Source organism: Nyctereutes procyonoides, unplaced genomic scaffold (assembly GCF_905146905.1).
Source record: "Nyctereutes procyonoides isolate TBG_1078 unplaced genomic scaffold, NYPRO_anot_genome, whole genome shotgun sequence".
NCBI lineage: Eukaryota > Metazoa > Chordata > Mammalia > Carnivora > Canidae > Nyctereutes > Nyctereutes procyonoides.
This window is the reverse complement of record NW_026575135.1, coordinates 72,376,688-72,448,776: the sequence shown is the minus strand read 5'-3', so window position 1 is coordinate 72,448,776 and position 72,089 is coordinate 72,376,688. Positions and strand designations below refer to the sequence as shown.

Sequence of the window (72,089 nt, the reverse complement as noted above, 5' to 3'; positions counted from 1 at the left end):
TTGAATGAGTTGCATATATTGAACCACATTTGCATCTGAAAATAAATCTCACATAATGGTAGTGAATGATATTTTAATGTATTGTTACATTTGGCCTGCTAATATTTTGTGAGGAGTTTTACATCTATGTTCATCAGAGATATTGGCCTGCAGTTCTCTCTGTCTCTCTCTGTCTCTTTTAATGTCTTTATCTAATTTTGGTATCAGGGTAATGCTGGCTTTATAAAATGAATTTGGAAGTTTTCCTCCTCTTCTATTTCTTGAACTGGTTTGAAAAGAATAGGAATTTACTCTTCTTTAAATGTATCCTAGAAGAGTAGGAGTCCTCAACTCAATCTGGTCCCACCAAATAACCTTCAAAAGACCCTGAAGACCTCTGAATTTGACCTGAGATTTAAAGAGAGAACAGCCAGAACACCACAGAGAGAAAAGTTTTCAGTTCTACCAAGATAGGAAGGCAGAAAAAAATAAATAAAAAAGTATAAAGTGGGCGAGGGGCCCCATCAGGAGTGAAGCCTCCAGATTTCCCAGAGTCTCTAATAGAGGAAGTGCGCCCCAGAGGAAAGTGCACCACACACCACAGACCGATCTTGGTAAAAGTCTAGAGGACCACAGCCCTCGGGACATTTGGGAGAAGCCAGTCAGTTAGGCAGGTCCACTTGGGACGCACGTGGCTGTGCCCCATTGCCTTCAGGACCTCAGACCTCAGGAGAGCAGTTCCAGCAGCACAGGGCCCCAGATTCCAGGGTGCCAAGCAGACAAAGCCCACGATCCTGCATTTCTCCTGGAACAAGCAGAAGTGGGGAGGGCACAGGAAAGTGAGAACTCTCTTGCCCCTGGGCACCCTGCAAGCTGGGCAGATCAGTGCATCTGCTTGGCCAAGAGCATCTAGGCCAGTGCAGACAGGGAGACTGTATTAGTTACTAGTTACTCCGACTCCAGAGACGGAGATCTATGCTGCCATTGTTTTTCCTCCTTGTTTCACCCTGTGCCTGGGAACGGAGGGGCCACCAGGAAACAAAGACTTCACAGGATAAACAGTTTACACTGAGCCCAGCACCTGGCAGAGGGTGGGGCACACACACCTGAGAATCAGCACAACAGATCCCTCCCCCAGAAGACCACCTGGAAGAATAGAGGAAGAGCAAGTTCTTGACCAAGCAGCACTGGAAAGCTCCAGGGGAAGTTGGGGGATTTATAGTATATAGGACTAAAGGGTCCCCCCACTTTTTAAAATATTTTTTCCCTGTTTCCATTACAACTCTTTTTATATCAGACTAAAAATTTCCAATATTTTTCTATTTTCCCACCTTAACTACAATATTTTACCAGCTCCTCATTTTTAAGTTTCTTCCTTTTTGATTTTCATATTTCTACAATTGCATGTCTTAGATATATTTTCCATTTCTGGATTCCCTTCAACAGATTCAATTTAATTTTGGGAGATATACGAGATATGGGTTTTTGTTTTCTGTTTTTTGTTTACTCTGCCTCATTTATTCTACAATGACAGAAGTTAATACCTCCTAAAATATGACCAGAATGCACCCAGAATCAAGTGGAATGCCATGCTGGTTCATTCTGTGAGATTATATTCTCTCTTCATTCCCATTCTGTCCCCCTCTTTTATCTTGTTTATGTTTTGGTGGTCAATGTTGGGGCTTTCTACAAGTATTGCTGGTTTATATAAATCTGGGACTGAGCATCTTCTAATATACAGAACTTAATATACTTAGAACCAAGAGGATTACCCTCTAGGACCCCTCAGGTAGATTACATTCACCCTCGACTACAGCTTGGTTATCACTACCATCTACCCGTTCCCCACCTTCTTTTCTTCTCTCTTTTTTTTGTCTCTTTACTTTTGCCTTTTTTCCTTCTTTTTTTTCACTTTTATCTTTTTTTCTTCTTCTTTGGGATTCTTTGGCCTTTTATTTCTTCCTACTTTGTTTTAAACTTTGTTTTTCACTTTAGTGGTCCTTTTGTTTTACTTCAGTCTGATCTTTGTTTTCTTTTTTTTTTTTTATTGGAGTTCAATTTGCCAACATATAGCATAACACCCAGTGCTCAACCCATCAAGTGCCCCCCTCAGTGCCCATCACCCCCACCCCCCACCCACCTCCCTTTCTACCACCCCTTGTTCGTTTCCCAGAGTTAGGAGTCTCTCATATTCTGTCTACCTTTCTGATATTTCCCACTCATTTTTTCTCCTTTCCCCTTTATTCCCTTTCACTATTTTTTATATTCCCCAAATGAATGAGACCATATAATGTTTGTCCTTTTCTGATTGACTTATTTCACTCAGCATAATACCCTCCAGTTCCATCCACGTTGAAGCAAATGGTGGGTATTTGTCGTTTCTAATGGCTAATATTCCATTCTATACATATAGACCACATCTTCTTTATCCATTCATCTTTTGATGGACACCGAGGCTCCTTCCACAGTTTGGCTATTGTGGACATTGCTGCTATAAACATCGGGGTGCAGGTGTCCCGATGTTTGACTGCATCTGAATCTTTGGGGTAAATCCCCAGCAGTGCAATTGCTGGGTCGTAGGGCAGGTCTATTTTTAACTCTTTGAGGAACCTCCACACAGTCTTCCAGAGTTGCTGCACCAGTTCACATTCCCACCAACAATGCAAGAGTGTTCCCCTTTCTCCACATCCTCTCCAACATTTGTTGTTTCCTACCTTGTTAATTTTCCCCATTCTCACTGGTGTGAGGTGGTATCTCATTGTGGTTTTGATTTGTATTTCCCTGATGGCAAGTGATGTGATCTCTGTTTTCAATTTCTGATCTCTGACCCCGTCAGAATCATCTAGGGTGAAATTTACTTAGGTCATAGTTGATACTCTTGACTCAGCTCACTCATACAGACACTCTGCACTGAGCAAAATAGCTAGAAAGAAGAACTCACCACAAAAGAAAGAATCAGAAACAGTACTCTCTGCCACAGAGTTACAGAATTTTTTTTTTAGAGTTACAGAATTTGGATTACAATTCGGTGTCAGAAAGCCAATTCAAAAGCACAATTATAAAGCTACTGGTGGCTCTGGAAAAAAGCATAAAGGACTCTAGATATTTCATTACTGCTGATTTGAGATCTAATCAGGCCAAAATTAAAAATAAATTAAGTTAGATGCAATCCAAACTGGATGTCCTAATGACCAGGATTAATGAGGTGGAAGAAAGAGAGACTGACACAGAAGACAAGCTGATGGTAGGGAAGGAAGCTTAGGGAAAAAGAGAAAAACAATTAAGAGACCATGAGGAAAGACTTAGGGAAATAAATGATAGCCTCAGAAGGAAGAATCTACATATAATTGGGATTCCATAAGATGCCAAGAGGGACAGAGGGACAGAAAGTATATTTGAATGAATCATAGCTGAGAAATTCCCTAATTTGGGGAGGGAAACAGACATTCAGATCCAACACAAAGAGAGGTTCCCCCCAAAAAATCAATTAAAACCACACAAAACCTTGACATTTAATAGTGAAACTTGCAAATTCCAAAGATAAAATCCTTAAAGCAGCTCGAGACAAGAGATTCTTAACTTATATGGGGAGAAATACCAGATTAACAGTACACCTTTCCAAAGAGACTTGGCAAGACAGAAAGGGCTGGCAGGATATATTCAAGGTACTAAATGAGAAGAACCTGCAGCCAAGAATACTTTATCCAGCAAGGCTCTCATTCAGAATAGAAGGAGAGATAAAGAGCTTCCCAGATAGGCAAAAACTGAAAGAATATGTGACCACCAAACCAGTTCTGCAAGAGATTTTAAGGGGGACCCTATAAAAGAAAGAGGAAGCCCAAAAAATAATCCACAAAAACAGCAACTGAATAAGTTTTACAATGACACTAAATTCATATCTTTCAATAGTTACTCTTAACATGAATGGGCTAAATGATCCCATCAAAAGATGCAGGGTTTTGGACTGGATAAAAAATCAAGACCCATCTATTTGCTGTCTACTCACAGAGACTCACTTTAGACCTAAGCACACCTCCAGCCTGAAAATGAAAGGCTGGAGAACGATTTGCCATTCAAATGGTCTTCAAAAGAAAGTTGGGGTAGCAATCCTCATATCAGGTAAATTAAGGTTTATACCAAAGACTGTAGTAAGAGATGAATAGGGACACTATATCAAAATTAAAGGGTCTATCCAACAAGAAGACTTAACAATCATGAGTATTTATGCCCCTAATGTGGGAGCTACCAAGTATATCAATCAATTAATAACCAAAGACATGCTTAGATAATAATACACTAATAGTAGGAGACTTCAACATGGCACTTTCTGCAAATGACAGATGTTCTAAGGACAACATCACCAAAGAGCCAAGGGCTTTATTTATTTATTTATTTATTTATTTATTTATTTACGATAGTCATACAGAGAGAGAGAGAGAGAGGCAGAGACACAGGCAGAGGGAGAAGCAGGCTCCATGCACCAGGAGCCTGACGCGGGATTCGATCCCAGGATTCCAGGATCACGCCCTGGGCCAAAGGCAGGCGCCAAACCGCTGCGCCACCCAGGGATCCCGAGCCAAGGGCTTTAAATGTTACATTGGACCAGATGGATTTCACAGATATATACAGAACTTTATCTGAACACAACTGAATACACATTCTTCTCCAGTGCACATGGAACTTTATCCAGAATACACCACATACTGGGTCATAAATCAGGTCTCATCCAATAGGAAAAGATTGGGATTGGAGGCTGCCAGCAAGATGCCAGAGGAGTAGTGTCATCAACTCACCTGGCCCCACCAACTTACCTAGATAACTTTCAAACCATCCTGAAAACCATGAATTCGACCTGAGATTTAAGGAGAGAACAGCCAGAACGCTACAGAGAGAAGGGTTTTCACTTCTAACAAGGTAGGAAATCAGAAAAAAATAAAATAAAAATGAATCAAGTGGGGGAGGGGCACTGCTAGAAGCCGGGCTAAGGCCAGCAGAGAAAGCCTCCGGAACAGGAAAGCCCGGCCCTGGAGAAGCGGGAACTTAAAAAAAATCTGCATCAGATTCTTCGTAGCCGAAAAGACGCTTAGCAAGGAAATCGGGCAGAATTGCAGGAGGAGCAGTGAAGCCTCCAGTCTCCTGGAGTCGCTAATAGAGGAACTGCGCCTGGGGGAAAGCACACCATAAACTGTGGGCCAATCTCTGTAAAAGGCTAGAGCATGCACCCATCAGGGCATCAGGGAGAAGCCAGGTCTCTCAGGTGGGCAGCTCCAGACAGAGGGGTCTGTGCCCTGCTGACTTCGGGAGCACTGGCCCCAGAAGCACGATTCCAGCAGCACAGGGCCTAGATCCCGGGGCGCCAATCGGACACAGCCCACGATCCTGCACTCTCCCCAGTATAGATGGAAACAGGAAGGGCACAGGACAACAAAGACTCTCCTGCTACTGGGCACCCCCAAGCTGTGCAGATCAGTGCACCGCACCACCCAGGAGCATCTAGGCCAGTGTGGATTGGGATACTCCATTAGTTACTAGTGGGGAGATGACTCCAGGGCTGGAGACCTGGCCACCGCCAGTACTGTTGTTCCTCCTTGTGTCACCCTGCACCTGGGAGAGGTGGACCACTGGGGAACAGAGGTCTCATGGGGTCAACTGCTCCTGACCCCAGCGCCCAGCAGAGGGTGGGGCAGCTCCGCCAGGTACACATACCTTAGAATCAGCACAGCATACACCCCCAGAAGACCAGCTGGAAGAACAGGGGAAGAGCAAGTTCTTGACCCAGCAGTGCTGGAAAGCTTCAGGGGAAGACAAGGGATTTACAGTATGTAGAACCAGAGGGTACCCATCCGACTGTTTTTCTTCCTTTTTCCAGTACAACTCGTTTCAATATCAGACTGTAAATTTCCAATTTTTTTTCCTCTTTTCCCACCTTAACTACAATATTTTACCACCTCTTCATTCGTAAGTTTTTTCCTTTCTCACTTTCATATTTCTACAGTTACAGGTCCTAGATATATTTTCCACTTCTAGAATCCCTTCAACATACTCAACTTAATGTTGGGAGATTTACAAGACTTATGGGTTTTTTTGTTTTGTGGTTTTTTGTTTTGTTTTGTTTTCTCTGCCTCATTTTGTTCTACAATGATGGAAGTTAATACCTTCTAAAACATAACCAGTGTGCACCCAGAACCAAGTGGTATACCATGCTGGTTCATTCTGTGAGATTCCTCATTCCCTATCTGCCCCCCCCCCCACACTTTTATCTCATTTATGTTTTGGTGGTCAATGTTGGGGCTTTCTACAAGATTTTCTGGTTTATATAAATTTGGGACTGAGCATCTTCTAACATACAGAACTTAATATACTCAGAACCAAGAGGATCACCATCTAGGAACCCTCAGGTACACTACATCCACCCTCCACTACAACATTGTCACCACCACCATCTCCCAGGCCCCCCACCCCTTTTCCCTTGTCTTTTTTTCTTTTTTCCCTTTTTTCCCCTCTTTACTTTTGCTTTTTTGTCTTTTTTTTCTTCTTCTTCTTTGGGATTCCTTGGCCTTTTATTTCTTTCTACTTTGTTTTAAACTTTGTTTTTCACTTTAGTGATCCTTTTGTTTTATTTTGGTCTGATCTTTGTTTTCAATTTCTGGTTTCTGACCTCGTCAGAATCATCTAGGGTGAAATTTACTTAGGTTATGGTTGATATTCTTGACTCAGCTCGCTCATACAGCCACTCTGCACTGAGAAAAATGACTAGAAAGAACTCACCACAAAAGAAAGAACCAGAAACAGTACTCTCTGCCACAGAGTTACAGAATTTGGATTACAATTCAATGTCAGAAAGCAAATTCAGAAGCACAATTATAAAGCTACTGGTGGCTCTGGAAAAAAAGTATAAAGGATTTAAGAGACTTCATGACTGTAGAATTTAGATCTCATCAAGCCAAAATTAAAACTCAACTGAATGAGATGCAATCCAACTGGAGGTCCCAATGAGGAGGATTAATGAGGTAGAAGAAAGGGTGAGTGACATAGAAGACAAGTTGATGGCAAGGAAAGAATCTGAGGAAAAACAACTAAAATACCAAGAGGAAAGGTTAAGGGAAATAAATGATAGCCTCAGAAGGAAAAATCTATGTATAATTGGGTTTCCAGAGAGCGCCACCAGGGCCAGAGGGCCAGAAAGCATATTTGAACAAATCATAGCTGAGAACTTTCCTAATTTGGGAGGGAAGTAGTCATTCAGATCCAGGAGATAGAGGGGTCCCCCCCCAAAAAAATCAATAAAAACCTTTCAACACCTCAACATTTAATAGTGAAATTTGCAAATTCCAAAGATAAAGAGAAAATTCTTAAGCAGCAAGAGACAAGAGATCCCTATATTATATGGGGAGAAATATAAGATTAACAGAAGACCTCTCCACAGAGACCTGACAGGCCAAAAGGGACTGGCAGGATATATTCAGGGTACTAAATGAGAAGAACATACAGCCAAGAATACTTTATCCAGCAAGGCTCTCATTTAGAATAGAAGGAGAGATAAAGAGCTTCCAAGATAGGCAGAAACTGAAAGAATATGTGACCACAAAACCGGCTCTGCAAGAAATATTAAAGGGGACTCTGTAAAAGAAAGAGGAAGCCCAAAGAAATAATCCACAAAAACAGGGACCGAATAGGTATTACGATGACACTAAATTCATATCTTTCAATAGTTACTCTGAACATGAATAGGCTAAATGATCCCAGCAGAAGATGCAGGGTTTCAGACTGGATAAAAAATCAAGACCCATCTATTTGCTGTCTACAAGAGACTCATTTGGGACCTAAGGACACCTCCAGTCTGAAAATGAATGGTTTTACCATTCAAATGGTCCTCAAAAGAAAGCTGGGGTAGCAATCCTCATATCATATAAATTAAAGTTTATCCAAAGACCGTGGTAGGAAATGAAGAGGGACACTATATCATACTGAAGGGTACTATCCAACAGGAAGACCTAACAGTCATGAATATTTATGCCCCTAATGTGGGAAGGGCTGAGTATATCAATTAATAACCAAAGTAAAGACAGTATTATTATTATTAGATAATAATATACTAATAGTAGGAGACTTCAACATGGCACTTTCTGCAAAGGACAGATCTTCTAAGCACAACATTACCAAAGAAATAAGAGCTTTAAATGATACACTGGACCAGATGGATATCACAGATATATACAGAACTTTGCATCTGAATGCAACTGAATACACATTCTTCTCCAGTGCACATGGAACTTTCTCCAGAATAGACCACATACTGGGTCACAAATCAGGTCTCAACCAATACCAAAAGACTGGGATTGTCCCCTGCATATTTTGAGACCATAATGCTTTGAAACTAGAGCTCAATCACAAGAAGAAATTTGGAAGAAATTCAAACACATGGACGTTAAAGAGCATCCTGCTAAGGTGAAAGGGCCAAACAGGAAATTAGAGAAGAATTTCAGATTCATGGAAATTAATGAAAATGAATATACAACCATTCAAAATCTTTGAGATACAGCAAAAGCAGTTCTGAAAGGGAAATACATTGCGACACAAGCCTCCCTTAAAAAATTCAGAAAAAAACTCAAATATAGAAGCTAACCTCACACCTAAAGGAACTGGAGATAGAACAGCAAATAAAACCTACACCAGGCAGAAGAAGAGATATAATAAAGATTTGAGCAGAACTCAATGTAATAGAGACCAGGAGACCTGTAGAATGATCAACAAAACCAGGAGTTTGTTCTTTGAAAGAATTAATAAGATAGATAAACCATTAGCCAGTCTTATGAAAACTAAAAGAGAAAAGACTCAAAATAATAAAATCACGAATGAAAAAGGAGAGATCACAACTAATACCAAGACATACAAATGATTTTAAACAAACATATTATGAGCAGCTATACGCCAATGACTAGGCAACCTAGAAGAAATGGACGCATTTCTGGAAAGCCACAAATTACCAAAACTGAAGCAGGAAGAAATAGAAAACCTGAACAGGCCAATAACCAGGGAGGAAATTGAAGCAGTCATCAAAAACCTCCCAAGACACAAAAGTCCAGGGCCAGATGGCTTCCCAGGGGAATTCTATCAAACGTTTAAAGAAGAAACCATACCTATTCTACTAAAGCTGTTTGGAAAGATAGAAAGAGATGGAATACTTCCAAACTCGTTCTATGAGGCCAGCATCACCTTAATTCCAAAACCAAAGACCCCACCAAAAAGGAGAATTATAGACAAATATCCCTGATGAACATAGATGCAAAAATTCTCAACAAGAAACTAGCCAATAGGATGCAACAATACATTAAGAAGATTATTCACCATGACCAAGTGGGATTTATCCCCTGGATGCAAGACTGGTTCAACACTCATAAAACAATCAATGTGACTGATCTTATCAGCAAGAGAAAAAACAAGAACCATATGATCTTCTCAATAGATGCAGAGAAAGCATTTGATAAAATACAGCATCCATTCCTGATCAAAACTCTTCAGAGTATAGGGATTGAGGGAACATTCCTCGGCATCTTAAAAGCCATCTACGAAAAGCCCACAGCAAATATCATTCACAATGGGGAAGCACTGAGAAAGCCCCTAAGATCAGGAACACGACAGGGATGTCCACTCTCAACACTGCTATTCAACATAGTACTGGAAGTCCTAGCCTCAGCAATAAGACAACAAAAAGAAATAAAAGGCATTCAAATTGGCAAAGAAGAAGTCAAACTCTCCCTCTTCACAGATGACATGATACTATACATAGAAAACCCAAAAGACTCCACCCCAAGGTTGCTAGAATTCATCCAGCATTTCAGCAGTGTGGCAGGATACAAAATCAATGCCCAGAAGTCAGTGGCATTTCTATACACTAACAATGAGACTGAAGAAAGAGAAATTAAGGAGTCAATCCCATTTACAATTGCACCCAAAAGCATAAGATACCTAGGAATAAACCTAACCAAAGAGGTAAAGGATCTATACCCTAAAAACTACAGAACACTTCTTAAAGAAACTGAGGAAGATACAAAGAGATGGAAAAATATTCCATGCTCATGGGTTGGAAGAATTAATATTGTGAAAATGTCAATTTACCCAGGGCAATTTACACGTTTAATGCAATCCCTATCATAATACCATGGACTTTCTTCAGAGAGTTGGAACAAATCATCTTAAGATTTGTGTGGAATCAGAAAAGACCCCGAATAGCCAGGGGAATTTTTAAAAAGAAAACCATAGCTGGGGGCATCACAATGCCAGATTTCAGGTTGTACTACAAAGCTGTGGTCATCAAGACAGTGTGGTACTGGCACAAAAACAGACACATAGATCAATGGAACAGAATAGAAAATCCAGAAGTGGACCCTCAACTTTATGGTCAACTAATACTCGACAAAGGAGGGAAGACTATCCACTGGAAAAAAAGACAATCTCTTCAATAAATGGTGCTGGGAATTGAATTTAAATTTAAAAAAAATTTTAAAGAACGAAAATGAAGCATAGAGGTCTCTCACTTTTCCCTACAGGGAGTCTGCAGTTACTTACCAGGGTGACCCTGCATTAGACAAAGGAAAATATACAGATTTAAAAGGCCAGTTTGGAAACTTATAGAAGTCATCTAATAAATAGATTTTAGGCCAAATCCATGTCATAGTGGGTAGTGTATCCACAAATTAATTCTCTGTTTATTTCTACTGGTCTTGAATATGTAGCTGGGGGAAATATTCTTTTACATACCTGCACATTGGTTCTTATGGAATGGGAGCTACTATGGTTCTAAGGACTAAGTTAAGTCCCTGAAAGTATTTCTTGATAGCAAAATCATAAACAAAAAACCAATACTGCAACTCTGGGGAAAAAATGCAGGGATTGGAGCCATTTCCATTTAACTTATCTAATGTCAAGGTCACTCCAGGTCTTGTGGAACAAGTATAGATTACCACAAAGTTAATCAGGAAGTTATAAAAAATTGTAGCATCTGTGGAAGATTGGATATATTTGCTTTAGCAAATCAACATAGTCCCTTCCCTGGAAAATAAGATTTTCTTCATGTAAATCAGCAAGAATTATCAAAAATAGTACAATTTAACTTGACATGTAAAGCAGTATATCTGTGTTGTCTTTCCTCAGAGCTATCTCAACTCTTCTGCTGTCAATCATCATATAATCCATAGGAACTTTGATCATATAGAAATCTCACAGTACATCATGCTGGCCCACTAAATTAATGACATCAGGCCAGACAAAATTGTGAATATCTTATGCCCTCATAAAATATTTGCATGACAACAGGTAGGAGATAAGACCCATGAAATTTCAGGGACCTATCATATCAAGGAAGAAGTGCAACATCCATTCATTCTCTTCTAAAGTGAAAAAAGTTACTATATCTTAAATGGTTACCTGTGAGAAAGAGGCACTGCAATTGCTGAGCCACTTTGGATTTGGAATGCAAAATACATTTGGTTCTGTTGCTCCAACCTTTTCCCCCATTAGTCCATATGATGTCTCAACACTGTATAGCAAATCCATGCTGCAGTAAAAGCCACTCTACCATTTGGGTTTTAAGAACAAATTCCAATGTTCCATGAGTCAGAGCAAAATAGGGATTCTGGACAGACCTTCTGAAAAGCCCAATGAGTAAGTAACACAAAAAGTCTTAGTGCAAAGTCCCATACTCCAATATTTTCAAGAAATAAACCCCAGATTGTTAATGGGCCCTGGGGAAAGCATATATGGAGGAACCTCCCAGAATGGTCACAGGAGTTGGGAATATATGTGAGCATGTGGGTGTCAGCCAGCTTCTTTCCTTAGCTACTCCAAGAGTTACTCAGTGGGCCTGTGTATAAATTGCCAGTGGGGCTGGCAATGGAGGTTATGCATAGGCTTAGTCATATAGATTTTTCCTTACCATACCGATCTGCCTACGACTAAAAATGAGTGTCTTAACTGTCAAAACTAAAGGTTCACATGGAGCCCCAACTATCTGTCATCCCCTGAATCCTCAATCTATCTTCCTGGTTTATGCCATTGGTCCCCTTCCAACATAAAAACTGTCATCACTATAACAGGACATATTCTGGATGGATTTGCCATCCCTCTTTGCTATGCTTCTGTATAATTGTCTGAGGATTTCAGGAATGCCTCATTCACCATCATGGTATTCCACATAGTATCATCTCAAATTCATTTCAACATAACAAAATGTGACAATGACTCTATGTCCATAAAAGGTATTGTTCTTTCCATGTACCATAATATCTAGAAGTAGGTAACCTGATAGAGTATTTGGATAACCTACTGAGAAACGTTATCTCATCAGCTTGTATATAACATTCTATGGGTATTATATATCATGTATTATATGCTTTCTATATCTGGTTACTTTTTTCCCAAAGATAGAATCCATGGGCTCAGGAACCAAGGAGAAGAGATGAGTGTAAACCACTTCAGTTTTTCTTTACATTCCCTACAACCTTAAACTCTGCTGCTTCTGAGGTCTTAATTCCTTTTTGAAAGATAAGTGTGTTCACCAGAAGACACAACAATGGTTATGACTTCACCTGGTCTGATGGGACTTCATTCCATGGTGCCATTGAATTGAGAATTAGTTAAGAATATCAATTTCTTATACAAGGCAAATAATCCCAGTTATTAAGGGAAGTAGGCTGGTTACTACACAATGAGGATAAGAAACACAATGTTTGAAACCCATGCAATTCTTTGGGTAACTCTTAGTACTGCCATGTTTGACAGTGTTATTTAAAAACTATGACAGGGGCACCTGGGTGGCCCAATGGTTGAGCATGTGCCTTTGCTCAGGTTGTAATCCTGGGGTCCTGGGATCAAGTCCCATATCAGGCCTCTGCAGGGAGCTTGTTTCTTCTCTCTCTGCCTGTGTCTCTGCCTCTCTCTCTGTGTCTCTCATGAATAAAGAAATAAAATATTTTTAAAAAAACTATGACAGTCCAAAAAGGCTTCATAACCTTTAGAAACAAAAATTTGGTACAACTCACCAGATAGTGGTTGAAAGCAAAAGTAACATAAACTGGGCCATAAAATAATGTGATTGAAATCAGTAACAGCAGTGGCATTATAACCCATTACAGGAATGAAGACTATGGCTGTTACAGATATTTTTATGTATATATTAACCAATTATTTTCTATTTCATTTGTAGACCATCAGACCCTGAGATGTTACTCAGACTAGATGAAAAGGATGGTGTATTACCTGAAGTAATGGACTTGGGATTGGTATATAAGTGGCAGGACATGTGGCTGCCTTGCTGGAGAGAGGTGGGAAGTTGCCTATTATAAACTGAAAGCCTGAATTTTCTATGAGATGGAAACATTCACAGAAGGAGAGAATGGAGGTAGACTCTAGTAAAGATTACTGGTGCCAACCCCAAGCCTATTGGTCCCTGAATACCTTTGTTGCCCTTCCCTGATCTAGTCAGTTTGTGGTGAGGTAGAGAGAGTGATATGAGGTGCTGACGCCCCTGCAGGCTGCATTTTCCTGGTTCCCATATCCACAGAATATTGGAGGAGAGAATGAAGGGATAGGTGGGCTAGTCCCATTCTGCTTTAGGTGGCACCTCAGGCAGTAGCAATGGAAAGCTGCTCCAGTTTCTGCAAGACCCGTCTGTTATGCTGACTGCAGTTTCTTCCAGATGACCCTACTCCTTGAGTTCTACTAACACCAATTTCTTTTATCTCAAGTCTAGGGATGTTAGCATCTTCATACTGTTACTGATCTCAGGGTTTCCTCAATATCTCCTATTTGGATTCGCAGCCCTTTTATCACTTGTGTCACCAATGCTCTGCATTAAATAGCTTTCATTGTAAATGCTTAGTTATTTCTATTTTCCTAGTTAGATCTTCTCTGACACAGAGTGATCACTGACTTCATAAAAGTTCAGATATCAGTTTACCTCACTGTCATGAATATGCTTGCCTTTATAAGTGTTATACTTCTGATCAGAACATCCATATTTATTTCTCTAATTTAGGACTTTCAACCTCAACACTGTTGACATTTTGGTGTAGATGATTCTTTATTGTGGGAGACTATCCTGTGCATTGTACAATATCTAGCAACATCCTTGACCTCTACTTACTAGATGCCAGTAACACCTTCCTAGTGTTGTGATCACCAAAAATGTCTCCAGACATTGCCAAGTGTCCTCTGGGTGGGGGGCAAAATTGCCTCATGTTGAGAACAGCTCTAGTTGAAAAGCTGATGAAAAACACTGCAATTATTTCTTTTTCTTCTTTTAAGCAATGATTTGTATTTGGACTAATCCCTGCCTATTGTGTTTTAGTGTGGTTATTACAGAATTCAGTAGACATGGCTATAGCCGGTCATTTTTATTTTTCAGTCTGTACCTTCAGTCACATGGCAATACAAAGAGTCCATCCTATAGGATGAAAGGTTGCATTATAACCCCACAAAGACGTCCTGAGGTATTCTAAACTATGCTGCCATTTGCCATATTCATTTATTCAACCCATATTTATTGATTATTTACAGGGTGTTAGGCTCCTTTCTAAGTACATGGATATGCAATTTAAGAAGTACAGAAGTAATGCTTCCAGTCTATTATAGCTGGGCATAACATCACATCCAGAGCTAAGTAAGAAAAGACTGTGCTCTTCTGGGAATGAGAGGATGCTTTTCTCAAGTCTTTTTTTTTTTTTTATGATAGTCACACAGGGAGAGAGAGAGAGAGAGAGAGAGAGAGAGAGAGAGAGGCAGAGACACAGGCAGAGGGAGAAGCAGGCTCCATGCACTGGGAGCCTGACGTGGGATTCAATCCCGGGTCTCCAGGAACGCGCCCTGGGCCAAAGGCAGGCGCCAAACCGCTGCACCACCCAGGGATCCCCGCTTTTCTCAAGTCCTGCTTTAATTAATGGAGACTTTCTCTTACAAAGATACGTCATTATAGGTTGAACCAACCATCAGAAAGAGGATGCACTTGGGGCCCATATTTGGCCACAGAATGAATGACTGAGCAACATGTTAATGCCAATGTGGATCAGCAACCACGCAATCATGATTGCATGAAAACCACATGAATGTAGCAGTGCAAATCAAGCCACATGACTCCCTTTGCTTTCACTTCCTTACTCAAAATAGTGCTTTTTAATTTTCCTCTTCTCTTTTTCTATGAAGGTATGCAGAGATTCTATTTAGAATCTCATTAACATCAGTTACCTTATCTCTACTTCACAGTTCTCTTTATTCATTTATCATTTTTATAATTTTGAAATCTATAACACCTCTTCTAAAATTGTTCTAAATTAGGTGGAATTTGACATGTTATACAGCCATGCCTTGAATAGTCATGATATTCCTTTCAGTTTTAAGTAACAGGAATCCTTGGTATACTGTGCAGTTTCTGTCTACTTGTCTTTTATTCTTTTGTCCTTGTTCCCCATATATTTATTCATGATGGTCAGGTTTTGCAATGTACATTACTGACTAAACCCTCTATAGCTGACTACAATCTGTTTGTTTGTTTGTTTGTTTTACAATCTGTTTTGATGATGGTGCAGTGAAAGTGGTGGTGGAGAAAATGAAGAAGCTTCTATGGTCATGTAGCTACTTAATAAATGTAGTAGAATTATCATCAGAGTTATTATAACATCTAGATGTATATTTGGTGGCACCTGAACAAGCTTGTGACTATGCATTGAAAATGGGAAAGCAAAAAAAAAAAAAATTAAAAAAAAAAAAAAAGAAAATGGGAAAGCATCAATAGTCAGACACAGAATTACTTGCCAGTGAGGATTGCCTTAGCCAAAGTTGTTCCTTTAAGGGATGGTTATGTTTCCTTCTGGTGAGCGTCCACCCTGTAAGGATCCCAGGAATAGCTAGAGGATAAAACACAGCAGATTTCCCAATCCCTTCACAAAAGTGAAACAAGTGCAGTTAAAACAAGTACACCCCACATATGTCTCCAGTGGTTGCCTCACATGTTCTTCACACTCTTGATCTCCCTACACCTGCTCCTTCTGTATCATCTTCCTGACTGCTTTCTTCACATCCTTATTCCTCAGTGTGTAGATCAGAGGGTTGAGTGTGGGTGCAAGGATCATGTACAGCACTGCCAGTGCTTTGCTCTGGTCCTGGGAGTAGTTGTCCTTGGGCTGCAGATACAAAAACATAATGGTCCCATAGAAGAGTGAGACTACCATTAGGTGGGAGGCACAGGTCCCAAAGGCCTTTTTCCTTCCCTCTGCTGAGCGCATTTTTGCTACTGCCCTGGTGATGCATACATAAGTGGTCAGGATGATGGAGACAGGCATGCCTAGGATGATTAGCCGGGCAATCAACATTTTAGATTCTGTTGGGCCAGTATCCACACAGGAGAGTTTAATGATGATCAACAATTCACAAAAGAAATGGTCCACACGCCGGTTTCCACATCGAGGCAGCACGATGGCCATTGAGGACTGTAAAAAGGAGTTGGCAAAACCAAAGGACCAGGAAGCTGCTGCCAGGAGGTGGCACAGCCTGGGGTGCATGATACAGGCATAGCGCAGAGGCCAGCAAACTGCAACATAGCGGTCAACCGCCATCACTGCAAGGAGCACACACTCAGTGGAGCCAAGTGCCAAGGCCACCCAGTACTGGACCATGCAGCCAGCATAACTGATCTTCTTGTTGCCTCCCCACATGTTCACCAGCATCTGGGGCACAATACTGGTGGTGAAGCAGAGGTCAAGCACAGAGAGGTTTCTAAGGAAGAAGTACATGGGTGTGTGAAGTCCAGTATCCAGGATAGAGAGCAGGACGATGGCCACGTTGCCCACAAGAGTTACGGTGTAGAACATCAGGACAAAGAGAGAGAGGATCAGCTCTAACTCAGGCCGTTCAGAGAAGCCCACTAAGATGAAATACCCACCTGTGCTGTCATTAGCTGTTTCCATCTCCTCTTCAGCCCTATCACTGCAGGAGGTAGCACACTCTCTGTAGTGGGATTTAAGAATAAGTGGGTAATTAATACATATAATGGATTTAAGGGACAGTGTGGTCCTTAGATGTGACCTAAATTTTACATTTTTGTTTCCTCTTGTCCTTTCTATCTTATTTCCCCTTGCATTTGGATGAAAACTCCTGCAGGTGTATGACCTCCATAGTAATAAATGTATCACAACAAACTTCAGTTATAAACATAACCAGAATCTAAATTCACTAATTTGAAAGCATGATCTATGAATACTAAAAACTCATAATCTCATTTAACATTCAGCCTTGTCCTCTCCCCAGCTAGGACTCCTTCTAGGTGACCCCTTGGGCAGCTTCTCTGTCTCTCTCCCCTGCCCCTTCCTTGCCAGCATGTTAAGAGTGGCCATAGGGTCCTCCACTTTGGGCCATGCATAGGAGAAAGGAAAGAGTTACAAAACAGTTCTTACTCTACCAATCTGAGCCTGAGAGGTGTTTAATAAGCTGACTCTTCTCTCATACGAAAAATATGGGTTCTTAGAAATCTCTTTACTGGGACAATGGGCCTGCAGGTCCCCAGCCTGGCCTGGTGCATCTCCTCCTGTGAAGCTTACATCACTTTTGTAGCCTCTGGAGACCCAGCATTCTCTCCCGGCATCATGCTACTAGATCCCTTTGTCTCTTTGGTGGCCCTACTGGATTAGACTTGGAGCAACCCTGAACTAGCTTTCCCTTCACTGTGGTCCTCTTCCAATACAAAAGAAGGTCCCTTTCATCATTTGTCTCAAAACCATTGCAGCAGCCAAGACTTTCTTGAATCCACTACTGTAGCAGCTATTGGCTCTTTTCTCATCTCCCAGAATTTCTGACCTGGTTCACTCTGTTCCCACCCAACTAAAATATGCATTTACTGAAATCTTCAAGTAGTTCTATTGAAGTCTCTCATCTGCATACCTATTGATGTGATGGGGGCAGGTACTTCAAAACACCTTTTCCTGTTTGAAGGAGATAGTTTTGAACTCAGATCACTGTTCATTCCAAATGAATATTTATAAATTTTCTCTATTCTCTTTTAATTTTATTTACTTATCTGAGAGAGAGAGAGAGAGCACAGGCAGGTGTGAAGGGCAAAGAGAGAGGGAGAAGCAGACTCCCTGCTGAGCAGAGAGCCCAACGCAGGGCTTGATCCCAGGACCCTGAAGTACCATGAAAGAAACCAAAATTAAATAACAAATTCACTCCATTTGAATAGAAGTTGAAGGAGAAATCAGATCGCAAGGCAAAAGGTTATTTCCATACATGTCATTAACAATTTCCACCTTGATTCTCTCCATGACTTCTCCAGTTGTCCCTCTTCTGTTAAACAGAAATACTTCATAGGATTGCCTTTTAGATACATTGCCACTGACTTCAATACATTTTGAGATATCCAGGTCTTTCACAATGTATTTTCCCCTCCACTAATCATATTAAATTAAGAAAGACTTTTTCTTAGTGATACAGTATCTTATCTCTTCATTGGTATACAAGTTATTAACTGCATTCTTCATGCCTTTAGACTGAGCATATTGAGATATTAAGGGCTGGGCACTGGTGTATATACAACATTCTTAGTGTCCTTGTCCACCATTTGCTTCATTAGAACTAATGGTTAAACAAATTTGATGAGCAAGGTTTTACATGTGGTACAGGTGAATAATGTTTTACTAATTCATGCTTAAATTTTAAAATTCACAATGAAAATTAAAACAAGAAGATGGGGAGATAGAGGGAGGAAAATTTATTGGGAGTAATTTGGGATTGTAAAAGCAAGGGGGGATGGAAACAAAGATGTAATGGGAGAACCCATTTATAAGTGAAAAATTGGGTTCTCAGACACCCTGGGGACAGAGCTCAAACATGTGATAGTGGAAAAACAGGAGTTTTTCTTTTGTTCATTATTAAATCTCCATTAATTGTCAAATGTCTGGCAAGTGACAAGTGTATAGTCAGTTACTATCTGTCCAAAGATCTAAAGTGTGTGATCTTTGAACCAAAACTGGAAATTCATATTTTGTTTGACTTACATAAATCTCTTAAAATTGGGGGATTTTATTTTTTTTAATTATAATTTCTAGTATCTCATTTAAAAATCAGTGACAGTAGCACAACCCAATATTCATCTAAGATACTAATTTGCTGGAGGTAAATTTTAAGCAAACATTCCTCTCCAGTTCCCAGTTTTCACTACTGTCCATCTCCCTGCCCCATTGTGCCTCATACCCACCTTACCCTATCTACTGTCTGTGGCCATTTGAGACTGAATTCCATATATACACTGCTTAACCCAAGGTCTTGTCATCATGTGGTTCTATGACTCTATCAACTCCAGGCCCTTCGAAGACTGCAGGTTTCTATGCTTTTGATTATAAATTATTCCATGTTCTTCCTGGAAGCGGGCTTGGCATATATTTTATATCTCAATAATATGAACTTGGCAAACATAAACATAAGACAAACCCTATATACTTTTTTATACCGTAAAATGAACTGCCACATAGTGTGTTTCTTATAGAAAACTGTTCAAGGCGGGGCAAGATGGCGGAAGAGTAGGGTCCCCAAGTCATCTGTCCCTGCCAACTTACCTAGATAACTTTCAAATCATCCTGAAGACCTACGAATTCAGCCTGAGATTTAAAGAGAGAACAGCTGGAACGCTACAGTGAGAAGAGTTCATGCTTCTATGAAGGTAGGAAGACAGAAAAAAATAAAGAAATAAAAAAGCATCCGGGGGGAGAGACCCCCGCAAGGAGCCAGGCTAAGGCCTAGCGGCGAGTGCCCCCAGGACAGGAGAGCCCAGTCCCGGAGCAGAAACTTTACCAATCTTCCCAGATGGAAAGGTGGGCATGATCCCAGGAGGGGCGGGGATGCCCTCAGGCTCCCATGGGCACTAAGAGAGGAACTGCTCCCCGGGAGAGAGCCACCACACACCGCGGCGGAGCTCCCTAAAAGGCTGGATCCCGCACCTGGCGGGCCCCAGGAGCACTTCAAGCAGCAGTTCAGGCGGCGGCTCCATGCGGAGGGGGCTGCGCTGCCCCTGGAGTGCGATTCCAGCGGTGCAGGCCCCGGAGCCAAGGGAGCTGGGGGATACAGCCCAAGATCCGGCCCTCCCCTTGGAAAGGCAGAGGCCAGCAGGGCCCAGGACAGCAAGGATGCTCCTGCCAGCAGGTGGCCTGGAGCTGTGCAGATGAGCCCTCCCCCCATCCCTGGAGCATCCAGGCCCCTGCGGACAGGGAGTTGAGATAGTTACTGTGGGAGCTGACTCTAGAGCGGGAGAGCTGGCCACCTCCACTGTTGTTGTTCCTCCTGGTGTCACCTTGTACCTGGGACTGAGCAGGGGCCACACAGGATAAGCAGTTCCCACTGAGCGGTGTCCCTGGCTGGGGGCTGGGCAGCTCCCCCAGGTGCACACACCTGAGAATCAGCACAGCAGGCCCCTCCCCCAGAAGACCAGCTGGAAGGACAAGGGAAAAGCAATTATTGACCAAGCAGCACTGGAAAGTTCCAGGGGAAGTCGAGGGATTTACACTATATAGAATCAGAGGATACTCCCCTTGTTTTTTGTTTTCTGTTTCTTCACCCTCCTCCCTTTTTCTCTCTCTCTTTTTCTCCTTTTCCAGTACAACATGTTTTTGGCCACTCTGCACTGAGCAAAATGACTAGAAGGAAAAACTCACCACAAAAGAAAGAATCAGAAACAGTCCTCTCTCCCACAGAGTTACAAAATTTAGATTACAATTCAATGTCAGAAAGTAAATTCAGAAGCACAATTATAAAGCTACTGGTGGCTCTAGAAAAAAGCATAAAGGATTAAAGAGACTTCATGACTGCAGAATTTAGATCTAATCAGGCAGAAACTAAAAATCAATTAAATGAGATGCAATCCAAAATGGAGGTCGTAACGATGAGGGTTAATGAGGTAGAAGAACGAGTGAATGACATAGAAGACAAGTGGATGGCAAGGAAGGAAGATTAGGAAAAAAGTGAAAAACAATTAAAAGATCATGAGAACAGGTTAAGGGAAATAAATGACAGCCTCAGAAGGAAAATTCTATATTTAATTGGGGCCCCAGGGGGCACTGAAAGAGACAGAGGACCAGAAAGTGTATTTGAACAAATCATAGCTAAGAACTTCCCTAACTTGGGAAGGGAAACAGGTATCCAGATCCAGGAGATAGAGAGATCCCCCCCTAAAATCAATAAAAACCGTTCAACGACTCAACATTTAATAGTGAAACTTGCAAATTCCAAAGATAAAGAGAAGATCCTTAAAGCAGCAAGAGACAAGAGATCCCTAACTTTTATGGGGAGAAGTATTAGGTTAACGGCAGACGGCTCTACAGAGACCTGGCAGGCCAGAAAGGGCTGGCAGGATATATTCAGGGTCCTAAATGAGAAGAACCTGCAGCCAAGAATGCTTTATCCAGCAAGGCTCTCATTCAGAATAGAAGGAGAGATAAAGAGCTTCCAAGATAGGCAGAAACTGAAAGAATATGTGACCACCAAACCAGCTCTGCAAGACATATTAGGGGGGACACTGTAAAAGAAAGAGGAAGTCCAAGGAAACAATCCACAAAAACAGGGACTGAATAGGAATCATGATGACACTAAATTCATATCTTTCAAAAGTAACACTGAATGTGAACGGGCTTAATGACCCCATCAAAAGCCGCAGGGTTTCAGACTGGATAAAAAAGCAAGACCCATCTATTTCCTATCTACAAAAGACTCATTTTAGACATAAGGACACCTACAGCCTGAAAATAAAAGGTAGGGGAACTATCTACCATTCAAATGGTCCTCAAAAGAAAGCAGGGGTAGCCATCCTTATATCAGATGAGTTAAAGTTTATCCCAAAGACTGTAGTGAGAGATGAAGAAGGACACTATATCATACTTAAAGGATCTATCCAACAAGAGGACCTAAAAATCATGAATATTTATGCCCTGAATGTGGGAGCCGGCAAGTATATCAATTAATAACCAAAGTCAAGACATACTTAGATAATAATACACTTATATAGGGAGACTTAAACATGGCGCTTTCTACAATCGATAGATCTTCTAAGCACACATATCCAAAGAAACAACAGCTTTCAATGATGCACTGGACCAGATTGATTTCACAGATATCTACAGAACTTTACATCCAAACTCAACTGAATACACATTCTTCTCAAGTGCACATGGAACTTTCTCCAGAATAGACCACATACTGGGTCACAAAACACGTCTTACCAATACCAAAAGATTGGGATTGTCCTCTTCATATTTTCAGACAATAATGCTATGAAACTTGGAACTAAACCACAAGAAGGTTTGGAAGAATTTCAAACACATGGAGGTTAAAGACCATCCTGCTAAAAAATGAAAAGGTCAACCAGGAAATTAAGGAAGAATTAAAAAGATTCATGGAAACTAATGAGAATGAAGATACAACCGTTCAAAATCTTTGGGATGCAGCAAAAGCAGTCCTGAGTGGGAAACACATCGCAATACAAGCATCCATCCGAAAACTGGAAAGGACTCAAATACAAAAGCTAATGCTGCACCTAATGGAACTGGAGAAAAAATAGCGAATAGATCCTACACCCAGCAGAAGAAGAGAATTAATAAAGATTTGAGCAGAACTCAATGAAATGGAGACCAGAAGAACTGTGGAACAGATCAACAAAACCAGGAGTTGGTCCTTTGAAAGAATTAATCAGATAGATAAACCATAAGCCAGCTTTATTAAAAAGAAGAGAGAGAAGACTCAAATTAATAAAATCATGAATGAGAAAAGAGAGATCACTACCAACACCAAGGAAATACAAACTATTTTAAAAACATATTATGAACAGCTCTACGCCAATAAATTAGGCAATCTAGAAGAAATGGACGCATTCCTGGAAAGCCACAAATTACCAAAACTGGAACAGGAAGAAATAGAAAACCTGAACAGGCCGATAACCAGGGAGGAAATTGAAGCAGTCATCAAAAACCTCCCAAGACACAGGAGTCCAGGGCCAGATGGCTTCCCAGGGGAATTCTATCAAACGTTTAAAGAAGAAACCATACCTATTCTACTAAAGCTGTTTGGAAAGATAGAAAGAGATGGAGTACTTCCAAACTCGTTCTATGAGGCCAGAATCACCTTAGTTCCAAAACCAGACAAAGACCCCACCAAAAAGGAGAATTACAGACCAATATCCCTGATGAACATGGATGCAAAAATTCTCAACAAGATACTAGCCAATAGGATCCAACAATACATTAAGAAAATTATTCACCATGACCAAGTAGGATTTATCCCTGGGACACAAGGCTGGTTCAACACTTGTAAAACAATCAATGTGATGCATCATATCAGCAAGAGAAAAACCAAGAACCATATGATCCTCTCATTAGATGCAGAGAAAGCATTTGACAAAATACAGCATCCATTCCTGATCAAAACTCTTCAGAGTGTGGGGATAGAGGGAACATTCCTCAACATCTTAAAAGCCATCTACAAAAAGCCCACAGCAAATATCATTCTCAATGGGGAAGCACTGGGAGCCTTTCCCCTAAGATCAGGAACAAGACAGGGATGTCCACTCTCACCACTGCTATTCAACATAGTACTGGAAGTCCTAGCCTCAGCAGTCAGACAACAAAAAGACATTAAAGGCATTCAGATTGGCAAAGAAGTCAAACTCTCCCTCTTTGCTGATGACATGATACTCTACATAGAAAACCCAAAAGCCTCCACCCCAAAATTGCTAGAACTCATACAGCAATTTGGAAGTGTGGCAGGATACAAAATCAATGCCCAGAAGTCAGTGGCATTTCTATACACTAACAATGAGACTGAAGAAAGAGAAATTAAGGAGTCAATCCCATTTACAATCGCACCCAAAAGCATAAGATACCTAGGAATAAACCTAACCAAAAACGTAAAGGATCTATACCCTAAAAATTATAGAACACTTCTGAAAGAAATTGAGGAAGACAGAAAGAGATGGAAAAATATTCCATGCTCATGGATTGGCAGAACTAATATTGTGAAAATGTCAATTTACCCAGGGCAATTTACACGTTTAATGCAATCCCTATCATAATACCATGGACTTTCTTCAGAGAGTTGGAACAAATCATCTTAAGATTTGTGTGGAATCAGAAAAGACCCCGAATAGCTAGGGGAATTTTTAAAAAGAAAACCATAGCTGGGGGCATCACAATGCCAGATTTCAGGTTGTACTACAAAGCTGTGGTCATCAAGACAGTGTGGTACTGGCACAAAAACAGACACATAGATCAATGGAACAGAATAGAGAACCCAGAAGTGGACCCTCAACTTTATGGTCAACTAATATTCAATAACGGAGGAAAGACTATCCACTGGAAGAAAGTCTCTTCAATAAATGGTGCTGGGAAAATATCACATCCACATGCAGAAGAATGAAACTAGACCACTCTCTTGCACCATACACAAAGATCAACTCAAAATGGATGAAAGATCTAAATGTGAGACAAGAGTCCATCAAAATCCTAGAGGAGAACACAGGCAACACCCATTTTGAACTCGGCCACAGTAACTTCTTGCAAGATACATGCACAAAGGCAAAAGAAACAAAAGCAAAAATGAACTACTGGGACTTAATCAAGATAAGGAGCTTTTGCACAGGAAAGGATACAGTCAACAAAACTAAAAAACAACCTACAGAATGGGAGAAGATATCTGGAAATGACGTATCAGATAAAGGGCTACTTTCCAAGATCTATAAAAAACTTATTAAACTCAACAGCAAAGAAACAAACAATCCAATCATGAAATGGGCAAAAGACATGAAGAGAAATCTCACAGAGGAAGACATAGACATGGCCAACATGCACATGAGAAAATTCTCTGCATCACTTGCCATCAGGGAAATACAAATCAAAACCACAATGAGATACCACCTCACACCAGTGAGAATGGGGAAAATTAACAAGACAGGGAAGAGCAAATGTTGGAGAGGATGCGGAGAAAAGGGAACCCTCTTACACTGTTGGTGGGAATGTGAACTGGTGCAGCCACTCTGGAAAACTGTGTGGAGGTTACTCAAAGAGTTAAAAATAGACCTGCCCTATGACCCAGCAATTGCACTGTTGGGGATTTACCCCAAAGATACAGATGCAATGAAACGCCAGGACACCTGCACCCCAATGTTTCTAGCAGCAATGTCCACAATAGCCAAACTGTAGCCTCGGTGTCCATCGAAAGATGAATGGATAAAGAAGATGTGGTTTATGTATACAATGGAATATTACTCAGCCATTAGAAACGACAAATACCCACCATTTGCTTCAACGTGGATGGAACTGGAGGGTATTATGCTGAGTGAAATGAGTCAATTGGAGAAGGACAAACATTATATGTTCTCATTCATTTGGGGAATATAAATAATAGTTAAAATGAATAGAAGGGAAGGGAGAAGAAATGGGTAGGAAATATCAGAAAGGGAGACAGAACATGAAGACTCCTAACTCTGGGAAACGAACTAGGGGTGGTGGAAGGGGAGGAGGACGGGAGGTGGGGGTGAATGGGTGACGGGTACTGAGGGGAGCACTTGATGGGATGAGAACTGGGTATTATTCTGTATGTTGGCAAATTGAACACCAATAAAAAATAAATTTATTATTAAAAAAAGATATGGTATATGTATACAATGGAATATTATTCAGCCATTAGAAACAACAGATACCCACCATTTGCTTCGACGTGGAGGGACCTGGAGGGTATTATGCTGAGTGAAATAAGTCAATCGGAAAAGGACAAACATTATATGTTCTCATTCATTTGGGGAATATAAAAAATAGTGAAAGGGAATAAAGGGAAAGGAGAAAAAATGAGTGGGAAATATCAGAAAGGGAGAAGAACATGAGAGACTCCTAACCCTGGGAAACAAACAAGGGTGGTGGAAAGGGAGATGGGCAGGGGTGGGGGTGACTGGGTGACGGGCACTGTGGGGGGGAACTTGGCGGGATGAGCACAGGGTGTTATGCTATACGCTGGCAAATTGAACATAAATAAATAAATAAATAAATAAATAAATAAATAAATAAATAAAAAAGAAAAGAAAAGAAAAAAGAAAAGAAAAGAAAGAAAATTGTTCAGATTCTCCAAGGGGAGAATAAGGAGTCAAGTGAAAAGTGGTAATGGTGAAGAGAAAGAAATTAGTTGGAATAAGAGGAGTGCCTTCATCAGGGAGTTGGACAGGTTCATTAAAATTTGAGAAAGGAAAGAACCAATGATATTAAACTCATTGTAATCAATGATACATGAGTTCACTAAATGATTCTTGTTTGAATCTACTCAGATAACTTGAAAAGGCTATAATGTAGAGTCTAGAGTATTAAACATGAAATCAAGAGGATTCTGTCTGAATCTTGGCTCAACCACTTGCTATATGTGTAAACTTGGGAAGTTCTTTAACCTTTGTGGATCTTAATTTACTCATCTGCAGTATGAAAATAACAATATCATAGAATTTTTTGCATAGAGTTATCTTGAAAATTATAAAAGATTACATACATGAAAGTTAAACTGCTATCCATTGGATAATCATAATAATATGGAATAATAGAAATAATGGCAACCTTTCTCAGGCTTGCAATGTACAAAGGGCTTTATGTGTATTGCCTCATCTTATATTCATATGTAACCTCTTAGGTTGTTATTATTACTGCCCATTTTACAGAATAGAAAACTAAAGCCTATGAAAACTTAGTCCTAAAGCCAGCTCCACACCCCCAATATATGGTAAAAACTAAGACTCAAAGTCAGAACTCATTGGCTCCAAAGCTCATGATCACTAAACTATCATACAACACTGCCAGTTTTATTGTAGGTGGCTATGCATATTATCCCTTTGTAGTTATCATTCCCAGTGCCTGGCACATATTGGGCACCTGGTAAATGTTTACTGAGTGAAGGGTGAAGAGAAGAGAGGGAACTGCCAGTTATTCAGCAAAACCATTGTCAATCCTGACCAGACCACTCAGGACTGTAGGAAGAGGGAAGGAAAAATCAAGGGTTCAACTTCAGGGGTCATCTTTATATGTTGAGGTCCTTTTAATTAAAAAAAAAAAGCTTCCTGGAACCTTAAAAGCATTAATGACCCATTTTATGCCAATGTAGAAAGTCTGATTAGGCACTCATGAGAAGAGCTATGTCTTGGCTTTTCAGTCCCTCCCAACTACAGCCTGGCCTCCAAAGACTGACAACAAAGAATACTCACCTTCACACACATTTTTCAGTCTGACATGTTAAAAGTCATGTCCTTGTCACGCTCTATATCATACACTTAAAGTCCTAGTGTGGATGCGAAATCTAAATTCTTGGGGAAAGGAGAAGGGAAGCTATTCTAGGGCTCTCTCAGACACACAGGTCTCATCTCCCTGCTATAAACAGAGTCAGCACCAAGATGCAGAACTGAGTTTTCTCCTTGCCAATACTATCAAGTCTTCAGACTGAGTAAAACTTATCTGCCACAACAACATATTAGGACCAAGGACACAAAGTGGGATTTGGCAAAAACTGCTAGCACTTTCCTTTGCTTCTCTTTCTATTAGTTTTTTGTGCTTTAGCCCACAAACTATTTGGTTTTGTCCCACTCTTAGAAATGCTTATATGCACCCAAAGCATATTCTTATCTTCTTCTCATTTCCCTTGCAGGAGTAGGGATAATACTCTTGAGTGTTTAAAAAAAGGGGGGGAGGTGTCTGTAATGGATCAGGAATAATATATATCTAGTATACCTAGGGTTTCTATAAGCTAAATCAGTTTCTAGTATCTCTCAGCTGAAAGCCTGTCAATTGTGCCCAAAGACTCAGAAGACATTGATTTAACCTGGTGGCTGGAGTTCTTTCTTCCTGTCCAAAAGACTTAGTTTGTAGTTGTAGTCAGCTTTTATAGTAAGTGCCCAGGGAGCTTTGAGAAATGTGATGATCCCATGTCTCAAATCCACTACAACCTCCATTTGTTTACTCTGCAAAAGCATCTCTGAAGGAAGAGCCCCTAAGTGATCAATTATTTTAAGATAGTGAGGAGCCCTGGGGAGAAGGCACAAGTAACAAGGAGAATGAACTTACTAAGGCACTAAAACCCATTTCTCCACATCTCTGCTGAAGTTTAAAAATGTCTCGACTAATAAATATGTTATTAAATGCTTAGAGGTATTTATACAGTCCCCAGCATTTTATTAGTTTGAATAGAAAGAAGAATAAACTAGATATTGTTGGGGAACAGAAGAAAAGGAAGAACCAAAAATCAAATGTAATAGCTTATTTTTTTTACTACTACTAAGAAGTATGGTATTGATAGCAGTTTTTCACTGAATTTACACAAATAAGATAATTTGAGGGACAAAAAATAAAATAAAGCTAGGCTGAAATGTTTTCTGGTACATCCTTCAATTTACCCAATAAAAATTAGCATACTCTTCATTACCATACAATAACTTCCTCTGGATTGAGACTAGGGAGGTAATATTCACTCACTATGCAGATAACTAGTTTTTAAAAATTCAGTTGGATTCAGCCAATTAATATTTTCAGTTTCAAATGTAAAAGGCCACTGTCATACCATATAATCCAGCAATCACGCTACTAGGTATTTATCTGACTTATTTCAAACCTTATACCCACACAAAAACCTGCATGTGATTGTTCATACCAGCTTTATTGTCAACCATCCAAAACAAGAAGTGATCAAGATGTCCTTCAATAGGTGAATGATAAATAAAGTGGTGTATCTGTACAGTGGAATACTATTCAGCAATTTTTTAAAGAGCTACCAAGCCATGCAAAGAAATGGATGAAGCTTAAGTTCAGAATGTTAAGTAAAAGAAGCCAGTCTACATTAAATTCTCAAAGTGGGCTCTCACCTTGAAATGGAAGACCTCCTCATGAAATGTTTAGATGCAACAAAAAGTCTGGATGTGGCATCCATGACTACTTTATAAGCTGAGAGGTCTTAATCCTAGTAAAAGAAGTTCAGAATTTGGGAATTCTGCTGTTACTGTGGATTAGAATCAAAGGGCAGAGGATTGGGTAACTACAGAGAAGAAGACACTCATGTCCTCCAAGTAAGATTCTCATGTAAATACCAAGAGTTCAATGAAGAAAGAATTGTCTAAAGACATAAAAATAGAACATGCCACAAGGCAGAGGATAGTTTGTGAAGCTTTCTTATTTGAGGAGGATATCTGTGTGTACTTGCTCATGTCTTGAATTTTCTTTCAGAATTTATACAAGAGAATCATCCTACAGACACTGATCTGGACCATGAAGAACACAAAGAGGAACTCACAAATAACTATGCTTCTCATAAATTGAACATTATTCCCTGCTGGCATATAATACTTCATAGATAACTACATCCAACAAGAGATGTTTATATCCATGCTATTTTGTGCGTGTGGGTATCAGTTAGATCGTTGGTAGTCCAAAACAGGAAAAACATGGGGAAATTAAAAATTAAAATGGATGCTTTGGTTTGATCTTCACTCAGTGGTAGTTTCTGGGATTGGAATATGTTCAGTAAATATATTAGGCAGAGAGAAAAATCCCTTTGCTCTTGAGAAATTTACATTATACTCATCATCCAGAATAGTTTTTAGTCTAAAAGAATACTTTGTCTCTGGATTCTCCTAAAAATTTTAATTAATATATTAGCCAAAGTCCACATAACCTCATCTATTTATTAAGCATGAATTAATAAGACATAATCATAGGTCATAAGCATCAATGAGTTATGCCAAAACCAAAATTATGCAGTTTTAGAGGAAAATCCTGCATATCACATCACTGAAAATCATTTTTGTGGTAATGTTGTCAGAAAATATAAAAAACGGAAATATATGCAGGATTTTAGAGGAAAATCCTGCATATCACATCACTGAAAATCATTTTTGTGGTAATGTTGTCAGAAAGGAAGTAAAAAAACTGAAATTTTATTCTAAAATAGAATAAGTAATTGTCAGAAACAACGAATATAGACTTCTGCTTCTGGCTATGATAAAGTAATTTTAGAAGACTTCTATAATCAAGTAAAGCTAAAAACTAAGCAAAACAAAACAAATATTTGAGGGAACTGTTCATGACCAGGATTTGAAAAGCCAAGATCATAGAGTAGAAAGAACTGTACGATCATGGTCTAATAATAATTTACAAGAAAATTTTCACTATGGGAATTATTCCAACCATTGACATGAGACAAAAACTATGGATGTACTGAAAACCTCTTCTAAGAAGTAGAGAAGCCAGGAGAGTGTTTGGTGACCTCATGGGACCAAAGAGACAAATTGGAGGTCAAGCTCTGAAGAAAGCTAAGATTTGAGTGACAAGGTTCCAAAGAGTAGGATGGCCCTGAAAAGTAATTCATATTTCCCCTAAGGAATCAATCAGTTTTTGCAATGTTTAAGGAAAGAGACCAAGAAGCTAAGTAAAAGGTGTAATTGAGAATATTTGTCATTTCCATGGTACCTCAGAAATCAAATTTTCAGTTCAGTATTTGTTAAAGAGAAGGTCCTTACTTTAAGAGTCTGGTTTTTTATTTGTCTCCTTTTGTTTGTTCATTTCTTTCTTAAATTCCACATATGAGGGAAATAATGTGGTATTTGTCTTTTTCTGATTGACTTATTTCACTTATAGTATCTAGGTTCATCCATGTTGTTACAAAAACTCTTAGTTTCAAACCTAGGAATGGGAAAATCCAGTTGATGTGGTTTTAACTAGCTTACCAAAAGCGTATTGAACTATGATGGTCAAAGGATATTAACACAAATTTTTAGGGAATAAAATAAATCATGTTCTCTGCATTTGCAAAACACCTTACTATGATTGTTGTAATCTTAAAAACAATTTAGTTATCCCAACTGATTCATAAATAAACTTCTACAGTTTTGTCTTACTTGAAGCTTCTCAATAGTATTTGACCATAGAAAGCCCCTTAATTGTACTACTTACTAATACAAAATGGTACAGAATTCGGAAAACCTACACATAAAAAGAATTTAAAAATTTTGTGGTGAGAGTCAACATCCCTGTCTTGTTCTTAACCATAGAGGATAAGTTCTCAGTTTTTCCCTATTGAGTTTGATATTAGCTATGGGCTTTTCATAGATGGCCTTTATTATGTTGAAATATGTTCCCTTTAGCCTTACTTTGTTGAGGATTTTTATCATGAATGGAAGCTATACTTTGTCAAATGCTTTTTCTGCATCTGTTAAAATTTCCACTGCCCAAAGCAATCTACAGAGTTAATACAATCCCTATCAAAATACCAACAATTTTCACAGGCTAGACCAAACAATCCTAAAATTTGTATGGAACTCTAAAAGACCCTGAATAGCCAAAGCAATGTTGGGGGTGGGGGGGAAGCAAAGCTAGAGGCATCACAAATCCAGACTTCAAGTAACATTACAAAGCTATAGTGATCAAAATGGTATGGTACCAGCACAAAAATAGAAACATAGATCAATGGAACTGAATAGAAAACCCAAAAATGAAGCCACAACTATATGGTCAATTAATCCTCAACAAAGCAGGAAAGAATATCCAGTGGGGGGAAAATCCCTCTTCAACAAATGGTATTGGGAAAGCGGAACAACAACATGTGAAAGAATGAAACTGGACCACTTTCTGACATCATACACAAAAATAAATTCTAAATTGATTAAATACCCAAATGTGAGACATGAAGCCATAAAAATCCTAGAGAAGAACACAAGCAATAACTTCTTTGACATTAGCTGGAGTAATTTCTTTCCAGATATGTCTCCTGAGGCAAGGGAAACAAAAGCAAAAATAAATTATTGCAACTTCATCAAAATAAAAAGTTCCTACATGAAGAAAGAAACAATCAACAAAGATTCCACCAAAAACAAACAAACAAACAAACAACAAACAAACCCTGGTTGTGAGCTAATGGCGAGTCAGCACTGGAAGACCAGTCCTGCCCCACTTCTATGTCCTCTACTCCAGGGACCCTCACCAGTAGCCTCAGCTTCCTAGGTGATTCCACCTTTGGCCAAAGCCACACTGCCCCATCACTGAAGTGTGGGTGGAATATTCCATGATGCTCAGGCTGGGGTCAACATGGACTGGGAGCTTAGCACCTGGATTCCAGGTGGGGCTTTTCCCTCTTTGAGACCCAGACTCCCCATCTGAGATAGAACCAGGGGATTGTAGATCCAAGGTTCTTCACACACCATCTGATATTGCAAGAGGGACCTGGGTCTTCATGGGCTGTCTTTTTCAACTCATCTACCTCTCTGAACCTTAGTATTTTTATTTGTAATAAGAATAGTAATAACCCTTATGGTAAAGGGTTGTTAGGAGAATAAGATGGATAAAACACAAAAAGCACCATGCTACATGTCAACTATATTTCAATAAAATTAATGAAAATAGATGGGTTAATAAAAAAGTGAGTAATATTCTGAAAATATAGATAAGTTGAAGGGAATGTTTTAATGTTTATCAATCAAAAATATTCTGGACGGACATAAGTTATAAGGAATAAACACTTGCAATGGTTAATTTTATGTGTCAACTTGAGTGGGCAAAGGGATGACCAGATATCTGGTTAAATATTATTTCTGGGCATGTCCATCAAGGCATCCCTGGAAGGGATTAATATTTGAATTGTTTGGCTGAGTAGACTTGATGGCCATCCCCAATGTGGGTGGATATTATCCAATATATTGAGGGACTGAATAAAACAAAAAGGTGGAAATAGGTTGAATTTGCTTTGCCTAACCACTGGGCTAAGACATCAATCTTCAGAATCAGCAGCACTTAGTGCTCCTGATTCTCATGCCTTCAGACATGGACTGGCATCTACATTATTGACTGTCTTTCAGGTCTTCAAACTATGCCACTGGTTTCCTGGGTCTCCAGCTTGCAGACAATAGATCATAGGATTTCTTCAGCCTCCAAAATCATATGCATACCTTATAATAAATCCTTTTATATATGAATGTACATATATATACATGCACAAATATCCTATTAGTTTTATTTCTCTAGAGAACCTGACTAATGAGACAACTATACATAATGATCTAACGTCTTAGACTGCAAAATCCCCATTATTATCCTTCCTGATCATATCCCCTGTCCACCCCAACTTCAAAGCAACCACTTTCTTGAATTTTGTCTTTATGTTTTTCTTTATTTTTAAATTTTCCTTTTCTTCCAAGGTTTTTTTTTTAAGATTTTATTTATTTATTCATGAGAGACACAGAGAAAGAGAGACAGGCTCCATGCAGGGAGCCCAACATGGGACTCGATCCCAGGTCTCCAGGATCACGCCCTGGGCTGAAGGTGGTGCTAAACTGCCGAGCCACCTGGGCTGCCCCTTCTTCCAAGTTTTTATTTAAATTCCAGTTAGGTAACATACAGTGTAATATTAGTTTCATGTGTAGGATTTAGTGATTCATCACTTACATAAAATACCCAGTGCTTATCACAAGTACAGTCCTTAATACATATCACCCATCTAACCCAACCTCCCACCCACCTCCCCCTCCAGCAACCCTCAGTTTGTTCTCTATAGTTGAGTCTGCTTTATGATTTGCCTCTGTCTCCTTTTCCCTTACATTCATCTGTTACATTCTTAAATTCCACATTAGTGAAATCATATGGTATTTGTCTTTCTTTCATTGATTTGTTTCCCTTAGCATAATCCTCTCTAGCTCCATCGACATCATTGCAAATGGCAAGATTTCATTGTTTTTTTTATAGCTTAATAATATTCCACTGTGCATATATACCTTCTTTATCCATTCAGCAGGTGACAGACACTTGGGCTATTGCTGATAATGCTGTTATAAACATCAGGGTACATGTATCCCTTTGAATCAGAATTTTTGTATCTTTTGGGTAAATACCTAGTGGTATAAATGGTGAATCATAGGGTAGTTCTATTCTATTTTTGTGATAGCTTATGTTTCCATACTAATTTTATAACAGTAGAACTTATACATTATCTCATGTCTTGTCAGCACTTTTTGCCACTAGCAAAAGGTCTGCTGATCCCCCAGACATAGCATTGTATCTGATCAGTCCCTTTGGGCACAGCTTGCATCTTCCTGTTATCTTACAGCATCTTTTTGTATAACTACCATTAACTCCAACATAGTGTCTGCTAATACCCAATAGCTTACCACTCTGTTAGACATTGGTTTCTGAATGCTGTGCCCAGAATCCTAACCGGCTTGGTCTGTGACCAAGGTCCCACCCTGTGGACAATGCCCTTAGCGTTGGCTCAGCAACTCACTTTGTCCCAACTCAGACCTATAGGCTTGGTGCCAACCGAACACCTTTCAGATAAAAATTTTGAATCTGCCATCCCTGAAATGATACTTCTGTAATATCTTGATTACAAGTCTAATTCTGGCCTTTACCCAAGCATGTTGGAGAAAGAGGCAGAAGGTAAGATAATATGCCTACTAGGGCTTTTCTCTTCTGACCACATCAGCAATAAGAACTCTCAGGAGGGACGTTTTGGTGGCTTAGTCAGTTAAGCATCCAACTCTTGGTTTTGAATCAGGTCACGAGATCTAACCCTGCATGGGGGTTCCATGCTCAGTGGGGAGTATGCTTGAGGTTCTCTCCATCTGCCCTCCTCCCCCACTCTCTCTCTCTCTCTCATAAATAAATAAACTTAAAAAAAAAAACTCTCAGTGTTTATCCTCAGCAGACCTCCAATCACCACTCACTGGCCTCTGTGAGTCTCTTCCTGGGAACACAAGAGACCACATCTGAAGCCCTCTGCAGCCAGCTTGGCCATGTGAGTAATTTTGGCCAACTGGCTTTAAGCAGTGTTGGGTGCTTAAAGGGGGCTCCTGGGCCATCACTTGAGTAAATACAAGGATGATGATTGACCTCAGCATCATGGCACTGTGAGTTGTGGATTCCTGTGTCTCTCTTCTTGAATTTACAACTACTAAGACAACCATAACCCAATAAAGGTTCCTCTGCCTAACATGCCAGGATCTTGGAGATATCCATATACCTGTACATTAGAAGGTGGGGTAGGGCTGGTGGTTGAGGGGAATAGAGTAATGGGGTAATGGGCATTAAGGAGGATACTTGAAGTAATGAGTACTGGGTGTTGTTTGCAATTGATGAATCATAAATACTATCTCTGAAACTAATAATACACTGTATGTTAATTAAATTGAATTTTAAAATTTATAAATAAATAAATAAATAAATAAATAAATAAATAAATAAATAAATAAATAAATAAAAAATAGCTAGAAGGTGGGTGTATGGACCTCACAGAGGCAGCAGAACTGGAGGAGTAGCGACAGAAGTCACCAGAACCCCAGTAGGCTCCAGGAATAATGGCATCCATGACCCTTGCCCTTTCCCCAACCAGCAACCATTGCCACTCAGAAGGCACAAACAGTGACCACAAGAGCACCAGTGACATCTCTGGCCAAGGGGGTGGAGGGTGGAAAGCACATGCTCTCAAATATAGAGCTAGAAGGCAGATCAAGTAAGATAAACCAAAAATTTGTGCTATAGTGCCCCCTGCTAGAAAACAAAAGAAAGGCTTCTAATTGCTAAACTTTTGAACTGTTAGAATCAAAGTTAAGGGATGCCTGACTGGGTGGCTCAGCAGTGGAGCAACTGCCTTGGCTCAGGGTGTGATCCCCCCCCGGGGGGGGGGCACCACCGATAGTGGGGAGTGAGGAAGAGGATGGAATCCCACATCAGGCTCCTGCTTCTCCCTCTCCCTCTCCCTCTGCCTATGTCCCTGTCTCTTTCTCTCTCTCTCTCTCTCTCATTCTCTCCCATGAATAAATAAAAAAAGCAAAGTAAACAAGGCTTTACCTAAGTAAAGCTATTCACTAAGTAAAGTTTTTCACTATTTCAAATATACTGGCAGAGGCACCTTTATCTCATCCAACACCATGAAAAATCACAGTAACACTATACCACAAAAAGAATATGAAAATTATCCAGCAACCAAACTCAAAGTCACAGAATATTGGGATCTGATATAGTACTAAAAATCACTCTTAAGAAGAAATTGAATGAGCCATAAGAAATCTCAGAAAGACAGTTCAATTAACTCAAATAAATTAATGAACAGGAGTACATTACCAAAGAGATCAAAATTTTAAAGGACCAAACATTAAAGAGTACACTTATCATGATGAGCACTGAGTAATGTATAGAATTGTTGAATCACAATTTTATATACCTGAAACTAATATAATACTGTATGTTAACTGATGTGGGAAACAAAGGCAGAAAGAAGTGTAGATAAAATTAAATTTCCTTATAAACAGCAGTCCATTGACAAACACTTGAGGCAGGCCAAGTATAACATTTCTCCAGTAAACTCCGCATCTTAATGTTTGTAACTGCTGTGCCAGAGGGAAAAAACAACCTTAGACTGACAATAGCTAGGCCTGGACCAATATCCAGTAAGTCTTCTTAAGCATGTGAAAGTCCTCTTGGAAACTTCCCTTTCAACTTAGGGATAGTGTAAGCCTCCTCGGTATTTTGGAAACAAGGTTTCCAGGATCCTGAGGGCCCTAGCCCTAGCCATTAGTAAGTGTGGAGTCTTGGTTTGGGGGAGAAATGGATTCCCAGTGCTGCAAAGAGGAGAGAACCAAGGTTGCAGAGAAAGAGGAGAGAGCCAGAGAGAGAAAACACAGTGGAATGCACAGACAATTCCCCAGAGCCATTGACTGGGAGAACAACAAGAGCGGATTTTCACGAGTTCCTGCAACCAACCAGGCCTTAAACACAACTTAAACACAAGTTGTAAAGGTCAGCTAGCTTTGCTGGAATAGAGCCCTAAAAAGAGCTATACTGCTGCTGGAATGTAGGCGGGCACACAATGTGGGCAGACAGCCAAGAAACCTCAACGTGAAGAAAGCCTGGGGCACACAGAGGGGAGATTGTTTGCTCCTACTCTTAGACTGCCTCTGTAAGAGGCAGCTTTCGGAGATGCCTCTCAGGGGACGAAGAGCCAGCAGGCACCACGCCCCTCCCCAACCCCTCAGCATAAACACAGAGCCACCTGCTGGAAACAGGCCCCACAACACTGGCTGCCCAACGCTTACACCAAGCCGAGCCCTGGGCTTTCCGACTAGACTGTCTTTCTTAGACAAGCTTGGCTCAGGCTCAACACAGCGAGCCCCGCCCCGGGAAGATCAGCTCAGGCTCTTGGCCACATCAAGTCCCTAAAGCCTGGAATTTAAAAAGTCAGCAGGCTTGGCTGGGATAAAGCCTGGAGGCCACTGTGCTGCTCCTGGAGAGAAAGCAGGCAAACAACCAGAGGCAGGCAGGGTGGAAACAGCCATCTGAAAAACAACTGGCACACACAGAGGAGAGATTATTCACTTTTCTCAAAGTGCATCCCTGAGAGGCAGCAATTGGGAAAATGACTCCCCAGGGACAAAGGAGCCAGCTGGCACCATTTCCTTCCCCATCCCCAACCTCAGCAAAAACACAAAACTCTCAGCTGTTAGCAGTGAAGTGCCTGCGGAGGCCAAGAAAAATTAAGGCCATTCCACCTCAAGTTTAGCATTAGCACAAGTACAGCCATCTTAGGCCCCTGGGAATAAGAGCTGAACTTTACAGGAAAAACTGCAGAGTGTCCTCGGCAGGGAATCCCATATCAGATCTTAAGAAACTCCCCCACCCTTTCCCCCATATTGGAATGGAAAAAATTCCTCCACCCCTTCTGAAAATCCCCTAGACCAGCCCATAAAAAAACCCAGCTGTAACCCACTTCGGGGTCCAAGCCCCTGCTCTGCTGTGTGGAGTATACCTGGACCCAAGCCCGAGCTTGTAAATAAACCCTCATGTACTTGCATCGGTGTCGGCTCCTTGGTGGTTTCTCAGATTCGCAATCTTGGGCACAACAGTGCCCACACTGGCTGCCTAACCTGTTTACACCAAGTCCCACACCCTTGCACTCTGCAGGGACTTCCCCCTCTCAGTCAAGCTCTTGACAGTCCTAGAGACAAAGACCCCTTCCCCTGGAAGACCAGCCAAAACCCTGCCCCATTCCATTCTCCCAACCATAGAGTTCTGTAGGTCTTCAGTTCTAGTGGAAGTAGTATCATACCTCATTGAACAAGCAGATCGAAGCAGTTTAAAAACTCAGCAAATTCTGGCCCAAGGACCAAGCACTGTGCACTTCAGGCAAGGAGATCCTCTGCAGATGAGTGGCCTGAAGGATGGAGCAGCCAAAACACAACAGCAGAGTGCACTCAGCACACACCAGAGACCCTTCCTTAAGTGCCAAGACCTGGGCACTATATATCCTCTTCTTCATGAAGACATCACTCTAGGAGCAGGAAACATAATGAGCTTTTCTAACACAGAAAAGAAGGCTGAGAGACAAAATGCCAAGATGGAGAAATTCATCCCAAATGAAGGAACAAGATAAGGACAAAGCCAGAGATCTAAGTGAAACATGTATAAACAATATGCCTAATAGAGAATTTAAAGCAATAGAGACACCTGTGTGGCTCAGCGGTTGAGTGTCTGCCTTGGGATAAGGTCATGATCCCAGGGTCCTGGGATCTGGTCCCACATTGGGCTCCCTGCATGGATCCTGCTTCTCCCTCTGCCTATGTCTCTGTCTCTCTCTCTGTATCTCTCATGAATAAATAAAATGTTTTTTTTTTAAATAAGATAAAACAATGGAAAATAAGGAAGCTGAACTAAAGAATTATGGAACATGTCCCTCCATCTATTTATTCAATTACTAATATCAATGTGGATTTGGTGATGTTTATTTTTATGTGAGTTATAATACAATACTATAATTTCTTATTTTGTTGCTCAGATTGTTCCATAAGGAATAGGAACCATTAGCCTTTAGTGATTAGGACCTTCTTCAGACTTGGTTCTGTGTCCCTCTGAAAATCACCATCCTTAGGGCATCTGGGTGGCTCAGTCTATTGAACATTGGACTCTTGGTTTTAGCTCAGATCATAATCTCAGGGTCATGAGATTGAGGCCTGTGTTGGGCTCTGCACTCAGCAGGGAATCTACTTGAGATTCTCTATCTCTCTCTCTTTCTCTCTCTCTCTCTCCCTCCTTCTCTGCCTCTCCCCCGGCTCTCTCTTCCTCTCCTACAAATAAATCTTTAAAGAAGATAATAAAGAAAACCGCCATCCTTTTTTAATCACCTATTTTCTGGCACCACAGGATATTTTAGGCTTATCTTGTACAGTTCCCTGCTCCATCCCTGGAATCAATCACTTCTCTAACAAACTCCATTTTCTTTTATTGGAGAATGCTATATAGAAATCAAGATCTGGTCAGTAGATGTGCTGCTCACTGCTATTGGAGTTGGTTTTATACCCTCTCAACAGGCAGAGCTAGGAAATGTATATATATATCTATGAATCCATGTACACATACTCACCTCTATTTATTCAAGCCTAGTATACACCTTAAGTCATTACAGTATTTCCAAACCATACCCCTGTGAGAAGCACCGTATTTATATACAGTTCTTTTTGTCTTTAGCCTTATAGTGTGTAGTCAAAATATTAACCATTTTCTAAATTCACTTAGGTGTGGTTTTTATTCCTGATCCCCTCCAAATGTGGTTACGTTACACATATGTCAGTCTTTCAGGGGTTCCGAGGTCTTCAGTTCATATGTGTGAAATCTCATCTCCTGGTTTTCTGTAGTAGCTCTGGATTGACTTGACTTTTATTAATTTATTTAGTATTGGGATAGTACTGAGATAGTATTGAGATAGATAAAAATAAAATTATTTTTATTTCTTGGATGTTTTATATCTTGGACATTAAGATTTAATCTTAGGGGGCAGCCCGGGTGGCTCAGTGGTTTAGCACAGCCCTCAGCTCAGGGCGTGATCCTGGAGACCCGGGATCGGGATTGAGTCCTACATCAGGCTCCCCACAGGGACTCTGCTTATCACTCTGCCTGTGTCTCTGCCTCTCGCTCTCTCTCTCTCTCATGAATAAATAAATAAAATCTTAAAAAAAAAAAAAGGATTTAATCTTAGGGCCTCCCTCTTCTGCCCCTAAGTTCTTCTCAGGCTGTGTTTGCTCACTAGTGAGGTGAGGTGGCTGCAGGTGGGGTGGAGTGCAAGATTGAATTTTGATAAAGTGCAATTTATTATTTTTTTCAAGGATCTTGCTTTAACTGTATTTAAAAATTCATATCTAAACCCAAAGTTAGACAAATTTTCTTACATTTTTGTCTAACAGTTTTATAACTGAATAATTGTGTACATTATTGTGTATAATTAAGCCTGATTCATTTTGAGTTATTTTTTATGCAAAGTGTGATGTATGCATTGTTTATTTTTTAAATATGAGTGTCCAGGTGTTCTAGCACAATTTGTGAACAACAAAAATCTATCTGTCCTCCATTGAATCGCCTTTGTTAAACATCTGTTGTGCAAGTCTATTTCTAGGCTATTTTGTTCTAACCCATCTACATGTCCACTTTTTAGCCAATACCACACTGATTACTGTAGCTTTATAAATCTTGACATTTGGTGATATAAGCTCTCTGACTGTCAGATTTAATCCGATCAGTAGTGAAATGGAATAGAGAGGTCAGGCAAAAGTTGGTCGAAACAGACTTTTAATGGGACGTGCTCTTGGGCAAGGTTCCGAGGGAGAGAGCCGGGAAGTCACAGGCTGGGGAAGTCGCGCCCAGGCAAACCGCAGGGGGGTCTATAAAGAGTTTTCAGCGGGAAGATGGGGGCCCAGCGGCATTCCGATTAGGGCAAGGGTTACTGGTCTTTGTTAGCTAAGTTAGGTAGGGCAGCAAGGCAGCGTTGGCGGGAAGATGGGGAGTGGGCGGCAAGGCGGCATTATAGGGAGGTTGCTGGCCTGGAGTCAGCCGTTTTGAGGTTCCCAGTCTCGCCAGCTCAACACTGACTTTGTTCTTTTTCAGAATTGTTTATATATATATATATATATATATATATATATATATATATATATAAATTTTTTTTTTACTTATTTATTGGACAGAGAGAGCACAAGCAGGGGGAGCAACAGAGGGTGAGGGAGAAGCAGGCAGCCTGCTGAGCAGAGAACCCAATGCAGAGCTCAATCCCAGGACCCCAGGATCATGACCCAGTTGAAGGCAGTTGCTAAACCAGCTGACCCACCCAGGTGCCCCAAGTTTTGGCTATTCTGTTTGGCTATTCTGGTCTGTGCCTTTCTATACTTTCCAAATAAATTTTAAAGTCATTTTCAGGGATACCTGGGTGGCTCAGTGGTTGAGCGTCTGCCTTTGGCTCAGGGCATGATCCTGGGATCTGGGATCGAGTCCTACATTTGGCTCCTTGCATGGAGCCTGCTTCTCCCTCTGCCTGTGTCTGCCTCTCTGTGTGTGTCTCTCGTGAATAAATAAATAAAATCTTTTTTAAAAATAAAAAATAAAGTCATTTTCTAATTGACAAAATGACTTAAAAAATTCAAAATTTTTGTGAATTGCATTGAAACTATAGAACAATTTAGAGAAAAATTAAAATCTTAACTAATGAATAAAGTATATTAATCCACTTATTTAGGTATTTAATCTCTCTATATTTTTAATATATACACTTTTTACATCTTTTATTATTTATCCTTAAGTATTTCATATTTTTGGTACTTTCATAAATGGTATTGATTTTTGGTTTTCAATTTCCTATTGTTTGTTGCTATTATATAGAAACACAATTGGTTTTTGTATATTATGCTTCTGTATTCTTCCAAAACTCACTCAGCTCCTGTAGCTATTTTGTAGATTCCATTAGGTTTTCTATATAAATTGTTTTCTGTCAACATAGTTTACTTCTTCTTTTCCAATCTGAATGTCTTTCTTTTTCTTGCCTAATTGCACTAATTTGAATTCACAAGGAATGTTGGAGATAAATGGTGAAAATGGACCTCCATGTATTGTCCCAGATCTCAGGTGTAAAGTATTCAGTCTTCTGCCATCACATATGATATTAAGATTTTTTTTTGTAAATGACCTTTATCAGCTTGAGGAAGTTCCCTTCTATTTGTAGTTTGCTGAAAGTTTTTATCATTAGTGGAAGTTGGATGTTGTCAAGTGATTTTTCTGCATCTGACATAATTTTTAAAAGATTAATAGGTGAATTACATTGATGGATTTCTAATCTTAAATAAAACCTGCATTCCTAGGACAAGCCTCACATTATCATGTTGCATTATACTTCTAATATGTTACTGGATTTGGTTTGCTAAATTTTGTTTAGAGTTTTTCATCTATCTTAATGAAAGATACTGGTCTGAGTTTTCTTGTAAAGTCTGATTTATAAGGAAATGCCACCCTCATAAAATGAGTTACAAAGTATGCTTTCCTCTTTAATTTTTTGGAAAAGTTTGTACATGGCTAGTGTTATTTCTTCTTCAGATGTTTGATAGAATTCCCTAATGAAGCCACCTGTGCCTAAACTTTACTGCATAGGATTTTAATTTCTTTAAAATTAAAATTTATGGCTATTTAGGTTATCTATTTCCTCTTGAGTGAGCTTTAGTAGTGTTTTTCTCAATTAATTATGGTAAAAAAAAAACACATAACAGAAAATTCACCATATTACCTATTATTACATGTACAATTCTAAACTATTAAGTATATTCACACTGTTATGCAACAAATCTCTAAAACTTTTTCATCTCACAAAACTAAACCCTATACCCATCAAACAACTCATTTCTCCTCCCACTATCCCCTGGAAATCACCATCCTTTTTCCTGTTTCTATGAGTTTGACTACTTTAGCTTCTTCATGTAAGTGGAATCATACAGTATTTGTCTTTTTTTTTTTAATTATTCATTTTATTTTTGAGAGACAGAGCCAGAGTAGTGGCCAAGGGGTAAGGAGAGAGATTCCCTAAGTAGGCTCCCCACTGAGCACAGAGCCCAGCTCAGGGCTCAATCTCAGAACCCTGAGATAATGACCTGAGCCAAAACCAAGAGCCAGATGCCCAAACTAACTCAGCCACCCAGACACCCCCAGTATTTGTCTTTTTATGCATGGCTTATTTCATTTAACATAATGTGATCAAGGCTCATTCATGTAGTAGAATATGACAGAATTTCCTTTCCTTTTTAGACTTCATACAAGGTATACATATTGTATGTACATACCATTTTCTTTATCTATTCATCCAAAGATAGATATTTGGTCTGCTTCCACCTCTTAGCTAATCATGAATAATGCTGCAATGAACAGAGTATGCAAATATCTCAAGATCCTAATTTCAATTATTATTTTTTATTTTTTTAATTTTATTATTTTTTTAATAATAAATTTATTTTTTATTGGTGTTCAATTTACCAACATACAGAATAACACCCAGTGCTCATCCTGTCAAGTGCCCCCCTAAGTGCCCGTCACCCATTCACCCTCACCCCCCGCCCTCCTCCCCTTCCATCACCCCTAGTTCGTTTCCAGAGTTAGGAGTCTTTATGTTCTGTCTCCTTTCTGATATTTCCCACACATTTCTTCTCCCTTCCCTTATATTCCCTTTCACTATTATTTATATTCCCCAAATGAATGAGAACATACAATGTTTGTCCTTCTCCGATTGACTTACTTCACTCAGCATAATACCCTCCAGTTCCATCCACATTGAAGCAAATGGTGGGTATTTGTCGTTTCTAATGGCTGAGTAATATTCCATTGTATACATAAACCACATCTTCTTTATCCATTCATCTTTTGATGGACACCGAGGCTCCTTCCACAGTTTGGCTATTGTGGACATTGCTGCTAGAAACGTCGGGGTGCAGGTGTCCCACCGTTTCATTGCATCTGAATCTTTGGGGTAAATCCCCAACAGTGCAATTGCTGGGTCATAGGGCAGGTCTATTTTTAACTCTTTGAGGAACCCCCACACAGTTTTCCAGAGTGGCTGCACCAGTTCACATTCCCACCAACAGTGTAAGAGGGTTCCCTTTTCTCCACATCCTCTCCAACATTTGTGGTTTCCTGCCTTGTTAATTTTCCCCATTCTCACTGGTGTGAGGTGGTATCTCATAGACATGTTGGCCATGACTATGTCTTCCTCTGTGAGATTTCTCTTCATGTCTTTTGCCCATTTCATGATTGGATTGTTTGTTTCTTTGCTGTTGAGTTTAATAAGTTCTTTATAGATCTTGGAAACTAGCCCTTTATCTGATACGTCATTTCCAGATATCTTCTCCCATTCTGTAGGTTGTCTTTGAGTTTTGTTGACTGTATCCTTTGCTGTGCAAAAGCTTCTTATCTTGATGAAGTCCCAATAGTTCATTTTTGCTTTTGTTTCTTTTGCCTTTGTGGATGTATCTTGCAAGAAGTTACTGTGGCCGAGTTCAAAATGGGTGTTGCCTGTGTTCTCCTCTAGGATTTTGATGGACTCTTGTCTCACATTTAGATCTTTCATCCATTTTGAGTTTATCTTTGTGTCTGGTGCAAGAGAGTGGTCTAGTTTCATTCTTCTGCATGTGGATGTCCGATTTTCCCAGCACCATTTATGGAAGAGACTGTCTTTCTTCCAGTGGATAGTCCTTCCTCCGTTATTGAATATTAGTTGACCATAAAGTTGAGGGTCCACTTCTGGGTTCTCTATTCTGTTCCATTGATCTATGTGTCTGTTTTTGTGCCAGTACCACACTGTCTTAATGACCACAGCTTTGTAGTACAACCTGAAATCTGGCATTGTGATGCCCCCAGATATGGTTTTCTTTTTTAAAATTCCCCTGGCTATTCGGGGTCTTTTCTGATTCCACACAAATCTTAAAATAATTTGTTCTAACTCTCTGAAGGAAGTCCATGGTATTTTGATAGGGATTGCATTAAACGTGTAAATTGCCCTGGGTAACATTGACATTTTCACAATATTAATTCTGCCAATCCATGAGCATGGAATATTTTTCCATCTCTTTGTGTCTTCCTCAATTTCTTTCAGAAGTGTTCTATAGTGTTTAGGGTATAGATCCTTTACCTCTTTGTTTAGGTTTATTCCTAGGTATCTTATGCTTTTGGGTGCAATTGTAAATGGGATTGACTCCTTAATTTCTCTTTCTTCAGTCTCATTGTTAGTGTAAATTTAATTTTATCTGATATGAGGATGGCTACCCCTGCTTTCTTTTGAGGATCATTTGAATGGTAAATGGTTCTCCAACCTTTTATTTTCAGGCCGTAGGTGTCCTTCTGTCTAAAATGAGTCTCTTGTAGACAGCAAATAGATGGGTCCTGCTTTTTTATCCAGTCTGAAACCCTGCGCCTTTTGATGGGGTCATTAAGCCCATTCACGTTCAGAGGGCACTGTGCTGCTCCTAGAGAGAAAGCAGACAAACAACCAGGAGACAAACAGTGTAGAAAGAGCAATTTGAAAAACTCCTGGAACATGGGGTGGGGGGTGCATATTCTCTCTTCTCAGAGTGTTTCCCTGACAGGCAGCATCCACAGAGGTGCCACTCTGGAGACAAATGAACTGGCTGATGCAATCTGCACTCTCCCACTATCATAAACACAAAGCCACGTGCAGTAAGCTGCACAGCACCAACACTGGCTGCCTAACCGGCTTACACTGAATCCCATACCCCTCCACTCTGGCAGTACCACTCTCCTCAGTGAAATTTGCCTCAGTCCCAGTGCAGTGGTGGGCCCCTTCCCTAGAACACTGGCAGAAATGCCACCCATACCACATCTCCCAACCACAGAGTACTGCAGGGCTTCAGTTCAAGTGGAGTAGTAGTCACATTTAACAAACACATCAGAGCACATCTAATTAAAACTCACCACACTCTGGCCTTAACCAAACACCACCCTCTGCAGACAAGGAGAGCCTCTGCAGATGACTGGCCTGAAGGATACAGTAGCCAAAACACACAGCAGAGTACACACAGCACACACCAGAGACAATCCCTGAAGTGCCAGACCTTGGACACTATATGACCTCTTCTTCATAAAGCCATTACTTTCAGGAGCAGAAAACATAATAGGCTTTTCTAATACACAGAAGAAGGTTTAGACAAAATGCCAAAACAGAGAAATTCATCCCAAATGAAAGAACAAGATAAGGTCATGGCCAGAGAGCTAAACAAAGCAGACATAAGTAAAATGCCAGACAGAGAACTTAAAGCAACAATCATAAGGATATTCATTGGGCTTGAGAGAAGAGTGGAAGACATCAGGGAGACCCTTATCACAGAAATAAAAGAGTTAAAAGAGAATCCATTAGAAATGAAAAATACAGTAACTGAGTTTGGAAACAGTTTTGATGCAATGAACACAAGACTGGAAAGAGCAGAGGAATGCATAAGTGATAACAAGGACAGAATAAAAAAAAACGAGGACAGAATAATGGAAACTAAGGAAGCTGAACAAAAGAGAGAGAGTAATTATGGAACACATCAATAGACTTAGGAAACTCAGCAACTCCATCAGACATAATAATATTCATATTACAGGAATCCCAGAAGAAGAAGAGAGAAATGGGGGCAGAAAATTTATTTAAGGAAATCATAATGTAGGGAAGAAAACAGACATCCAAATCCAGGAGCCCAGAAACACCCATCAAAACCAACAAAACCAGGTCAACATTAAGACATATTGTAACTAAATTTGTAAAATACAGCAATAAGGAAAAAAAATTTACAAGCCATAATACAAAAGAAGCCCTTAACATACAAGGGAGACCCCATAAGCCTAGCTGAAGATTTCTCAAGAGAAACTTGTCAAGCCAGAAGGGAGTGTCATGATGTATTCAACAGGCTGAATGGGAAAAATCTGCAGCCAATACACTATTCAGCAAGGCTATCATTCAGAATAGAAAGAGAGATAAAGCATTTCCCTGGCAAGAAGGAAGGGATTTCATGACCACTAAAACACCTTGCAAAAATATATTAAAGGAGATTCTTTGAGTGGAAAGGAAGGATCAAAAGTGACAAAGAAAGGAACAGAGAAAATCTACAGAAAAATAAATAATAAAGTGACACTAACTACATTTCTATCAATAATTACTCTGAATACATATGGACTAAATGCTCTAATCAAAAGATATAAGGTATGAGAATGGATTAAAAAAACAAGATCCATCAATATGTTAACCACAAGAGATTCATTTTAGACCTAAAGACACTTGCATATTGAAATTGAGGGGATGGAGAAACACTTATCATCAAATGGAAGTCCAAAGAAAGCTGGAGTAGGAGTACTTATATCAGATAAACCATACTTTAAACCAGAGAATGTAACAGGAGATGAAGCAGGGCACTATATAATAATATAGGGGACTATCCAACAAGATCTAACAAATGTAAATACTTATGTGCCAAACATGGGAGCACCCAAAAATATATAAAGAATTAATAACGAACACAATTAATAACAAACACAAACTCATTGAAAATAATACAATAATATTAGGGAACTTTAACACACCACTTAAGTCAATGGACAGTTCATCTAAGCAGAAAACCAACAAGAAAGCAATGGTTTTGAATGACACACTGGACCACATGGACTTAACTGATATATACAGAGCACTTCATCTTAAAGCAGAAGAACACACATTCTTTTCCAGTGCACATGGGACATTCTCCAGAATAGATCACATACTAGGTCACAAAACAGCCCTTAACAAGTACAAAAAGACTGAGATCATACCATGCATCTTTTCCAACCACATTACTATGAAACTTGAAGTCAACCACAAGAAAAAATTTGGGAAGACTACAATACATGGAGGGTAAATAACAAGCTACTAAACAGTAAATGGGTCCACCAGGAAATCAAAGAGGAAATTAAAAAGTACATGGAAACAATGACAATAAAAATGTAATGGTCCAATATTTTTGGGATGCAGGAAAAGCAGTCCTAAGAGAGAATTATATAGCAATACAAACCTACTTTAAGAAGAAAGAAAAATCTCAAATAACAACCTAACCTTACACCTTAAGAAGCTAAAAGAAAGAACAATATATGAAGCCTAAAGCCAGCAGATGAAGGAAACTAGTAAAGATTAGCAGAAATAAATGATATAGAAATTTTTAAATTTTTTTTAATTTTTATTTATTTATGATAGTCACACACAGAGAGAGAGAGAGGCAGAGACATAGGCAGAGGGAGAAGCAGGCTCCATGCACCGGGAGCCCGACGTGGGACTCGATCCCAGGTCTCCAGGATCGCGCCCTGGGCCAAAGGCAGGCGCTAAACCGCTGCGCCACCCAGGGATCCCTAGAAATTAAAAAAAAAAAAAAAAAAAAAAAAAAAAACAAGATAAGAGTAATAAAACCAAGAGCTGATTCTTTGAAAAAAGTAATAAAATTAATAAATCCCTAGCCAGACTAATCAAAAAGAGAAAGGACCCACATAAATAAAATCATGAAAGAAAAAGGAGAACTCACAACCAACACCGAAGAAATACAAACAACTATTAAAGAATATTGTGAAATGTAGATGCCAAGAAATTGGACAACGTGGAAGAAATGGATAAATTCCTAAAAACATATAAACCACCAAAACTAAACAGGTAGAAACAGAAAACTCAAATAGACTGATAACTAGCAAAGAAACTGAATCAGAAATAAAAAATCTCCAGGACCAGATGGCACAGGTGAATTCTACCAAACATTTAAAGAAGAGAATACCTATTCTTCTTAAAATCTTCCAAAAAATAAAAAAAGAAAAACAAAACTGGAGGCATCATAATTCCATACTTCAAGTTACATTACAAAGCTGTAGTAATCAAAACAGCATGGTATTGCCACAAAAACAGACACACAGACCAGTGGAACAGAGTAGAAAACCCAGAAATGGACCCATAAGTATATCTTCAACAAAGTAAGAATATCCAATGGAAGAAAGACAGTCTATGCAACCAATGGTGTTGGGATAACTGGACAGCAACATGAAAAATTAAGAAATTGGACAGCTGACTTATACCATACACAAAGATAAACTCAAAATGGATGAAAGACCTAAATTTGAGACAGGAAACCATTAAAATCCTAGAGGAGAACACAAGCGGTAACCTCTTCAACACTGGCCATAGCAACTTCTTACTAGATAGGTCTCCTGAGACAAGGAAAACAAAAGCAAAAATAAACTATTGGGACTTCATCAAAACAAAAAGCTTCTGCACAGCAAAGGAAACAACAAATCTAAAAGGCAACCTTAAAAAAAAATAAAATAAAAAATAAATAAATAAAAGGCAACCTTTGTAATGGGAGGAGATATTTACAAATGACATATCTGATAAAGGGCTACTATCTGTATCTATAAAGAATTTATTGAATTCAACACCCAAAAAACAAATAATCTAGTTTAAAAATGGGCATAAGACATGCATAGACATTTTTCCAAAGAAGACACAGTTGGCTAACAGACACATGAGAAGATGCTCAACAGCACTCATCATCAGGGAAATACAAATCAAAACTACAATGACATAGCACCTCACACCTATCAGAAAGGTTAAAATTAACAACACAAGAAACAACTGGTGTTGGCAAGTATGTTTGAAGAAAGAGGAACCTTCTTGCACTCTCGGTGGGAATGCAAAATGGTTCAGGCACTCTGGAAAACAGTATGGAGGTTCCTCAAAAACTTAAAAATAGAACTACCCTATGATCCAGCAATTGCACTAGTAGGTATTTACAAAAAAAAAAAAAACCCACAAAATTACTAATTCAAAAGGATACATGCACCCTGATATTTATAGCAGAAGCATCAATAATAGCCATATTATGGAAATGGCCCAAGTGTTTATCGAAAGATGAATTGATAGAGAAGATGTGGTTATAGAGGTGCCTGGGTGGCTCAGTCAGTTAAACAGCTGACTTTTGATTTTGGCTCAGGTCATAATATCAGAGTTGTGACATGGAGGAGCCTTGCTGAGTGGGGAGTCTGCTTATGCTTCTTTCTCTGTCTCCAGATTAGGACTTTCTGAAAGCAAGACTGAACCACAATGAATCCACTCCAAGAAGAAACATTCTACCAGCAGTTCAGCAACAAGCTCCAGGTCACAAAGCCATACTACCGGAGGAGGACCTACCTGTGTACCAGCTGAAGCCACGTGAAGGCCCCATAACTGCCAAAGTCTGCCTTCAAACCAGGTGCCACTCGGGCCGTCTGGACACAAGGCCGGTAGGAGAAATCCTGAGGCTTATGAAAAGTGCCATGCAGAAATTTGCTTTATTGACGATATAAAGTCACGACAACTAGACCCATTAGAGATTTGAAATCACCTGCTATGTCACGTGAAGCCCCTGTCCCACCTGTGCCAAGAAACTGGTTGGTTTGTCAAAGATAACCCCCACATCAGCCTGAGGCTCTTTGCCTCCCTCCTGTACTTCCACTGGCACCTGAAGCATAAGGGGATGCTGAGGCATCTGCAGACTTCCAGGATCCCCATGGCCATCATGAGCCACCTGGAGTCTGAAGACTGCTGGGAGAAGTTTGTGGGCCACGAGGGCAGGCCTTTCCAGCCCTGATACAAGCTGAAGCAGTACAGTGAAAGCATAGGCCTTTGGCTCCAGAGGATCCTCCAGCCCCTGAACAGTTTAGAGAATGACTTCGGAAATTTGAGACTTTAATGATCCTCAGGCCCCCCAACCCCATTCCTGAAGCATCTCAACGCTTCATAAACTGCTGCCTCTGGGAAGCAGGTTGTGAGCTCTGCAGATACATCTGACCCTCTCCTTTCCTCCTTCATTTGTTTCCTTTTATAAACATTTCCTTTTATAAGTTTCCTTTTATAAAAGTGTTTCCTTTTATATATTTTTATAATTGAGAAAATAAAGACAATGTGTAAGTCTGTAGAAGCTGGGTTACTTTCTAAAAGGGAAATCAGGACTTTCCTTCAAAAAAAAAAAGGAAAGAAAAAAAAAGATTTTCTGTGCCCTCCTCCTCCACTCACATGCTCACTCACTCTTTCTCTAAAATAAATAAATCTTTTTTAAAAATATAAAAACCATTAAAAAAGATGTGAGATACACACACACACACACACACACACACACAATGGAATATTATTCAGCCAGAAAATGGAATGAAATCTTGCCATTTGCAACAACGTAGATAAGGCAAAAAACTATTATCCTCAGTGAAACAAGTCAGCCAAAGACAAATACTGTATGATTTCATTCATATGTAGAATTAAAAAAAATGAACATGGGGGGAAAAAGAGAAAGGAGACAAACTCTTAACTACATAGAACAATTTTAACTAGAGAGAACAATCTGATGGTTACCAGAGGGGAGATGGGTGGGGAGATGGGGAAATAGATATGAGGATTAAGGAAGGCACTTGTGATGAGTACCAGGTGTTGTAAATGTTGAATCACTAAATTGTACACCTGAAACTAATATTACACTGTATATTAACTGAAATTGGAATAAAAACTTTTTAAAATTAATTAACAACGTGGGGAAAAAATGGGCAGCTATTTCCACATCTTAGTTCCACTTTTAACAATATTATAAAGGGAAAGTGTTTTTTTAACTCAATTAGCCAACATATAGTACATCATTAGTTTCAGATGTAATGTTCAATAATTTATCTGTTGCATGTAACACCCAGTGCTCATCATATCATGTGCCCTTCTTAATGTCCATCACCCAATTACCCTATACCCCCACCTCCCCTCCAGCAACTCTCAGTTTGTTTCCTATAGTTAAGAGTCTCTCATGGTTTTTCTCCCTCTCTGATGATTTCCTATTCAGTTTTCACTCCCTAACCCTATGATCCTCTATGCTGTTTCTTATGTTCCACATATGGGTGAAACCATATAATTGACTTTCTCTAACTGACTTATTTAGCTCAACATAATACTTTCCAGTTCCATTTACATCATTGCAAATGGTAAGTATTCATCCTTTCTGAATAATTCTTCCTTTTATCCATTCATCCTTCCATGGATATCTGGGCTCTTCCCATAATTTGACTATTGTGGACATTGCTGCTGTGAACATTGGGGTGCAGGTGCACCTTCGGATCACTACATTTGTGTCTTTGGAGTAAATACCCAGTAGTGCAATTGCTGGGTCATAGGGTAGCTCTATTTTTAACTTCTTCAGGAACCTACACGCAGTTTTCCAGAGTGGTTGCACCAGTTCACATTCCCACCAACACTGCAAGAGTGTTCCCCCTTCTCCACATCCTCACTAACATTTGTTGTTTCCTATCATTAATTTTAGCCATTCTGACTGGTGTAGGGTGGTATCTCATTGTATTTTGATTTGTATTTCCCTGATGCCAAGTGATGTGGAGCATACTTTCATGTGTCTGTCAGCCATTTGTAGGTCTTCTTTGGAGAAATGTCTATTCATGTCTTCTGCCCATTTCTTGACTGGATTCTTTGTTTTGGGGGTGTTGAGTTTAATAAGTTCTTTATAAATCTTGGATCCTAGCCCTTTATCTGATATGTCATTTGCAAATGTCTTCTCCCATTCTGTAGGTTATCTTTTAGTTTTGTTGACTGTTTCATTTACTGTGCATTAGATTTTTTATCTTTAATTTTTTATTATTATTATTCATGAGAGACAGAGAGAGACAGAGACATAGGCAGTGAGAGAAGCAGGCTCCTCACAGGGAGCCTGATGCGGAACTCAATCCCAGAATCCTGGGATCCCAGGATCATGCCCTGAGCCGAAGGCAGACACTCAACTGCTGAGCCACCCAGACATCCCAACATTTTTATCTTGATGAAGCCTCAATAGTTCATTTTTGCTTTTTGTTTCCCTTGTCTTTGGAGACGTGTCCCTCAAGAAGTTGCTGTGGCCTTGGTTGAAGAGGTTACTGTCTATGTTCTCCTCTAGGATTTTGATGAATTCCTGTCTCACATTTAGGTCTTTCATCCATTTTGAGTTTATGTTTGAGTATGATGTAAAAAAGGGTCCAGTTTCATTCTTAAACATGTGGATGTCCAATTTTCCCAGCACAATTTGTTGAAGAGACTGTCCTTTTTTCACTGGATGTTTTATTTGTTCCAGTTCTGTGAAAAATTGTTGATGGTATTTTGATAAGGATTGTATTGAATGTGTAGATTGCTCAAGGTAGCATAGACATTTTAACAATATTTATTCTTCCAATCCATGAACATGAAATGTTCTTCCATTTCTTTGTATTTTCTTCAATTTTTTTAGAGTACTGGGCCTTTACCTCTTTGCTTATAAGGGTTTATTCCTAGGAATCTTACGATTTTTGGTACAACTATAAATGGGATTGACCCTTTAATTTCTCTTTCTTCAGTCTCATTGTCAGTGTAGAGAAATGCCACTGATTTCTGTGCACCGATTTTATATCCTGTCACGTTGCTGAATTGCTGTATAAATTCTAGCAATTTTGGAGTGGAGCCTTTTGTGTTTTCCACGTAAAGTATCATGACATGTGTGAAAAGAGAGAGTTTGATTTCTTTGCCAATTTGAATTCCTTTTATTTCTTTTTGTTGTCTGATTGCTGAAACTAGGACTTCTGGTAGTATGTTGAACGAAAGTGGTGAGAGTGGGCATCTCTGTTGTGTTCCTGACCTTAGGGAGAAAGCTCTCAGTTTTGCCCCATTGAAAATGATATTCACTAAGGGAAAATTCCTTTATCTTCCTAATAAAGAAACCATTTCTTTCCTTTGCAAATGGAGCCTTTGGTTCATAACTTGAGAACTCAATGAGGCAGCAGTGACTGCAAGCTCAACACTTGGCTTAGGCACTGTTTTGTTTCCACATCGTTGGACGTACCCTATGCAAGGGCTGCAGGTCTGGGGCACCATTTTCTGTGGATCAGATAGGACTCCAAATTCCAGATGGGGCATTGCACGGCCCAAGAAGTCAAGAACAAACAAAGGCAGTCCAACAGCTATTTGGGACAGAAAAGACACTGCAGGACCACAAGAGTGATGCATACTTTAGAGTGGACTATTGGGATCCTCCCTCCCAAGAAGTCATTCTCTCCAGGAAGACAGAAAGCTGAGAAGCTGGCATGGAGAAGAGAAAGCTGGTGCTAGCTCTAAGACTGTCACTGAGTTTCCAGACTCCAGGTTGGAAATCTCCAAGCTGATGCTTAGGGGCAAGGGGAATTTGGGGGGGGGGGGGGACACAGAGGTGAATGGTGTCAGAAGATCTACAATAAAAGGTAAAAGCTCTTCAAAGCTTCCAGAAGAAATAGTTAGGACTAGGCACCATGCAACACAGCCTCCCCTGATGTGCTACAGACAGTAGAATCCATTCTCTTTTTGGCTCCAGGACCCTAAGTTTATTAGTAATAATAAAAGTTAACGGATTTTGTGTCTGTTTCCTGTGGTGGCCGCGGTGGTAGCCGTTGGCTTGAAAGAGTCAGTGATTTTTGCCTTGTTTTTCCTGCTTGTTCCCCCCCACCCCCGTTTTACTTTGTCAGTAGAGCACAGTTACGGGTCGCAAGAAGAAGAAGCAGCTGAAGCCGTGGTGCTGGTATTGTAATAGAGATTTTGATGACGAGAAGATTCTTATACAGCACCAAAAAAGCAAAACATTTTAAATGCCATATATGTCATAAGAAGTTGTACACAGGACCTGGTTTAGCTATTCATTGCTTGCAGGTGCATAAAGAGACAATAGATGCTGTACCAAATGCAATTCCTGGGAGAACTGATGTAGAATTGGAAATATATGTTATGGAAGGTATTCCAGAAAAAGACATGGATGAAAGAAGATGACTTCTTGAACAGAAAACACAAGAGAGTCAAAAAAAAAGAAGCAATAAAATGATTCTGATGAATACGATGATGACTCTGCAGCTTCAACTTCATTTCAGCCACAGCCTGTTCAGCCTCAACAAGGTTATATCCCCCCGATAGTGCAACCAGGACTGCCACCAGTTCCAGGAGCACCAGGAATGCCTCCTGGCATACCTCCATTAATGCCAGGTGTTCCTCCTCTGATGCCAGGAATGCCACCAGTTATGCCAGGCATGCCACCTGGATTGCATCATCAGAGAAAATACACCCAGTCATTTTGCAGTGAAAACATAATGATACCAATGTGTGGAATGATGTCACCTGGACCAGGAATACCACCTCTGATGCCTGGTATGCCACCAGGTATGCCCCCTCCTGTTCCCCGTCCTGGGATTCCTCCAATGACTCAAGCACAGGTTGTTTCAGTGCCAGGCATTCTTAATAGACCACCTGCACCGACAGCACCAGTTCCTGCTCCACAGCCTCCAGTTATGAAGCCTCTTTTCCCCAGTGCTGGACAGGCTCAGACAGCTGTCCAAGGACCTGTTGGTACAGATTTCAACCCTTAAATAGTACCCCTGCAACAACTACAGAACCCCCAAAGCCTACATTCCCTGCTTATACACAGTCTACAGCTTCAACTACTAGTACAACAAATAGCACTGCAGCTAAACCAGCGGCTTCAATAACAAGCCTACTACACTTACGACAACTAGTGTAACCAGTCAGTTGACCCATCCAGATGAAGATATATCACTGGAAGAGAGAAGGGCACAGTTACCTAAATATCAGCGTAACCTTCCTCAACCAGGACAGGCTCCTATTGGTAATCCACCAGTTGGACCTATTGGAGGTATGATGCCACCACAGCCAGGCATCCCACAACAACAAGGAATGAGACCCCCAATGCCGCCTCATGGTCAGTATGGTGGTCATCATCAAGGCATGTCAGGTTACCTTCCTGGTGCTATGCCACCGTATGGGCAGGGACCCCCAATGGTACCTCCTTACCAGGGTGGGCCTCCTCGACTTCTGATGGGAATGAGGCCTCCTATAATGTCGCAAGGCGGCCATTTCTGATCTTACTTCATCGAATCTAATAGGTTTGGAGATTAAACCTTTTCTCAACTTGTGCTGTTTATATAGCCAAGCTTCCGTCAATAAGGCTTCATTGTGACTTTAACAAACATTATTTTCCCACATACCAGGAACTATTGGACATTTATTTTACATGGGAAAAATTATTTGGAATAATAAAGCAGGAACTTTCCCTGAAGTTGCAATTTATACTGTATGACTTCTTTTTCATGTTTCATCTAGGTTTTTAGAAGTGAAGTATAGTAAATTTGGTTCGTTATATTGTGAAGGTGCTGGAATTACATGAACATACCACCTTAATAAAGGCAAGTTCTGTAAGCTTACATTGCTATTTGTAAAATTATGCCTTCACAGCATTTCAGATGCTGTTGGACTTCATGTCCCCAACCTAGCTTGGTGAGGGCTGTAACTGTTTCCAAGACCTGTACATTGGAAGTCTGAATGTATAACAATATTTAATGTATTTAGAGTTCCTCATGTTGCAGGGTTTAAAAAATCTGACCCACCTCATGTGACTTTTCTGTACTGTTAAACTTCATTGTAATAAAGTGAGAGAAAAACTTATGCCTTTTTATTCATAACCCAGCTGTGGACCACTGCCTGAAAGGTTTGTACAGATGCATGCCACAGTAGATGTCCACATAATAAAATTCATAGTTACTGATACAGTTTTGATAAATCATTGGATTCTGTCTTTGAATTGTAGTTGTTCCTTCGCTGCATATTTTAAACTGGACCTTATATATAGAATTGTATGTTAGTGCTTAAGTTGACAGAAAAACTTAGGTATATATGAGTCATTATATAGTGGGTATGAAATCTTTATATTGTGTCACCATTCCACACCCTTGGTGTCACTACATTAGATGTCCTAGATACTTAAAGTGTAAACCTTAGAATGTCCTCTTCCCTGCTGATAAAGCTTAGAGCCTAGTGTCAGACCCATTCATTTCCTTCTGATTATTTTTGAGACTGCAGTACTGCGTGGACCTCAGAAGATTTTCAGGTGCAAACTTCTAGAAGCTTAGGTGCATGCAGTAATAGTTTCTTTGCTGTTAATGGGTTGGAATCTTTTCTAAGTATAATGCCAAATGATCTAAATGTGCCTCTGTTAGGATGGTTAACAGATGGATTCAAAATTTTTTATTTTATTATGTTCCTGGAAATTACATTATTTCTTTAAGATGGCTACCTTCTTTTATTATAAAGCCTCAATGGTTTTCCTCTTAACCTTTTCATTCTTGGGAATTTGAATGTTACTGTGTCCTGTGAACAACTTTTTGGTAGAGGTGACACTGCTATTAGTCAATATATCTTGTGTTGCAAGTCTCCTACAATAATAGCACTTGTTGACATTTTTTGGCATTCATTTTTTTCAATCTATTTTTGCAGGGTAGTTCTATGGTTATCTATGATCAAATGACCTGCATGAAGTATAATTATTAATACAATGAACTCAAGTTGAGTTTTTCTCAACGTAAAGTTAAGACTTCTAAGAAAATGGTGATAGTTCTTTATAACCTATATGTGAAGGTGTAGATACGACATGAAATCGGAGTTTTTGTCTTTGAAAAAAATTTTTAACCTTGTAGGAAAATACTGAAAACTGTTTTAATCATCATAAAGAGTCTGTATTTAAGCAACAAGTCATTCATTTAAACAAAACAAATGTTTACAAAGCTGCATGCTGTTTTAAATCGGATATTTTGCTCCAGCGAAATGTTTTATAGCTCTCTTCTTGTGGTACCATTGAGGTTCAGAAAAATTCCATAGCTTGAAAAGTCAGCATCTGTGTATCACCAAGAACGCGTTTCCTTCTGCCAGCAGCTAAGGCCCATACCCTCTCCCTCACCAAACACCTGCTTACTAAGTAGTTTTGGAATTAACATAACACTCAGATTTGGCAGCACATTTATCAGACTGCCAAAGAAGAGCTTGTGTTGAAAATCTGTAAGTTAAAATGGCATGATTAAATTTAGAATAATTAAATAGGAAATGTTTTCCGAAACCAAATGTCTCTCACGCATTTAATGTACAGGCTTTATTAACAAAAAATTAAAACGGAAAAAAAATTCAAACGGGTTAGTAATGTTTCAAAAATTAATGCAGAGCATTATTTACATTTAATGCAGTGATAACATATTTTATATCACGGTTGCTTTCTGAAGTCTGAAGGGAGAAAATCTTACTGCTTTTAAATAAATTGTAGAACTTTACTTTTAACTAAAAGTTAATCCAAAGTGTTATGCATGGCACTTAAAAGCACACCGTCTCCTGTGTTGTGTTAGGTATATTGCTCAGATGGTGCCCATTTGGTATATTTAAAGTGTAATTTGTGCATGCATCAGCATAATTAAGCTTCTAGAAAATCCCTTTTACCTAACTGCTTTTAGGGTCCATAGTGTGGTTAAATCATGAGTGGAACAAATCATGTTGAAATAATTAACTCTTATTTTGACTTATTCTTCCCTTAAATAGTAGATGGAGTTGAGTTGAAGTAAATTTCCATCTGCCCTCACAGAAGACATCCTTTAGGACTTGCTATATTCAGGCAGGCATTGTGATTGCCATAATTCAGGAAGTTGTAAGATTAATGGGATTGCCAACTTTGGCTCTCCCTTAGTCCATTTCTATATCACCTTTAAAAAAACAAAAACAAAAAAAGTGACAACGTTTTGTCTGGCACTAGTTTCTATTGTGTGTAGATTTTACCTACTGTATGTATGACAGAAGACCAGCAAGTGAGGATCAACTTTTGAGTGGCTGCTGGAATTAATCATTTAATTTGAATACTTATATTTTTAGTAATAATTGCACACATTTACCATTAGGAATTGGGAAAAGACTCCTAGTGTACTCCTATCCCACTGATCAAATTACATATTGAGTTTAAACTCAGCTTAATTGAACTTAGTTATTTGGGGGAAGATCCCCAACAAAAATAAGTATGGGTTCAGAGTGAAATTATAGCAGACAATAGTTTGTTTTTGTTTTTGTTTTTAAGAGCTGCTCTTTTTTCCTTTGCTTGCTTGATCATTGGGACTTTTTTTTTAAATGCATGTCTTTTAAATTAATTGGGTAATGTTTTCTAAAATTAAAATTTTCTTCTTCCTATAGCCCTGCCATAGGACAGGCTGAGGCTGAGTCTCAGTGTTGCCCTGTTCAGTCTGAGGCAAGTGGGATTTATTTTATTCCTTATAGGGGCTTTCACAGCTTTATGGCTGTTGAATATTTATGTCCCCAAACTTGCAGCAAGTTTGGTAAAGGCCCCTAAATTTAATTAAACTTAGGATTTTTATACTCTTTTGGCAGAGAAGTCTCTATATTAATATTCATGTTTGACTGTGGTGTTAATAAACATAAATAAAAAGTATTTGATAAAAAAAAGTATTTGATATAATGTAATTTTATGTAATTTATTTTGTGTTAACAGCCTCAGTAAAGCTGGTACTGCTATATCGATCTTTAGTAATTTGACAAAATTTAACATTCTTGATTTGGAGGCATGAAATGTTTTGTTCAAATTTTCCACTTTCACTTTTAGGTTAAAGTTACTAGACGTTTTCTCCTCAAACTATTAAATTTAACTTCATGGATAAGTTTGATCATTGGAAATACCACGGGATACTGAAATCTGCATTTTTAATCCCAAAAATATGCATTGAACTTTAAAGTTGAAGGGTCATGTGGAAATGCTTGTGATTTTTTAATATGTTCAAACTTCACCACATTAGAGCTAATGTTAATGTAGAGCCCTTGTGAAGAGTGGGAAGGTGGTGTGTGGTATGTATGCATATACACTACACATTTGATAAGATAAAAGGATAATTAAAGGGTTCGGGAATTATAGACCTGTCAGTATGTATAGACTACTAATTTTCAAGTAATCAAACTGAAATTGAATCTTAAATGTAAAGTTAATACATTGAACTGTGGTTTTGGAACAATCATTTTGAGGTTTATTTTCAGCCTTACTGAATGATGTTTTAGGCAATATGCACACATGAAAAGTATCCACATATGATTCCAACTAAAATTTGCTTTTATCTGGTGAGAAATTTGTTTATGTGTGTATGTAGTGGGAAATAAAGAAGGAAATGGAAGATAGGCCAAAACATAAACCTGGTTTACTTTTGTTCCCCCCTGTGTTTAAGCGACACATCTGTTCTATCCAGATTGCATTTGCTTTTGAACAGTAACAACGTATAGGTACAGTGTTTAGCTAACCCAGGATTGTTTTCTATGTGGTTTTAATTCTTGGAAGCATAATGAAGAAATGTACATTAAATGAATTCCAAATTTTCACCTGTACAATTAGAACATATGATTTTCTCTGTAACTGAATCATGGAAAAAAGATCTTAGTATTTGGAAAAAATTTTGTCACAGCAAAAGAATACATTTATAACCTGTGTGGCAATTACAGCTTCTAAGTCTCCTTAATTGGAGATGTTTTCTATTGCATCTACCATCCCTCAATATAGTGAAATATTCAAGAGTGAGGCTGCTTGTCTTAATTCTAATAATTAGAATTGAAAATATTGAAATAGGGTGAAATAATTGAAATAGGCTTACATACATACTTGAATACTGGGAGTTGGAGGGATTTTCTAAGGGTGGTATAATTTGTTAATTTTCTTGACCTCTGAAGTAGTATGATTTTGAGAATTACATAACTTTCAGGTGTCTGTCACTTCCACTGGAAAACTTCATAAATGAAAGGAAATGTTGAACTAGCTACCTTACAGAGATAACATTTTGTTTTGAGTAAATGGATAGTTGTATTTGTTAGGGGATAAAAAATATTTAAAATATAAAAATTTGTATAAATCAGGTATGTCTTTTTAAAGAGGCAATATTTTATCTCATATTAAGTAATCTTTGTACGTTATTCTAAAACAAAGTTGGTTTTCTCTTACTGTAACTTTTATGAAAAACTCTTGTAGAAGGAGGGATTCAGTTATAAGACTATTCACTCTAAGGCAGTTTTGTAAGTAAACGCTTCCCCTAGTTACACTTCTGCTTTGCTGTCTCATGACTTGAATATTAGTAAAGGTTCTCCCCCCTCCCTTTTTTTTTTACCCTTTCTCAGTATTTTGTTTTCTGTCATCTGAATCATTTTAATAAATGACTTTTTGTTTTTCTAGCATAGAAATCCTTTAACTTCTGTGTGATATTTCTTGGCAAAATTGAGAAGCAATTACTTTAATGATGTACATAGTGGTTATCCGTAATTTTGTGATTAATGTTGAATTTTCAGAACAATACTTTTAATAAAATATCTTGCTGTTAGGCATCCCCTATCATGGGATGTAAATCAAACGAATGCTTAGGAAATGGGGGGATACAGGACTTCAGTTTGAGCTCCCTAATACTTGATATATCTCCCAACTTTTCCCCAGTGTCTTCATGTTAATACTTGGCGTTTTTGTTGAGATATAGTAAGTTTGAAAGTAGCATTTTAAAAAAAGATTTCTTTAATAAAGATCAGAAGAGAAAAAAAATAATAAAATAAAATAAAAGTTAACACTCTTTGAGTACTTACTAAATACCAATGACTGTTCCGTCACTATATGAGTCTTACCCCATTTAGGCCTCTCAACAGCTTTATTTATCATCCTCTCTTTACAGATGAAGAAACCAAGAACAGTAAGGCCAAGTATTTTGCTCAAAATAGCTTGACTAGAAAGTGGATTAGCCTGGCTTTAAATTCTGGCTGTAGGGAGGCCTGGTGGCTCAGTGATTTAGCTTCTGCCTTTAGCTCAGGGCATGACTCCCGGCGTCCTGGGATCAAGTCCCGCATCCGGCTCCCCAAAGGGAGCCTGCTTCTCCCTCTGCCTGTGTCTCTGGCTTTCTCTGTGTGTCTCTCATGAATAAATAAATAAAATCTTAAAAAAAATAATTCTGGCTGTAGAAGATCATGCACTTACCCAGTCAGCCTGGCTGTAAGCCAGTCCTCAAGTGAGGTTGGGAGTTTAGACACAGCAAGATTGGCCATGAGTTGATAAGTGTGGGATCTGGGAGATAGATTCATGAGGGTACCTTGCATTATTTTCTCTAATAAAGTGAATCTTTGAATTTTTTCCATAATATAAAGTTCTTAGGCACCTGGTTGACTGTGGGTAGAGGATGCCACTCTTTGTCTCAGAGTTGTGGTTCAAGCCCAAGAAGGGTGTGGAGCTTACTTAAAAAAAAAAAAGTCAATATAAACTTCAAAATAAAAGTCCCAATGCCTGAGGTCCACCAGAGATGCCTATATTAGTGAATCAGGTGTCACCAGTGGCCACCACCCTACCTCCCCCACTGACCCACCACCGAATTCACAGCCCTCACCTGTCCTGAGTAGCCAGTTAACGCCCACCGACTGTCTAAAGGGGAACCAGGCAAACCAACTGGTAACCCAGGTTTCCAGCCAAGCCCAAAGTCCTTTGAGCCAAGCCAATATCCCCCACCAGAAACAAAGCATAAGACAACAAACCTATAGGATAGGTTGCCCTGACCACCCAAAACATCCTATGTATTCCCCACCTACTCCCACCCAACCCATTCACACAGGGAATGTTTAGCAGTTTCTTCTAAGCCATACTTTGTTCCACTCTCCAAACTCCCGGGGGACCCATGGCCCAAGCAACACCCTTTCCCCCACCATTGGACAATGGTTGCTAGCCCCAGGCTAGCAAACACCCTGACCTCATTCAGGTCAGAGCCCCACACACCATGTGAAGAGAAAACTAGAGCCAGGTCACCAGTACCACCAATACGGTGGCCAGAACAGTCCTGCACCGCCCCCACAAAAAGAAAAACGTGGAATTGTGTCCTGGGACCCCCGCCCAAGCCCGAGGCACGCCCCGCAACCCCAGGATTCACCAGGGAGCCTCGGGCCACCCTTAACTCATCCCTCTAATTCATTCCTTGAACGGCGAGCTGTTAAATCCCCCTCCAATGAAAAACAGTCGGATCGCCGCCCCGAAGCCTCGCCGGAGACCGCCAACAGCGGCCTCTCCTGACTCTTCTCCACCCTCACCTCGCTCACGCCCCATCACTGAAGACCGTGGGCGCGCCGGCATCCTTCCGTGCTCGGCTTTGCGGGGCTTCAGGACTACAGTTTCCAGAATCCTTTGAGCGCCCAGGGAGGAGGCCACGCCTCCTAGACCACAGCCACTGGTGGCTCATCAGCTGTTTTCTCAAAATGAGGCCAGGGGCAGTCTCGCAAGCGAAGCGCACTTTCTCCTGACTCCTCCGCCGCAAAGCCTCCCCTCTCCAGAGCGCCCGGCGGCCGCTCCCACCTGCTCGGCTCTCCTGGCGGACGTGCCCAGCGCGCCTGCGCAGCATCTTCTACTCTGCCGCAGGGGGCTTGGTGACTTGCGCTCGGAAGTCCGCCGGGGCGGAGCTTGGGCCTCCAGCTTGGTCCCATGGGCTGTCACTTTCCTTTCGGAAACTGAGACTGGGAAAGGCACACGGGCCTCGCCAAGGTCAGCCATGACAAGGTAGACCAAGGACGCAGAGCCTGCTCTCGGGCCCACAGTTAGTGCCAGAGCCTGAACTCAGCTTCTGGGAGCCGGGTCTCTTCCTGAGGATTGGGCCACCTGGAGCCTTCTGCCTCCCTGCCCTCAGTCCCGAGAGTGGAAATCGGGCCCCTCCAGTGCACGCGGAGGGCGACCCTCCCGGGCATCCCAAGTCCGCCTTCTCCGGGGGCGAGAAGGGTAATGGCTTGGGGCCTCCGAGGGCTAATTTCCCTCACCTCTCTTCCCCTCCTGCTGTCTCGCTAATCCGCGCATGACCCTCCCGGGGGTGAGGTGCAGCCCGCCCACACTAGAGCATTCCGGGTGAAAGTAGTGCGGTATCCTAGATGCCTAAATGTCCTGTGATAAAAGTGAAGGGCAGAGACTGCAGAGGCCGCTGGGGCTTGGGGAAGGGAGGAGGGTGTGCGGGAGGAGAAGCTCACGCGGCTTCCAGGACTTGAGAACCCGTGCCCCAGTCGGAGGCTGCACCCTGGCCACAAAGTGGAGGTTTGTGATGGCCCAAACATCGTTTCTCTGTCTAGAACTGAGAATGCTGACCCTTTCTGCTTGTTTTGGCCCGTGTTTGCTATTTGGATTTTCAGTATGTAATCGCTGGGAGTTTCTGCTTAGAGCTCTGTTTGGCCAACTTCTCTGAGAACTTCTTTCACAACCGCGATTTCCTTCCTAGGCTGTTTTTGTTGTTGTTGTTGTTGTTGTTGTTGTTTTGTTTTGTTTTGTTTTTAACGCCCAGAGTTTTGTTTTGGGGTTACCATGAGATTTGCATAAAATGTTTCCTTTTGCTGCTGATAGGAACTTATCTCTGTTTTGCTGCTACTGGTCACCACTGCCTCTGCCCCCGGATCTGCCTCCTACACACGGTCCCTGGGGGCGCCCCCAGATCTGGCAGGTGAGGTGCTGGGTTTCTCCCAGGAGACTTGTCCTGGATGCCTCAGGGACCCTGAGCAGGAGGCGCCCACACACCCCCTCTGCGGGCTGGAGGTTCCCGCCTGAGCTGTAACTGGCCAGGCTTGAAAACAGGACTTGGTGGGTGAGAGAAATGATGTAGTCCCCGCCTCCTGCTTTTGAAGCTGTTTACTGAACTCTCAGTAAACCCGACTTGAAACTTTGCATTCCTGGCTCTGAAAGGCACCTGGAGAGCATGCAACCACAGGACATTGATGGGGGAACAACGCCCCCGATTGTGGTCAAGGCCTGGTGGCTTCGACGATGGGAAAACTTCCCAAGCTGGTTTAAACTCCCTAATGGGCGAATCACAGAGACAGCTGGGCATATGAGTGAATACCTTATGAACAAACGAGGGCAAGGGAACATTGTTTCTCCTACCAGACTGGGAAACGTTATCAAAATAGATTACAGCCGTCATAAACAGCTAGATGGGAAATTAAAAATGAGATGCTCTCCTTGGATAAGGAAGATGTGGTATATATATATACAATGGAATATTACTCAGCCATCAGAAACGACGAATACTCACCATTTGCTTCAATGTGGATACAACTGGAGGGTATTATGCTGAGTGAAGTAAGTCCATTGGAGAAGGACAAACATTATATGGTCTCACTCATTTGGGGAATATAAAAAATAGTGAAAGGGATTATAGAGGAAAGGAGAGAAAATGAGTGGGGAAAATCAGAGAAGCTGACAGAACATGAGAGACTCCTAACTCTGGGAAACAAACAAGGGGTAGTGGAAAGAGAGGTGGGCTAGGGGATGGGGTGACTGGGTGACCAGCACTGAACAGGGCACTTGATGGGATGAGCACTGGGTGTAATGCTATATGTTGGCGAGTCAAACTCCAATAAAAAATTTTAAAAAATAAAAGAGATGCCCTCCTTGGGAGCCTTTTGGAACAAGGAATCAAAATTGTCTTTTTTCTAGCTATTCCTTTTATGGATTAATCCTTAAATAGGAAAAGGGGTAGTAAGTTAAAGGATTACACAGAAACATTGGTTATCATAGCAAAATTAAGAAAAATATGCAATTGTTTAAACACATTAATAAGATCCACATAATGGACTACAATGATGCAATTATAAAAATGATAGTGTGACTATTTTGTCATTGAAATGACTACAAACGTTGCTAAATTCACTGAAAATAGGGTTTAAATGTGTCACAGGCAGGGTCCTTCAGAGCAGAAAATGGAGACAGCATGGGTGAGAGAGGCAATTAGGCATAAACATCTATGAAAGAAGCCACCAGATGTGGGCTTGGGCAGAGCGAAGAGTTAAACCATAATGCAGGCTCAACAAAACCTCCACCAGCGGACAGGGACTCCAGAAGGAGCATGACCCATCAGGGTTGACTAGCTCAACCCAAGTTGGCCAGATCTTTGTAGCCACACCTCTCCCAGGCACAGGAAGGGGCTGCCAGGGAAGGGCCTGACGCCAGAAGGCAGTTCTCTGCAGCTGAAGCCCATAGCCAAGGCTGTGCACTGAACAAACTCCTCACAGGTGAGCAGCAGTCCTTCCTTATAGGTAATGCATCTTTGTATACGCCACAACATCTGAATATGTATATATGATATGTGCTTTCAGAAAACAAATTACACCTGTCTATGCCCATAGAAAAAAATCCGAAGGAAGATAAAACAGGGACTCCAGTAAGACAACTGCCAAAAAGTGAAGTGGCCTGCCTGTGATGCTTAGTGTTATGTGTCAATTTGGCCATGGTGATGTAGTTTTGGAATGTGTTGGTGAGGTCTGGAGCTGATGGCTAAGAAAGAATTCTGGAAATGTCTTTGGTGCATTTATTAAAGCCCAGGGACAGGACCATCTGAAAGGACTTCCATATGCTAAAGAAGACTGTCAGGATACTGGAAGCCTAGCTATTGCCAAGTTAAGGTTTTTCCTTCTAGTAAGGCATTAAGACCATTGGGAGATTCCTGAGGAATGCTATTACTCTATCACAAGTCCTTGTCAATAGGTTGCAGGTTATAGAGAAATTCAAGCCACACAGAACATTGCCAATGGCCATGAGGTCCCCACCCCTGCTCAGTTTCCCCATGCATATAATGGGATCTCTAGGAACTGTGGATATGTCCACAGTGGGAGAGCCCATTCCCTCAAGGCAGTGGGAGAATGACTTGAATGCAAACACAGTGGTGATACTGCAGGAGAAAAGGGTAAAGGTTTAGAAAGTGATGCCACAGTTCTGGCTGGTAAGTCATGCAGGGGCTATTGGTTGGGCCCACACCAGATCCCAGATGGAGATTCGGGGTCCCAAGGCCCAGGTGCGGCTATGCAGGGCTTGAAGAGGAGGAAGCAAAGCACAATGTCAGGCTTAGAGGGGAGGGTGGCTATAGCTCCTCCTGAGATTCTGAGACCTTGAGCCTGAGCACCTTCAGTCCTCCCCCTAGGACTTGCATCTCCCTGGTTTCACTCCTGGTGGGGTAAATAGGTAGGAGCCTTAGATGCAGGACCAAGAGCAGGATCAGGGCCTCAGGGAAGGGAGGAGATGAGAGGGTCCAGATAGAAATGTCTAGGAGGGCAAGTGGAGGGAGAAGAAAGGAAGTGGAAGAGATGAGGATGAGAAAGGAGTGGGGGGAGGGGCAGGAGCTATATTCTGTCCTCTGGCTGGAGGTAGGAACATGCAGCCTATGGGTAGGGCCAGATACTGGAGCCCCAGCTAAGTGCCCTCTGCTCAGGGAATAAAGAGAGTCCATGAGCTTAGTGCTGGGCAGGGGGTGTCAACAGCAGTTGTTACCTGTACTCTCTGCCTCCTGGTCTCCTTGGTTACAAAGTCTGCCTCCCACAGGCCTCTGGTTATAGAGAACCCCACACCTTAGAGCTTCCAGCCAGCAGGGGCTCAGGATCTCCAGTTTTCTGGGATGGGGAAGCTCAGCAAGCCTTCTGTGGTAGGCTAAATGATGGGTCCACAAATATGTCCACATCCTGAATCCCAGAACCTGAGAATATATTACCTTATATGGCAAAAGGGCTTTGGAGAAGTGATCAAGGTAAAGATTTTGGAGATGAGGAGACTGTCCTGGATTATCTGGGCCAGCTGCACATCCTGGTGAGAGGGGAGGCAGGAGGAATCCATCCCAACTAAGGCAGTGTGATGGTGGAAGCACAGACTGGAGTGATGTGGAAAATGGAGAAGAGGACCACAGTCAAGGAATACAGCCAGCCACTAAAGAATGGAAAGGGCCTCAGACCCTCCAGGAGGAACCAGCCCTGCCAACACATGGACTTCAGCCCAGTAAAACTTGTAACTTCCGGAACTGTGAGATAATAAATGTGTGTTAAGCCACTAAGCTTGTGGCACTTTGTTGCAGTGGCAATAGGAAACTCACACATTCCCCCTGGGGGAGCAGGTAGTGGCCTGGATGCCACTACCTCTGATCTGCCCTAAGTCTCCCATCCCTGTCAGCCCATTACTGCCCTCCTCTCTCCACTCAGACTCATCAGAGCTCCTGGCCTTGGCAAGCTAGCCAGGCCCTGCCTGCTTGTCCACAGCTGCCTTGTCAGTCGGACACCCTGCTAGACTTGAGAGGGGATCAAAGAATGCATTCAATCTGCCATGAACCAGGGTCTCCTGATTAGGGATTTGATTTAAAGATGGATAAGACAGTGTTCAACTTCAAAACCATAGAAACACCTTGGAATTTCCCTGTGGATAGCAAGAAGGAATCTCTGTCCCTTGGCAAGGACAGGCCAATAATGAAGTATTAGAAGTATTTGATGTTCCAGAGGAGAGTAAGGCTGCAATGGAAGACCAGGGACAGAGTGGGGCAGTGTTCCTGGGAGTTTGTGCCCTCCTCTCCAGAATCACCCTCCAGGGTTGACTGATTTCATTCTGAGCAAGGAGTGCTGGTAAGAGTCCCCTCAGGTCCACCTCCTGGAACTTCTACTGCTCTGCTTCCCATGCTCTCTTCTGCCCTTAGAGCTGAGCCCAACCTCCTAGAACCCCTAACGCTGACTCCTGGATTCGGTGAGCACTAAATGGCCACCTCTACCCCAGATCCCAACTCCTTCCTGTCCTTGACTTCCTTTCTCCCCACAGAGCATGACTCCAAGGAGCCCACCAAGCCTCACCCCACCCCAGCTGTAACTGCATATGGCTCCCAGTGGGCATGCCCATGGCAGCCTACCTTCATTTTCCCCCTGCCCTGTTTGCACTCCCATTCTCCTTTTATCCTGCTCTTCCCATGTTCTTCTCTAGAAATTCTCCACTTTTCTCCATTTTCACTGTGTGTTGTTTCTTTTTTTTTTTTAAAAAAAGATTATATTTATTTGAAAGAGACCTGCACATAAGATCTGCACATAAGCAGATGGAGGTCAGGAGAGGGAGAAGCAGGCTCCCTGCTCAGCAGTGAGCCCCATGCAGGGCTGATCCCAGGATCTCGGAATCATGACCTGAGCCCAAGGCAGACTGAGCCACGCAGGTACCCCTCACTATGCTTATAAACGAGTTTGCTCTGTGTGTTAATGAAAGGAGCATTGCTGTCCTGGGATGACCCTATTGGGGTCCTTGGGACCTTGGGACCTTCTGTGAGAGCACCTGGGGCTGGGAACTGGGCTTTCACTCTAGCAGGGAAATTCCCCAACTACAGTTCTGTTAGTGCAGAGGTGGCACCCAGAAGAAGCGCCCCCTCTCCAGGGGTACCATACATATATACATGAGCTCAGAACCGGCTTGCCCGATTGATGGTGCCTCGCCCAGTCCTGCCCAGGGTGGTGCTCCTTCTGGCAGCCAGGGGACTCCAGGTTGAGTGGGGGACCTGGGTGCCCTGCTAGCTGCCTTGCTTCCTTTTGCATCTCTCCAATTCCTCTCTTGTAATCCCCTTTACCCCCTCTGAGTCCCCTTCTATGGTCCCTTTGGTTTCATTCCAGCCTCTGCCTCTTCTGGCCCATCCTTAATTGCCAAATTCTCCCGTCTTGGGTTTCTCACCCCCAATGAAACAGATATGTCCCAATGTTTGAGGTGCAGGGAAGCTCCCTCAGAGAAGCAGCCCCCATCCACCGTGCCCCCTGGCCTGGTCAGGTCTGACTCATTTGGGATGCCAGAGGTCAGACTGCAGAGATCGCGGGGTATATGCCAGTGAGAGCTGAGAGAGGAGCCCTGGCCTGGGTGGCCAGGAGACCATCTCTCTCCCTTAACCTTGAATGAGCCCACAGCCTGTCCCCAGTCTGATGTTCTTCCAAGGCCCTCACTCATTTCCAGGGAGCGGCCCATGGGGATCCTCTGAGAACGTTAGCATGGGAGTCAGAACCACCCCTTCCCGAGTCTCCTTCTCCTCTGCAGATGTGGACTTCAGGGGGAGTTCTTGGGCACCACCAGCCCTTTTCAGTTTAGGAATGAATGAGTGGTGACCTGTTTTTCCACCCAGCTCCCTGATCAATGGCTACACTTCAAGTGGAGACAAATTGGAGGTGATAAATCTGGTTGGTGATGAGGAAAAACAGGCCCTCTCGCATAATCACAGGAGGAAACACCTTTCAGTCTATTTTGGAAAACAATCACTAATTAAGACCACATACGAAAATATCATAATTGCAAAAAAATTTCTGGTGCTCCTCAATAGTGAGGGGGTACAGTGCAGTTGATCTCTGCCATGGATTAGGACTTCAAGTTAGATTAGGATTGGTAGGATTAAGGCATGGAGGTTAGGGTTCTGGTGAGGACCCTAATGTTAGGATTGGAGTTAGGACCTTAAATTTAAGATAAGGTTAGAGCTTGGTTTTGTACTTTAGGATTAAGTTGACTCTCAGGAGTAGGGTCTTAAAAGGAATGTGCTACATTTCCATTAACTGGTTCATGCAGATCTCTCAGATGTGTTGAGGCACAGAATGGATACATTATAGCCCCATTTTTGTAAAACAAATGGTGAGCAACTTTTTCTGTGTGCCATTTATGTGTACACGTATACATTCATTTCAGAATGTTGTTAACATTGGATAAATGCAGGGGGAGAAGGGGATACAGGATTTTTTTAAAAGCTGCTTTATAAAGGAAGGTGCACCTACCTCTTTTGACTCCATTGACTTCACAAGGAAATACGCACTAGTCCCCAGACTTCCCTCTTTTGCCTGGTTCCTGTCTACCTTTCTAAATTCACTCACTTGTCTGTGGGCACCTTGGTTTATAAGATATGGAATACAAATGATATCCTACAGGAAAGAACAAGACCCTGCCTCTCATGCTACAACAGACAAAATAGAATACCATACAAAATGCAGCATCTCAGGTAGTAAATCTAAGGCCTCTCAGAGGGAATATCACCTACAGAAGCCAGAATGTTGTGTGTTTTCAGAAGATCATTCAGAAGTGGCAGCAGTAGGGACCCCTGCCTCAGGTCAGCACTTGCATCATCCAGGAGGCTGCCACTCCAGGAGCTCAGGATCTCTCAAGCTGTTCTAGACACTCCTCTTACACAAAAGCCATGTGAAATTTGGCATGTTCTCTGAATCATCCATTATAATGAGTGCCAGCCTATTGTGTATCTATTTGATCACTGCTAGGAGAAGGACCAGGAGAATTCTTGACACAGCCAACTTTTTCCCAGACCCCTGGTGCTGCCATTCCCTGATGCTCAGCATCAGCTGTAGTAAGTAAAAAAAAAAAAAAAAAAAAAAAAGCTAGGTTCCAACATTAAGCAGCAAGGGTCTGATTGTGCCTGTTACATATCTGTCATTCCACAGTGAATGATTCTAGACCAAGACACGATTCTATGGGACCTCCTCCTCCTTAATACCCTTGAAATTCACTAGGGGATTTTTTTTTCTCTACCTAACACTAGGCTCTCCTCTCAGCAGATCTGTCTCTATCCCAATCTAGAACAGTCTAGCCCTCCTCTGGCACTGGCTTCATAGAGCCCTCTATTCTGGTGTTGGTGATATATCTTGCCTCAGCCTTCCTCTTCACTTTCAGGACTTATCTCTGATTCAAATCTCAGGCACCTCGATCTTTTATCTTGAACTGTTGAAGGTCTGCCCTGTGGTTCTTACTATCCTAGAACAGGAAATTAGATTCAATAAAGCTAGCAATAGAGAAGATGAGTGGCTGGAAGTGGAACTGTGGGACCAGAAGACAAGGGAAATTTGGGAGGGACAGAGGCAAGAGAGGAGGAGGGTGTGTGGAGGACAGCAGACCAACATCTGTCTTAAACCTGGCCCACATACTGATCTGAGCACCTGTAGAGGAGCTGATGGTGTTACTGAAGAGAGGCTTTATGATGCTCTAGACATAAATGCAGATGCTTCCATGACATGACATGACACAGAGAGTAGATCTGGAAGGAAGAAGCGATGCTTCCTCTGGGCTCTTACATGGAGGCTGGCACCATTGTTAGCACCTCAAGGAATGAGAAGTAGAGAAGCATCTGGGCCAGCACCTCAGCCAACACACGATCATTCCCATGACAGCCAAGGGAAATGGGAGGATTTTCTAAGGGGTGTAGGGGCTATAGATGTGGCCAGCAGAGGGGGAAGAAATCATAAAGGATAAAATGTGTCAAACACAAAGATAAGTCAGATACTACAGTTAGCACTTTAAAGGACTATCGTATTTAAGTATCAAAATGACCCTACATGGAATGTAATATTGCTCTACAAGCACAGAGTACAACCTAGACACTCAGATTTGAGGGTCAGCTCATATGCATGAGTCATGATGTCACTGTCCTCAAGTTTGCTCTGGATCTTAGCTCCATCATCTGTAAAAGACAAAAATAATAGTGACTACATGAGAAATAAAATGGGTAATAATGGCAAATGACTTGACATCATGGAGGACTTATATAAACATCTGTAACTCTCACTTATGATTATCCCCATTT

The 72,089-nt window shown here is 40.8% G+C and overlaps 1 protein-coding gene and 1 pseudogene across 1 annotated transcript; one reads left to right on the top strand and one right to left on the bottom strand.

Moving 5' to 3' along the window:
* Positions 1 to 16,004: 16,004 nt before the first annotated feature.
* LOC129494650 (putative olfactory receptor 2W6) lies at positions 16,005 to 16,937 on the bottom strand. The gene has a single exon (XM_055301543.1). The coding sequence runs from the start codon at positions 16,935 to 16,937 to the stop codon at positions 16,005 to 16,007; it is 933 nt and encodes a 310-aa protein (XP_055157518.1).
* A 3,959-nt stretch (positions 16,938 to 20,896) lies between these two features.
* On the top strand, positions 20,897 to 55,767 carry LOC129494649 (BUB3-interacting and GLEBS motif-containing protein ZNF207-like; annotated as a pseudogene).
* Positions 55,768 to 72,089: the final 16,322 nt, after the last annotated feature.

Bases quoted from the DNA above. Each gene is read 5' to 3' on its own strand.
- LOC129494650 (XM_055301543.1), bottom strand. From the start codon at position 16,937: ATGGAAACAGCTAATGACAGCACAGGTGGGTATTTCATCTTAGTGGGC.